Source organism: Lagenorhynchus albirostris, chromosome 2 (genome assembly GCF_949774975.1).
Source record: "Lagenorhynchus albirostris chromosome 2, mLagAlb1.1, whole genome shotgun sequence".
Lineage (NCBI taxonomy): Eukaryota > Metazoa > Chordata > Mammalia > Artiodactyla > Delphinidae > Lagenorhynchus > Lagenorhynchus albirostris.
Genome location: NC_083096.1, coordinates 69,370,341 through 69,440,962, shown reverse-complemented (window position 1 = coordinate 69,440,962; position 70,622 = coordinate 69,370,341). Strand labels below are relative to the sequence as shown.

The 70,622-nt window shown below is 44.6% G+C and overlaps 2 protein-coding genes across 6 annotated transcripts; one reads left to right on the top strand and one right to left on the bottom strand.

The window, feature by feature from the left end:
- Nucleotides 1-697: 697 nt before the first annotated feature.
- Nucleotides 698-9,364, bottom strand: LOC132511404 (low affinity immunoglobulin gamma Fc region receptor III-A-like). Of its 2 annotated transcripts, none has more exons than XM_060134589.1 (5): nt 9,273-9,364; nt 8,560-8,580; nt 7,755-8,012; nt 4,601-4,855; nt 698-2,884 (listed from the first exon to the last, which is right to left on the bottom strand). In XM_060134589.1, exons 1-5 carry the CDS (start codon nt 9,310-9,312, stop codon nt 2,694-2,696), a joined length of 765 nt encoding a protein of 254 aa, XP_059990572.1. In that variant the 5' UTR covers nt 9,313-9,364; the 3' UTR covers nt 698-2,693. The 2 variants fall into 2 exon arrangements, with proteins under 2 accessions (XP_059990572.1, XP_059990580.1); XM_060134597.1 differs by having other exon boundaries at nt 7,755-8,009; nt 9,273-9,344.
- Nucleotides 9,365-51,337: 41,973 nt separating this feature from the next.
- On the top strand, nt 51,338-67,880 carry LOC132511379 (low affinity immunoglobulin gamma Fc region receptor II-like). Of its 4 annotated transcripts, XR_009537609.1 has the most exons (8): nt 51,338-51,546; nt 55,622-55,642; nt 57,436-57,693; nt 61,922-62,176; nt 62,785-62,904; nt 66,443-66,577; nt 67,130-67,167; nt 67,283-67,363. XR_009537609.1 is itself a non-coding variant. In XM_060134555.1 (7 exons), exons 1-7 carry the CDS (start codon nt 51,435-51,437, stop codon nt 67,370-67,372), a joined length of 891 nt encoding a protein of 296 aa, XP_059990538.1. In that variant the 5' UTR covers nt 51,338-51,434; the 3' UTR covers nt 67,373-67,880. The 4 variants fall into 4 exon arrangements, 3 of the variants coding, with proteins under 3 accessions (XP_059990538.1, XP_059990531.1, XP_059990550.1); XM_060134555.1 differs by lacking the exon at nt 66,443-66,577 and having other exon boundaries at nt 57,439-57,693; nt 67,283-67,880; XM_060134548.1 differs by lacking the exon at nt 66,443-66,577 and having other exon boundaries at nt 67,283-67,880.
- The last annotated feature ends 2,742 nt before the right edge of the window (nt 67,881-70,622 follow it).

Genomic DNA, 70,622 nt, shown 5'->3' with positions numbered 1-70,622 from the left:
AGAGCACAGGCTCCGGACGCGCAGGCTCAGCGGCCATGGCTCACAGGCCTAGACGCTCCGCAGCATGTGGTATCCTCCTGGACCGGGGCACAAAGCCGTGTCCCCTGCGTCGGCAGGCGGACTCTCAACCACTGCGCCACCAGGGAAGCCCCATTCTCTCTTTATTTACGTGTTTTTTTTTTTTCTCACTAAGAATGAAAGTTCCTCCAGGGAATGACCCTGGGTCGTTCATCTCGGTATCTTCAGCACCTAAACTCAAGCTTGGCACATGGTAAATACTAAATAAATGTGAGCTGAATGTTCAGCATTTCCAAATGCCCTTGTCTGATGTCTGAATCTCATCTAATATTCCTATACCAGGCTTGAATTGTCTTGGCATAAAGCTCATAAATGACACAATTAGGCTGGCCAGATACCTCTGCCCAGGCCCCACCTCCTTCCTAGCTCTTTCCTGCACCATGCTCTAAAACTACCTCTAATTCTCATTCATCCTCCTATCCAATACCACCTATGAAATTTTCCCTTTGCCCCGTTGTCCCAACAAGATTTGGTGAATTAGCAAGCTGACTACTTCATATGAGTTGTGGTGAGATGGTTGCTGAGACGAGAGGGGTTCCTCATCAACCCAAACTAATCCTATGTAACCGAAAGTGGGGTCGGGCTGCTCGCCGCTCAAAAGCTAGTAAAGAGGCAAGGCTGGTGGAAAAGAAAGTTTGCTTTATTTTGGATGTCAGCAACCTGGGGGGAGGGGTGGACCCTGTCCAAAGGCCGACTCCCCTCACTGACAATCAGTGGGCAAGAGATTTTATAGGCTGCAGGAGGGGGCTACATGCAGAAACAGCACAGTCAGCTCTGACAGTCATCTTGAAATTGGTCATGGGTGGTCTAAGCAGCATCATCTTGATTGTTTTAAGTACGGTTCGTCTTCAGTTTGAGGGTCGGTTTGTTCCCATTTCCGTGAGGCCAATTCTTGGAATTGTGGCAGTTCCAATTCTTGTGGCAGTTCCAATTCTTGGAATCCCACAATTCCAAAATTGTGGAATTTTGTCATGGCTACAATCTGGACATCACGTAGTTAACTCTTTCCACCGGGTTGGGTTTCAGTAACTATAAGACAACTCACAGGAAATGGCTCAGAATACTATCTATAGCCTTTGAGAGGAACTAAAGGTCCTTGACTACGCTTAATGACTAAACTATTATAATTTGGTCTCCTTTGACTGTTTTCCTTTGTTTCTGCATTTTCTCACTTCTCTGATTAAACTTATTCTTTGGCTAAAGGTTTTCCACAGACAAAAGGCAGGCAGAGGACATGCGGGACAAGGACCATAGGGTCCTGCTCCGTTTCAGGATAGAATTGATAGACTTTTGGACACTGGGAGGAAAAAAGGATTTTTTTCATTCTTGTTTTATTACCATGGCGTTTCCATCTTCTGCCTGACAGTAGAAGCAGGATCTTGTAAAATGCCTTACTGAAATCAAGAAATGGTTCTATTTAAAACTTCTGAAACACAAAGAGAGATAGCTTATCACTGCGATAAGCAGTGATTGCCTTCTCCACCTCTACTCCATTGTTACTGACATGCTGAGGGATTTCAAAGTTTCGTAATTTAACTCAGTAGAGTTCAGTACATTTAATATTGGTTATCCAACATTTGTTTAAAGAATGATGTGATCAAAGCTATATCTGAATTAGATACTAAAACGGAAAAGCTGGTTTTATAGTCCCTGCCACTGCTCTCTAATTCTCACTATTGTGCCCAGTAAAAGCATTCTCACCTCCTACCCATTCCTTCCTGTGCAGTTGTGGTTGACTTCTTCTCATGCTTTCTCTGTTTGGATGCGGAGGTATCTCTGTTCACTGGGCTTAATCCGGGACAACAATGTTGCTCTCCTTCCAATGGCCTTATTCTGTGCTTTCTTTTCTAAATCCTCCAACCCCTACACCCCTTCCTGGACCATGTCCTACTCATGACATTAAGAGGGTTGATCATTGTATACTTGCAGACCATCCCAATTCTGACATGGGCTCCCCTGAAAAACTCTATTCGACGTCACCTCTGTGATTTCCTTTTACCTCTATCTACCATGGCTCATATTCTAGGAAGACAGCCCAGGTGGTGGTCTTCTCTGGTCTTTCCTGGACTACCCTGCTCTTTCTTAGCCACCCTCTTCAATGGTTCTGCTGTCTCCCCCAGACCCCCCAGACATACCCACAGTCTGTCTAGAAGGAGTTTTAGGGTGCCTTGAAGGCAGCCAGCCCTGAAGCAACAGATGCAGACTACTATCCAGCTGGTTCTCAACCATGAATTCTCTTATTTACATATCCATTTATTTAAGGACAATATTCATACATTAAGGGTAATCATCAAGAGTCTGTATTGTTGCTTTGCTGGGACGGAATGGTTAGAATAGAGAAAGCATCCATGTCGCTCTGAGACTTCTATTCCTGGTAATGCAGCTGCTCACTGGGGTTTCACTGTTGGCACTTGAAGATCACAGTCCTTTCCTTTCCATAGGAGACAAGAGAAAACAGAGTTGGGTGAAGGACCCTCAGCCTGGAGTCTGAGGTGTAATTTTCCTGCTGCTCCCAGAGATGCCTGTTGGGCATGGTGGGGCTGTGAATTTAGAAAGAGGTTCAGAGATGCTTCTTTTATCACCCCCATGGGATGGGGATGCTGCTTTTATTACCCTCATTTGCCCTGAGGGCCCTGAGTCCATGTGACTTTGCCATTCTTCCAGTCCTCCTTTGAGTTTCGAAGGGCTCTCTTCACAGAAAAATACAGTCCCGTGTCCACTGCAAACAGGAGTCCCATCACCAGGAAGAAAGTGATTTGGTGCCAAGGTGGAAAGAATGATGAGCTGGTGGGTGGCTTTTCTTGACCTAATAGGAGAAGCAGAGGGATGAGAATAAAATGACATTTGTTAAGGCAGAAATTTGGAATAAACAGTGAGGTCATCGGTGGAAAGTCTTTCTGACACCTGCTAAGAGACAGATTCTAAGGAACATGGGGGAGTCTGGCGGAAAGCCATAGCTTCCTCCCACTGAGTCTGGATCTTAATGCTACCTGAGCAAAAGTGTTTTCCTGTTTGATGGAGGTATGTGACATAGCGTTGAGCAAGGTAGGTTGTAGCTGGGTTTTGTGTGAAATTCTGAAAGTAGTCAAAGTTTAAGTTGGTGTGAGAACACTATTTCTTAATTCAGTAACTTTCTCTTGTGTCTCAAAATAATACTCATTGTTTTTACCCCACTAAAGGAAATCTAAAAAAAAAAAAAAAAAAAAAAAATGTGAACCATTGAAATCTGCTACTTACCGTCAGAAAATTGATACTATTTCTTTATCACGGCTCAGTAACTAATAACCCAAAATGGAAAGAGGTAGAATTTGCTTGTTCTCAACCTCTTAGCCCTTAATATTGTTATTTTAAAGTCATTCCTCACTGTAGTCTATAAACTGGTAACATTAGAGTGGATTTTTAGTCTTAATTTTTTCAACTCTTAATTTTGATTTAATTTCAAACTTAAAAAAAAGGTTACCAGTAAAGTATAAATAACTCTCATATATTCTTTACCTAGATTTACTAATTGTTGGCATTTTGCCCCCATTTTCTTTGTTATTTGCTTTCTCATTCTCTATTTGAGAGTATTTATTTTCAATTTAAATTGTGATGAAGTTATTTTTTATACAAATTATGGCATTGTTTTGTTAAAATCTCAGAAGATGTGTGGCTATCTTGCTGTCTTACCACATGTAAATTGCTTACAACAAACGTCTTAGTCTGATTACAGGTGGAAGTTTTGTGAAATTAGGAAGTCCAGGGAGCACGGTGGCAGGGGATCTCTGACCCTGGAGGATGGTACTACAGAGACTGGAGATGTTTTCTAAGTGACTTAGTGGAATTCAAAATTCTGTCACAGGACATTGGCGCCTGTCCAATCCTTTCATTTTATCTGGTGGTTCAGTATACAGGCTTCGAATCTTTGCTGTGCCCTTGGAGACACATTAATTACCCCCCTCCCTTTTTTCCACCCAGTTACTTCATCTGTAGAGTCAATGTTACCGATCTCTTAATGTTGTTGTGAGGGGTTACTATGATCATCAGACTAGTTGCATGTGAAGAAGCACTCAGCACAGTGTCCAGCACATTGAAAGATGCCCAATAAAGGTCAGCATGTCTTTGTTACAGAAATGGAAACTGAGGTTCAGAGAGTCTAACTGGCCACAGTTACACGGTTTATTAGCAGCAGAGCCAGAACACAGGTTATGGGTCTTTCTGTGAGAAAGTGAGGCGCTACTGCCAGCTTCGCTTTTGGCTATGACTTGAGGCTTGGAGGGGAAAGGAGAACAGGTAATGATGGGCCAGCATGATAGAGACAGATAACATTATGGATATAGTTAGAATGAGGTAAGGACAGGCATATTTATGGGGGAGGAAATGTGACTTCCGCACCTGCTGTCACATTGCAGAGTGAATGACCCTTGTAAAGACGTCTGTGGAACGGTCAGCAATCTCCTCCCAACTCATCTTCCCAGTGTGAAGGCAGAGTCCCCACACATGGTGCGCTGGGCCCTTTAGATGCACTCTGCACATCTCTTACCTTGAACAGTGATGTTCACAGCCTCTGAAGACTCGTTTTTACTCCCGATAATCCCCCTGCAGAAGTAGGAGCCACTGTGTTCAAGTTTTGCTTCTGGAATGTAGAAGTCAGAATTCTGATAAGAAAACTGCTTGCCTCGGCCATTCTGGAAAAATTGAACCTTTTGTACAGTAGTTTTCTTCCAACTGTGACACTTCAGCTGAATGGGCTCCCCCACCTGGACCACCGACCGAGAGGCCTGGAGCAACAGCCAGCCTGAAAGACACAAAGAGAACACAGGCCCAGGAGGCCTCAGCATTCAGTGCAAAGCTTTTGTGAAGGGGATGCTCACCACCCAGATCCTGGGGGATGATGGAAAGCCAGACCGGGAGCCATCCTTACATAGCTTTCTTTGGGAAAAAGCCAACTGGGCCCTGCAAGAGAGCTCAAGTCACACCAAGAAATTTTGTCTAATGGTGGAGAGGGAGAGACACACACATGGTCAAAACATAAGGTTAGAGCATAGGGTCTAAGTGATGAGGCAGGTGAGAAGCAATTTGCAGAGTCCTTAATGGCTACACTTGGATTTGCTATGGCAGGTAATAAGGAGCCATTGTAAGTTCTAGATCAAAGAGTAAACATTGTATTAGAAAATGATGATTTGCCCAATTAAAGGAAAGGTAGACTTCAGAAGGAATGGACAGTTGTAGGAATATTGGAAGACTGTTGCAGACAGTCAGGAAGAAGGTTACTGAGTGGCCACAGGAGTGGCTGCAGAAATCATGAGGGAGACCTCAATATAAAAGTCAGGGAGGGGGGACTTCCCGGGTGGCGCAGTGGTTAACAATCCGCCTGCCAATGCAGGGGACATGGGTTTGATCCCTGGTCCGGAAAGACCCCACATGCCACGGAGCAACTAACCCCGTGCGCCACAACTACCGAGCCTACGCTCTAGAGCCCGCAAGCCACAACTACTGAAGCCCGGGTGCCACAACGACTGAAGCCCGTTTGCCTAGAGCCTGTGCTCTGCAACAAGAGAAGCCACTGCAATGAGAAGTCTGTGCACTGCAACAAAGAGTGGCCTCCGCCTGCCACAACTAGAGAAAGCCTGCGTGCAGCCAAAAAAGAAAAAAATTAAGTTGAATCTTAAAAAAAAAAAAAAAGTCAGGGAGGGGAAACAAAAGCATGCGTGGTAGTGCTGATGGTAATTGGTGGTTCCTGAAGGGCCACAGCGTCTCAGCAAGGCCATCTTCATTACTGAGCACAGCCTCTGAGAGAGAGAATGTTATGTCACCAAGATACTTGTTTTCACAACTGCCTTGCCAAGTAACCAGGCTCCACACACACACAGAGAACTTGAAATTGTGGTCAGGAAGTTGGTCTGAATAACGAAAAATGATATTGCATAGAAATTTTAAAATGACATGAGAAAACATTCATCAGACAATGTTAAGTTAAAAAGACAGAATACAAAAAGTATGTATGCTCAGAAAAAAAGAAAAAACATGGACTTAAATATTAACAGGGGTTACCTATGTAATCTTATATGTATATTATGGTCTGGTTTCTTTGGGGGGGGAACATTCTTGTTCCATTCTGGCTGTCATGGACTCAGTGAATGTCCATATGTACATTCGTTAAACTAATATTTTATTGAGCACTTACTATGTTGTGCAGACTGGGGATACCCAGATGACTAAGACACATCAAAGAACCTGTGATCCAGACATAGAAATAATTACAATACAGTGTGATAAGTGCTACAACAGGCTAAGAACAAAGGACTGAAGGACCAAAGAGAATGGAGCAAAGAAATTCTGCCCAAAGAAAGTAAGGAAAGCTTCTCAGAGAAGGAGATAAGTGAAATGGGTCCTAAAGAATGATCAGGAGTTTGCCTGCTGAAGTTAATGCTCTTGGTCACAGTTTAAAACAGTTCTCACTGATTAGACTTCTAAAGTCAGTTTCTAAAGCCAAGTTTAAGACAAGCTAATAACTACCAGATATGATTTGTCTATTGCTTCCTGTTGGTAATTCCCCATTTTATTTGATCATAGGTGGCCATCTATCTCTCACCTAGCTAGATAATAGACATTCCTCTTTGTAACTCTGTAGACTGAGAACAATGTCAGCTAAGTGCCAAGAAAGAAGGCAAAGAAGCCAAGAAAAGCAGCTTCAGATTCCATGGAATTCTGTTGCAGGTCCACCTTCATTAGGCCCTCCTTCCCCTCCAGACTTGTTCCACTCACATACAATATACAGATGGGGCAGCCATGAAAATAGAGTCAGGCTTAACAAGGTGATGCTGCAGGTACCGGGCTATGTGGTGTGATTTCAGGGACACCGGGAGAGATCTCTTGCCTCCAAAATACTTCTTCTACTTGCATCTAATGAGTGGATTCTGTTAATACACAAAGACTGATTCCATGATGAATATGCAGCCTGAATGTGTACATATATCTCTATTTGGAGAGCTATCACATGGCCAAATTTATGCTGAAGTGTATATTTTGAGTGTGGCATTGATGGGAAGAGAGACAGAGAGATTGTGGTGAATTAGGGATGGCTTGTGGGGTAGCTTAGGGCATTGTGTGTCTGAGAGTGAGGAGACTGAGGTCCTAAAATGGATTCATTAATTTATTCAATAACTATTATTGAGCATCAGTGTCATGCCCTGACCTTCAGATGACACCATTCATGCTGTATGTATTCTTTGTGAATATTGATTCCTGGAACTGTGCAGTGCAGCAGCCCTGTAGTATATGCCAGGCTTTGACCTTTTTTTTTTGTTTTTTGCGGTACGCGGGCCTCTCACTGCTGTGGCCTCTCCCGTCGCGGAGCACAGGCTCCGGACGCGCAGGCTCAGCAGCCATGGCTCACGGGCCCAGCCGCTCCGCGGCATGTGGGATCCTCCCCGACCGGGGCACGAACCTGTGTCCCCTGCATCGGCAGGCGGACTCCCAACCACTGCGCCACCAGGGAAGTCCCAGGTTTTGACTTTTTACCTAAGGCCTACTTATAGCTAGGACTACAATCTGATATAATTCAGTAGGACTACAGATCATCTCATCTTAGTTTTAAGCCCCAGGAACATCATCTTCTGGTGCTTCCCAAGTCTTTCAGGGCCTCGTGTTTTACCATTTATTGGTGATTTCCCTTTTCCCCTTCACCTACTCACCCATGTAGACTTTTAGCTGCACCGGGTCGCTGAGTGTGGAGAGGCCTGTCTGACACTTGTAGTCTCCACTATCCTCAACTTTGGCAGCTGTGATGAAGTAGCTGGAGGCCTGGTTTGGGATGAGAGTCCCATTGTGCCACCACTGTGTGGAATTGTCTCCAAGAGGGTAGTCCCCCTGGCACTTTAGAGTCACGTGGTCATCCTTGAGCACCCGGTCCCATTGAGGGTCTAGGAGCACCACAGCCTTTGGGAGGTCTGCTGAGGAGTCAAGAGAATGTAGATAAGGGCAGGAAATGAGCCAGCCCTACACTGGCATTCCCAGGGAGGCTCAAAACCCATTGCGAACCGAGAGTTGGCAACTCAGCCTCAGCATAGCACTCAGTCTGAGCATATTGGCTTGGGGAGGCTTGGCTTCCTTCTTTTTGCCTCTCACTGTTGTGGCCTCTCCCGTTGCGGAGCACAGGCTCCGGACGCGCAGGCTCAGCGGCCATGGCTCACGGGCCCAGCCGCTCTGCGGCACGTGGGATCTTCCCGGACCGGGGCACGAACCCGTGTCCCCTGCATCGGCAGGCGGACTCTCAACCACTGCGCCACCAGGGGAGCCCTGGCCTCCTTCTTGGTCTCTCTTTATCTTGAGCAAAATTGGCCAGAGAAGCATAGGGTCAAGCCCTACTGTGTTGGGGGAATTACCCCTGCCAGCCCCACATCAGCAACTTCCTATGCAAAGAACATTTCCTAATACCCTGGGGCTATTGCACATTTACATTCCTCACTTGACCCATCCAAGACGACGAAGCAAACTCACCAGCTTGCGTGCCAGCTGAAACTGTAAGAAGAAAGAGTGAAACAGATGTTGAGTAGCAGCAGAGATCAGGGTGACTGGAGTGTGGAGTGAGTTTAAACTCCCCTGCCCACCTCTGCCCTGGGAGGCCTGTGTTCCCAAGAATCAAGATAAATATAGTGATAGCTCTCCCGTTGCCTGTCCTCTGGTCTCCGATGTCTGTGCCTCCTACTCCCTTGTCCACCCAAACCCCTGTTTGCAACACCATTCCCTTACTCTGTGGTCCCCGTTCAAACTCCCAGATTAAGGGTGCAGATCAAATATCCCTGAATCAAACCATAGAAACAACCTCACCCCAAGTCCCCTGGACAGGGAGGAAATTAAAAGACTTAGAGAGGAGCACTGGAATGTGAGAATGGAAGAGACAGACCTTCAGGACCATCTAGTCCATGCTCTTCCGTTTATAGATAGACAAACTGAGACCCAGAGGGGTGAAGTAACGGAAACCTCACGTCCCCCTTCACCTCCTGATTATGCCCAAATCAGGGCCAGCAATTCTCCACATCTCTAACGCTTGAAGCTTAAATCCTAGAAGTCCTAGAAGCTAAATCTAGATCTATAGACATGGTAAGGGGTCCTATCCCTTGGTAGGGGTCTCATCCCTTGCCTGAAAAGGGATGTCTGCTGAACCCAGGGCGTCTTGAGCTCACCTCCCAGGCAGGGTGATTCTGACTTACCTAGAAACAGCAGAGCCGTTGGCGGTAGCAGCTGCCACATGTTGTGCGTTGGAGTAGACAAGTCACCACAGATATCAGAGCCCTAAGGGGACCTAGTTGACTTGAGAGAGGAAATAAACAGCCCTTCTCCCCACCCCTCAAGCCTATTACTCATCAGTTTCCTCTTCTGGAAACGTCATTTGATTCCTGAATCTGAACGCTGACAAATGAAACCCCACCTCTCTGGTTGGGATCCACCCGGTGACACGAACAGGACAACAGGACCCTGGGAATGAGACTCAATAAGGAGGACATTCCCTCAGGGGGTCTCTTGTTCTACTTCAAAACTTCTCACTCTCCTGCTTGGCCCAGACCCATCTCCACCCAGCCAGGGCCTGCCTACAGAGAGCAGTCATTTAAATCATCAGATCATTAGAAGCGTCCCTCACCCCAATATTATCTCTACCAACATTTTCTTTTAAAATTGGAAATGCAGGCTCCGTCCTATAGTACTTCAGATGTTTATCTGGGAAACCTAAAACAGGAAGAGTACCTTCAGGGCTTTCTGTGATCTCCGAGGTGAAAGGTGGCTACCCCTCAGCGCTCTCTGTTGTTCATTGCTACTGAAATGGCTTTCTGCAACGTGATGTGGTGCAAGGCGTTCACTTCAGTTTTCCTTCTTTGAGGTTTTATTTTCTTGTTGACTTGTTTCCTGTCTGTGGCCTTCAAATGGAGGGAGGAATTGCCAGCTGCCGAGAGGGTGGGCTAGGCAGGAAGGAGAGGAGGGAGAGCACAGGAGGACAGCAGAAGAATGGGAAACGTTCTGCAGGTTTTCCTGAGCAATCCTCCAGCTGAGTGTGTTGGGGTGGTATGTGTTAATTTTACAGTGATAGGTAAAATGCAAATTTTTAAAAGAAGGACAGATGGTCTTGGCCTAGTTTAGGCTGGAGTGTTTGTCTCCACGCTTGCTTTTTCTTTTCTCCCTCATCCTTTTCTTTACTCCCTCCCTTCTTCTCTTCCCTAATGTTGAAATGACAGCCACAGCACACGGTTCTGAGATTACAGAGTTCATCAGTTATCATTCCCTGGGATTTATAGCTTCTTAAGGGGAAACTACCAGATGAGCATCTGAAGTGCTTTAGGGATTATGACAGTACTTCTGAAATTCTGTGTCTGCACGAAGAAGCCAGTGGCTAATTCTGTCTGGGGGAGGAGTCCACGTGGAAGACAGAACACTTTAGTTAGATCACAGAAGATAATTATGTGTTCAGCAGGAAGGCTTTTGAGGGAAATAGTCGTTTCAGGCAAAAGGAACCGCATCAGCAGAGACTTGGAGTGAGATAGGCTGGCATGTTTACAGAGCTGGGTATAGCTCCACAGGATTCGTGAGTACTGCAGGGGAGAAGCACAGGCTCTTAAAGGGTTATGAGGGCTGTGTTTCAGGTGAGTGTGGGATGGAATTCCGACTCCACTGTTTATTTAACCTGTCGAGGTCTCAGTTTCCATATCTCTAAACTTGGGCTAACAAAAATGGTACTAACCCCAAGGAGCTGTTGTGAGGTTTAAATGAAATAATGCATACAGAGTTGTTGGTTCCACCTCTGGAACCATACCGGTTGATGACTATTAGAAGTGCAACACAGGAGGTTGAGGCCTTCTCTCTTTTTCTGACTTAAGTTGTGACACTCCCATCCCCCGTACTCCTTCAGGAGCTTGTGCTTCTCCTTTGCAGTCCTCATCACATTTGTGGACTATAAGTTCTTTGAGGGTAGGGAATCTGTTCCTCTTGTTCATCATTGTATCCCCAGCATATTGCACAGTGCCTGGAATAGTCTAGTCATTCAATTAATATTTATAGGGTGATCATAAAGGACTTTGTATGTCACGTTGAACAGTATGTTCTGGAACTGCTATCACAGTAGTTTTTACAGAATGTAAAACTGCTCATCAAGGTTTTAAGCTGGGAAATGACACAGTCCAAGAAACAGGTTGGAGGGGAGAAAGATTGAAGGTGGAGGGAAAATTTGGGAAGTTATTTTAACAGTTTAGCTGACAGATAGGAGATTCTCTGATAAAAAAGTGAAAATGCAATGGAAGCATCTAGGAGAGATGTTAAGAAAGTAGAACGGACGGGATTTGGCTGAGTGATTGGCAATAAGGAATGATGGAGAAGGAGGGACTAGGTGATGCTCAGCTTTCTGATTTGGGTGATCAGGAGGATGGTGACACATTTCCTGGACATAAGAAATAGAGGAAGAGGAGCAGGCTTTGGGAGAGGGAAATAATGATCTCAGCTTTTGACACTGAGTTGGAGGTTGGTGGTGGTTTTAGGTGGAGATGCCAAGTAGGCAGTTGGACTTATGGCTCTGGAACTCAGAAGGGTCTGGACAGAAGAAGATTTAGGAGGCATCAACATGGTTGATGTTTTAAACTTTTTTTTTTTTTTGTGGTACGTGGGCCTCTCACTGTTGTGGCCTCTCCTGTTGCGGAGCACAGGCTCCGGATGTACAGGCCCAGCGGCCATGGCTCACGGGCCCAGCCGCTCCGCGGCATGTGGGGCACGAGCCCGTGTCCCCTGCATCGGCAGGCGGACTCTCAACCACTGCGCCACCAGGGAAGCCCTGTTTTAAACTTTTGATAAAAGCTTTAGGCCCTCTCCCAAGAAAAAATGCACACATACACATCATTTTCCCTGTAATCTAAGAAGCTGCCTGTGAAGCCCATCCAAAGATCCTAGGTTAAGATGAAGTATAAATATCATCTCTCTGATTCTAAGAGTATTGAGTGAGAAAAAAGGGGAACAGTGAGGGGAAGGAAGGCGAAATAAGGGGAGAGGTGGGGAGGGGAGAGGAGAGGACCAATGACAGAAACTTGACACTCAGCAACTTTGACAGGGTGTGTAAAGGAAGAATAGCTGACAAAGGAGATTGAGTAAGAGGGGCTAAAGAAGTGAGGAGAACAGGACAGCCCAGGGAGGATGGATCTTCAAGGAGGGAGAAGTTAACAGTATAAAATGCTGTAGAAAATTTCAAGAAAGAGTTCTTTCAATGTGGCAATCTGGGAACAATTCATGACCTTTGCCTGAGCAATGTCAGGGGCTGGGGTTGGGGGACAGGAACCTGATAACTTTTGGTTGAAGATTGAGTAGAAATGAAATAGTGTTTTAATGAGTTACTACTCCTTTTAAGAATCTCTGTTATGCTTTCATAACAGAGAAAGCATAACAGAGAGGATCCACTCCTTTCCCCCTTCTTATCATCACCTCAGTATCCCTGGGGGAAGCCCCCACTGTGAGTAGTCCATAGAAAGTGGTAATTGCTTCTTACTACAGAAGCCAAAGGAGTCAGATCTCCCCTTCCGTCACCTTGGGCCCGTGTTATGGGCTAAATTGTGTCTCCCCTAAATTTATATGTTGAAGTCCTAATCCCCAGTACATCAGAATGTGGCCATATTTTGAGATAGGGACTTTAAAGTTAAAATGAGGTCATTATGGTGGACTCTAACCCAGTATGACTGGTACAGTTATAACAAGAGGAGATTAGGACACAGACATGCACAGAAGGAAGACCATGTGAAGACACAAGAAGATGGCTATTGTGGACTTCCCTGGTGGCGCAGTGGTTAAAAATCCGCCTGCCAATGCAGGGGACACGGGTTCGAGCCCTGGTCGGGGAAGATCCCACATGCCTCGGAGCAACTGAGCCCGTGCACCACAACTACTGAGCCTGTTCTAGAGCCCGTGGGCCACAACTACTGAGCCCATGTGCCACAACTACTGAAACCCATGTGCTTAGAGCCTGTGCTCTACAACAAGAGAAGCCACCACAATAAGAAGTCTGCGTACTGCAACAAAGAGTAGCCCCTGCTCGCTGCAACTAGAGAAAGCCCACGTGCAGCAACAAAGACCCAATGCAGCCAAAAAAAAAAAAAAAAAAAAAGAAGATGGCTATCAGGACTTCCCTGGTGGTCCACTGGTTAAAAATCCATCTTGCAATGCAAGGGATGCCGGTTCAATCCCTGGTCAGGGAACTAAGATTCCACATGCTGCAGGGCAACTAAGCCAGCGTGCCACAACTAGAGAGCCTGAGTGCCGCAACTACAGAGCCCATGTGCTCTGGAGCCCGTGCGCTGCAGCGAAAGATTTTGTGTGCCGCAACTAAGACCCAATGAAGCCAAAAAATAAATATTTTTTAAAAAGATGGCTATCTATAAGCCAAGGAGAGAGGCCACAGGAAAATAAAACCCTGACAACACCTTGATCTCTGATTTCTAGCACCCAGAACTGTGGGAAAATAAATTTCTGTGGTTTAAACTTCGCAGTCTCTGGTACTTTGTTATGGCAGCCTGAGTTGACTAATACAGAAAGTCAAAGAGCAGGCATGTGATCTAGGCTTGGCCAGTTTGTCTTTTCTGGGATGTTGAATTCTGAATAGTTGAGACTTATTCACTCATAAGCAAGATTCACTTAGAAGAGAGGGAGATGGTTGGGTCCCATTCACCCCAACAGTGGGATAGGCTGATCTACCTCCAGCTTCCCCCACCACGATAAATTCCTTTCTTTAAACTGAGTATATCCAGAACCTGATACAGTTGCTTATTATCAAGAGCCCTGAGTGATACAGTAAGAAAGGAGAATTAGAAGATGGTACTTATGAACTTCCCTGTTGGCACAGTGGCTAAGAATCCACCTGCCAATGCAGGGGACCCAGGTTCGAGCCCTGGTCCACGAAGATCTCACATTCCGCGGAGCAATTAAGCCCGTGCACCACAACTGCTGAAGCCTGCGTGCCTACAGCCTGTGCTCAGCTACAAGAGAAGCCACCGCAATGAGAAGCCTGCACACGACAATGAAGAGTAGCCCTGCTTGCCGCAACTAGAGAAAGCCTGCGTGCAGCAACGAAAACCCAACACAGCCAAAAATAAATAAATTAAAAAAAAAAGAAGATGGTAACTAGAGGGGGTCAAGGAAAAAAAGGGAGATTTTGTTTTGTTTTAAGTAAAGATTTGAACTTGTTTACGGGTCTTTGGGAAGAAGTCAGCAGAGTGGGAGAAGTTGGATGCGTGATAAGGAGGGAATACCTGATGAAGCAAGTGCAGATCCTAAAGACATTAGAATAGAACATGGGTGGAGAGCTGGTTCTGAACTGGGTATGGAACACCTCTCCCTCTGAGCTAAAAGCAGGAGGTGAGGAAGATGCACATGCAAATCTATTTTCAGATACTGAGTAACAACGTTAAAGTAGTTTGTACCTGCTAGCCTTGATTTTCTTGGGTAAGGAGTCGGTCATCTGTTGAGAAAGAGGGGGTGAAGGTGATGATAGTAGGAGGCTTAAGGATACCAGAGAAGGTTCAGAATGACCATTACAGTGAATAGGAGAAGGAGCTGACAGTTTACATGTGAAAGGATTGCCAAGCAATGCCAAGGGCCCAGCAGAGGTTGAAGTTTATGGATTTGTAGCTAGGCCAATCCTCAGTGTTGGTAACTTTTCTTCAGTAGTATTCAGGCCAACGGCTGTCTGACTAGCTTGCTGAGAGCAGTCCTGAGCAGGAATGCAGGGAGGTTATGCCACCTGTAGAACCTCCAAAGCGGTGCAGTTGGATTGCGGAAATACTAGAATGAAGGCAGGTAGAAGTTCAGTGAAGTCATCCAAGACACAGAGTCAGGAGAGGGAGTGTGCGAGGCAGGCTGGCCTGGTCATCTTTGGCGTAGCCCAGGACGAGAATTCCAGCTATCAACTGCTGTGTAACAAGCCATCCCCAAATTTAAAATAATAATCATGATGGTGTAAAATAACTATTTTATTGTTCTCATGGATTAAATGGGTCAGGAATTCAGACAGGGAATGATAGGGATGGCTTATATCTGCTCCACTATATCTGGGGCCTCCCCTGGGAAGAATCAAACAGCTAGGGGCTAGCATCATCCGTAGGCTTTTTCATAAAAATATGGGGGAAAACTGAGAAAGACAAAGGTGCTCGGAAAGTAAAAAATACTAAGAAAGATACCCAGGTTCACAGACACTGAATCTCAAACACAGATGGAAAATGCACACAGAATAAGACACACACACAGAGGTCTGGAAACAGATGTGAATATAGAAACACATAAAAGCAGTCGAGCTGAGAGAACAACTCCAAAAATAGGAAGAGACAGACACAAGGGAAGAAAACTACAAGGAAATGAAATAGATTTTGTGGTGTAACCTTAAACCACTGCCTGTACTTTAGCAGTGGTCACTGAAATAATATAGCCTATTGACATGGAAGAGCTTTGCAGAAATTTGATGTTATATGCAAATGCCCTACCTTGTTATCTCACATCAGAACACACTTAGACTCCTCCCAAACTTGCAGAATTTTAAGTTGGTGATGTGTTATGGTAAAGATACTGGTTGAGGAGGAAGGAAATCCAGGTTTTGGTTTCAGTCTGAGTCTAGCTGTCAAGCCACTTCTCTTTCCTAAAGTTCTATTTCCTCATCTGTAAGTGAGGTAATTGAGCTAGAGTATGTCTAGTTCTTTCCATTTTAATATTCTATCATTTTGAATGCTGGCTTCCACTTGTAATTTCTAGGCATTGCATAAAGTGAGGCAGGAAAGTCAGGGCCGAGCCCAAGGACAGCCTCCTCATGTATACGCATTAGGGAGAAGGCAAAGACACTTCCTTGTTTTGCACTTAATGAGGCCATGATGCACGGAGGAATGACTTCTAAAACAGGAGCATTGTAGCATCTGAATGAGAAACTCTCACCATGAAAACCGAGGAGCATGCGCAAAAAAAATGCACAGGTTGCCTGATGACCCTGTAGGAGCTTCCACCTGTGGGGCTCCATCGACTAGTACGGAAAAATTTAAGGGAAAACAACTCTTAGAGTGCATGTACGGTGGCTTCAGGTGACAAGTGCACAGGACCAGGAGCTGATGCAACCTGGTGCATCCAGGCCACACTTCAACCCTCCCCTCAATGAATATTCCACCGTTAATCAAAAAGACCCCCACCCATTCAAAAACCTAAAAATAAGATTAAAAAGGAGATCAAAAATTCTGCGGGGCTGGCCCACCTGGGACACACTCTTCTTTTCCGAGTGTGTAACTTTCGCTTCTGCCCTAAATAAACTGCTTCTTTGTTCTCCTTGCTCCTCAGTCTCTGTGTGTTTTTCTTTGTGTTACGTGTTCCTTGCCCACATTCTTTTGGATGAGCTGAACAAGAGCCTGGACTTTCTGATAAAACTTTTTCGGTATCAAAAGTAGTAAACTTTGTCTTTTGAAAATCCTAATGAAGGCCACTGGGCTATTTTTGAGAGCCCAGGGAATTTTCTAACAGAGCTAGCAAATTAATAGCTCTAAGATTTAAAAGTTAATTATAAAAATTGAACTCATGCTTTCTCTTCCATGCAAACCAGATAAACCTACTAGAAAAATAAAAGTGACACTGAAAAGAAACCTTAATTTTGAAAGGGAAATGGAAATACTGTTTTGTTTTGGTTTTTCATTAGTGCTATCCCTTCATCAGTGGGAATGTGAGCAGAGCTCAGAACCATTCCTAGAGATTCAGCCCTTGTTCCTCTCACCTATATTTTGTGTTGGTGCTTTAAACAATTTTTTTGGAAACTACACACATTATCTATAATATATTCTTTCTGTTTCTATATTCTTCTAATTCAGAAGTAAATAAAGTAAAAATGACAGTGATACCTCTCTCCTCCAATTTCACTCCGCTCTTCAAGGATAACCACTGAGAAATTTGTTGTCCTTCCAGAACTTTCCCTGTACATTCATATTCATGTAAACACACATCTACCCTACATATTTATATTTTGTTCATTTTCGTTGTTATTGTTTACATATCACATGACATAATTATTCTGCAACTTGCTTTCTTACAATTCCACATACACATAGGCACACAAATGCACACACCACTCAATATTTTCCCTTTTTTTTTTTTGGCCGTGCAGCTTGTGGGATCTTAGTTCCTAGACCAGGGATTGAACCCGGGCCCCGGCAGTGAAAGCTTGGAGTCCTAACCACTGTGAGACAGGCTGGGACCTGGGACATTTTGCTGCAGCGCTGCAAGGCTTGCACCTGGACACACCTCTCCTCAAGCAACAAAATACAAAGAAACTGTATGGGACTAAAAATACAGTTTTTAGTGCAGGCACAGTTGGCACAAATTCTGGACCCAAAAGATACAAAGAGACCAAAAAATCCAACTGCAACTTTTGAAGAGCTTGGAGCAAAAACAGGGTGTCCTGAGCAAAAGCAGGTACTGAGCATGCTCCCTGCACACAACCCCACCTAAGAGGTGGGCAAAACACCTAAGCCACCCCTCTGTTCCGACCCGCTGGACACACCCCTACCCTTACCCCACATAAGAAACAAGCTTGCCTCCTCCCTCAGGGAGTGACCAAACAAGGGAACTTGTTGTTTGTTCCCGCTACCCGCTGCTGCAACAGGGGCCCCAATAAAGCCTTGCCTGAATTTCTTGTCTGGTCTCTAGTCAATTTCTGTTGATTGGGAAAGGTCAAGAACCCTGGTTGGTAACATATTTTGTGGCACGCAATGGGGGGGGGGGAGAGGATCTGGGCCCCTCCAGGACCACGAACACAGTTTCCCGGTGGGTGACAAGTGGCCACCTGAACATCTTGTTTCAGCGTCACCGCATTTGGTAAGTCTCCCTTCCTGGCCCCTGGGGGCCTCAGTACCCTCATTCAGGCAACGCTTTCCCCCTCCCCTTTGTCCTTTTTCCCCCTCACCATTTTCCCTTTTCCCTCTCCTGATATCTCTCTACTTCTCTCTCTGTCCTCTCCTCTCTCTGTCCTCTCTTACTTCTGTCCTATCCTTCTGAGAGAGTGGACATAGGACAGCTCCAGTGTCACTCCTCTCAGCTTGTGAGACCGTGCTCCCTCTGACCAGCAACGGGGGACAAGCAGAGATGGGAGAGGCTCGCCTCATACCATGCAGACCTTGGTCCAGCGGCCTCTCCCTGACCGGAGATTTATGAGCGTAATAGAGGTTGAAACCTCATCTCATGTAGTGGTTGGAAGTCCGATTGTCCCAATATTCTCCCCTTTATTTTCCTGCCGCCAAGAGAAGTCCCACTGGGAACGGGCTGAAGTGGTAGATTTCTATATACTGGGGTACGTGTGGGTGAGAGTCCCACCTGTGGGTTGGGGACCCACAGACTGATCTCGGAGGGACATCGGTGAGCGGTCCTGAAGAGACATCTTAGTTCCCTGCCCAGGAATTGAATCTGAGTAGCCTGGATGAAAACCAGGAATCCTAACTGCTAGGCCACCGGGGGCTAGAGGTTAGAAATGAAGTGGCCCTGGCTCTTTCCCCAATTTGAAAGCAAGAATGTTTCAAGGAGGCAAAAACTGTTAAAACAGGTACAAAGTTTATTATTAAAGACACAGCACAAGGAATGGGAGAGCACACAGAGAAGCAGTTTGTTTATCTAAGACAGAAGCAAGGCAGAAATACATGGCCAGAGAGAAAGGGTATGGGCGTCCTCTCTAAGGAGGAGCGCAGTAAAGAGGTGATTTAAATCCCTTGTATAGGACAGCTCTTCTGGGTCTCTGTTTACCTTTGGCCAATTATCTCGTTTCTTTTTTCACACCTGACTGGTCCCAGGACCCTCCCCAACATGCGTGCCCAACTTTTTGCTAAGATGGATCCCACCCCAGAGGCGTGTGGGTGCATGTCCACACTTATTATGGGGTGGTGTCCCCTCCATTTTTGACCCCCAAGGAGCCTTCCTGCGCATGTGCAGACAGGGAGGTTTTTCTTGACCTCAGGAGTGGGCACCTTATCTCTTTACTTCAGCAGAGCTCAGCTCTGCCACTGGCTTTGTCCTTGGAGTGTCTGGGTGAGAACAAAGCTTCACTTTTACTCCACGTGACAAACACCAGCTGTCCGGCCCAGGTGCCCATCCATCTCGTACAAGACAACGTACAAATTGTATGCATGGTTGAGAGTCCCACCTGTGGGTTGCAGTCCTGCAGACGACGTACAACTGGCTGGTTTCTGGGCTTGATCACCCCAGTGGGTGGTGGGCAGTGGGCAGTGTACAGGGTGCTGCCTCCTTCACTGGCCCTTTCTGGAAGCGCAGGGGTTGGTGCCTGAAGAGACACCAGCAGGGGGCAGGTTTCTGTCTCTTTCTCTTTTTCAGTCTTTTCTGTCCCTCCTCCCTTTACCTCTCCCTTGGTCCTCACACCTGCACCCCCATCCTCTTTATCTTGAAAACTTCTTGTTTGTGTCTTTTAAGTTTTTTCTTTTAAAAAAATATTTATTTATTTACTGGCTGCGTTGGATCTTCGCTGCTGCACGCGGGCTTCCTCTAGTCGCGGCGAGCAGGGGCTACTCTTTGTTGTGGTGCGTGGGCTTCTCACTGCGGTGGCTTCTCTTGTTGCGGAGGGCAGGCTCTAGGCGCACGGGCTTCAGTAGTTGTGGCACGCAGGCTCAGTAGTTGTGGCTCGCGGGCTCCAGAGTGCAGGCTCAGTAGTTGTGGTGCATGGGCTTATTTGCTCCGTGGCATGTGGGATCTTCCCGGACCGGGGCACAAACTCGTGTCCCCTGTATCGGCAGGCGGACCCTCATCTGCTGCGCCACCAGGGAAGCCCTGGCAGGTGGATTCTTAACCGCTGCACCAGCAGGGAAGTCTGAGCTGGTTATTTCTGAATGGAAAGAATAAGGGACAAAATATGGGTACAGAAAGTTATAGAAGGTTTGCGGAAGGGGAACATTGAGAAAAGAATTTTGTATGTAGTCAGAGTCTTCTAAGGTTGCATTAAATTTAATTAGGTAAATGGATTTTATTGAGAGTAGGCTGATACAGGACTGGATTTGGTTTTTCTCTCTCATAAGAGAACAAAGTTTTCCTGGAATACTTTTGATATCAGATTGTGTGAGTTTCTCTGCCTTTAAGTGATCTGTGTTTACTTTTGATATCGTTTTCCCCAATCAGCTCAAGGAATAACGGTTTCACAGCGACCTGTGATTCTTTCTGACCAGGTGTTTTAAAAGTTTTTCAAGTTTTTGACAGACTTCCCAAATATCAAATTCTAATTGAAATTCTCTTGACTTCCAGTTAACTTTGGGGCGCTTCAGGGGACCCCTGGAACATCCCAAAGAGAGATCCTAAACGAATTGGGTTAATCTGTAAGGAGAGGTTTGGCGGGTTCTCAGAGAACCCTGACAAGTTTAGGGATGAATTTATCACGCTGGGGTTGACATTCTCTCTCACCTGGCAGGACATCACAGATGTTCTGGCCCACTGTTGCACCCTGGATGAAAAGGAGCGTATACTGAGAAAGGCCAGGGAACACGCAGATGGCCTGCTGGCCACAAATCCACGCCACCAAATTTATCAGGTGGGGATGCAATCCCAGAACATGACCCACGCTGGGACTATGAAGAATGTGTAGGCCAGGCTAGGATGAGACATTATATTACTTGTCCGTCAGAAGGAATGGAAAGGTGTATGGTGAAGCCTGTAAATTATGATAAGGTCCGAGAGGAAAAAGATGAAGACCCGGCCGTCTTCCTGAGCTGGGTGACAGAGGCATTCAGGAAGTACACCAATACAGACCCTAAGACCGCAGAAGGGAGGACATTATTGGCCATGCATTTTATCACCCAGGCTACTCCTGATATCCGGAGAAAATGCAAAAGCTTGAGGCTGGGCCCCAAACCCCGTTGTCAACCTTGGTAGAGCAGGCCTTCATGGTCTATAACAACTGAGGCTTAATGGAGGTGGCCAATAAGGATAAGAGGCTAATAAAACGCAGCTTTGGCTGCTCTGATTCACCCACCACCTCGAGGGGACCCTGGAGGGCTGAGAAGGCTGGACAGACCACCAAGAAGCTGCCTGGCCCGAACCAGTGTGACTTTTATCAGAAGGGGGGCACTGGAAAGGGGGAACGTCCTGAGCACCCTCCTGTGGGATGCCCGAGGGGTGACCCCAGCAGGTCCCAGTTCCTTGCGAAGCTCTCGGATGAGAGATGCCCGCACGCTGACTGATAAGGCCTGAGCGCCTGCCAGCCTCCAGATCCCACTTGATCCATCCTCATTACTCCAGCGGAGCCTCGGGTCACCCTTGATGGGGCAGGTAGGAGAAATGAATTTCCTGTAGGCACTGGAGGCACCTGCTCTGTTCTGACTTGGCCAGCCTGCCCCCTCTCCAACCGTGACTGTACTGTGACAGGAGTTGATGGACAGCCAAAGGTAAGGTGATTTACGTCTCTCCTTGCCTGCAGAGTCAGGTCCATTATTATTACTCACTCCTTTTTGTATATGCCAGAATGCCCTGTCCCTCTCCTGGGGAGAGATTTGTTATATAAGTTAGGAACTACTATATTCTTAGGACAGGGTGAAGCCCAAGGACGTAAATAATTCAAACAGAGAATGTGTCTATTAGTAGCCCCAGATGACCCACCTGTTGGTCATCAAAATATTCCCCAAGACATCCCCCAAGGAATTAGAGAATGGGTAGATCCTACAGTTTGGTATACCTCGGTGCCAGGAAGGGGAAAATGTGTTCCCCCTATAAAAATAAGGTTAAACCTGGGGAAAATACCCCTGGAAGAGACAATATCCTTGTCCTTTAAAGCCTGAGGCCCTGAGGGGAATCCAACCGCTGCTCAGCAGGTTCCTAAAACACGGACTCTTTAGGCCCTGCCAATCCCCTTGCAGCACCCTGATCCTCCCTGTTCAGAAGCCTAACGGGGAGTATTGGTTTGTGCAAGAATTATGAGCAGTGAATGAGGCAGTCACCTCTATTCACCCACTGGTGCCAAACCCATATACCCCCCTCACCCAAGTGCCAGGGAGCGCTCAGTATTTCTCTGTTTGGGACCTCAAAGATGCATTTTTCTGTATTCTCCTACATCCAGACTCTCAATACCTTCTTGCCTTTGGATGCAGGGACCCTGACACCCCGGAGGCTACCCAGTATACCCGGACAGTGCTTCCGCAGGGTTTTCGGGACAGCCCCCATCTTTTTGGAAATGCGTTAGCGAGGGAACTGAGGGAACTGAGCCTTGAGAACGGGACTCTGCTACAATATGTTGATGATTTATTCATAAGTAGTGAGACCAAACAAGATTCAGATCAAAATACTGTTAGGGTCCTAAATTTTCTGGCAAAAAGGGGATATAAAGTGTCTCCAGCCAAGGCTCAGATCTCACAGCAACAGGTTCAATATTTAGGATTTGTTTTGACCCTAGGGGCACGAGCCCTGGCCATAGATCAAAAAACAGCAGTTAGTGCTTTACCATCTCCAACCACAAAGAGGCAACTCCGAGCCTTCTTGGGATGGCTGGTTTCTGTCGTATCTGGGTTCCAAATTATGGCCTTAGAGCAAAACCCCTATATGAGGCTCTAAAGGGAGGAGAAAGGGAACCCCTTCCATGGAATAGGGACCACCAGCAGGCCTTTGAGATTCTAAAGACTGAGGTGAGTAGAGCACCTGCACTGGGGCTTCCAAATTTGGACAAGCCCTTCACCCTATAGGTTCGTGAGAAGTCAGGGATAACACTAGGAGTCCTGACCGAAAAGCTGGGACCGGATAAGAGACCAGTGGCTTACTTTTCAAAACGACTGGACTCAGTGGGGCTGGGATGGCCAAGCTGCCTTAGGGCAGTAGCAGCCACAGCCCTGTTGGTTAATGACGCTTCCAAGCTCACTCTGGGACAACACTTAGATGTGTTAAGCCCTCATCAGGTACAATCTGTGCTGGAAGTCAAAGGACATCATCGGTTGACTGGAGGAAGGTTAACAAGGTATCAGGCCCTTGTAACGGATGCCCCCGACATCACCTTAAAGGGGTGCCAAACCCTGAACCCAGCAACTCTGCTTCCAGCAGTCGAGAGTGGAGACTTGCTGCACCAGTGTATGGAGACCATAGAACAGACTTACTCCAGCAGGCCTGATCTTCTAGATGAGCCTCTTGACAGCCCTGAGGTCAGATGGTTTACTGATGGGAGCAGTTTTGTAGAAATGGGAACCCGAAAGGTGGGGTATGCCATAGCTCGTCTAGATGAAGTCATAGAAGCCGAGGCCCTGTCACCCCAGCCATCAGCCCAGAAGGCTGAACTAATTGCATTCATGAGAGCTTTGCAATTAGGGAAGGATAAGAAATGAAATATTTTTTATTGACTCTAAATATGGGTTACACATGCTACATACTCATGCTGCCATTTGGAAAGAAAGAGGAATGTTAACTGCTAAAAATTCCCCCATAAAACTTAAAGATTTGATTCTGGCTCTTTTAGAAGCAGTGCAGCTTCTGACCTAGGTAGCAGTAGTCCGCTGTAGGGGCCATCAGAGGGACGGATCTTTTGTGAACCAAGGGAACAGCAAAGCCGATCAAATAGCAAAACAGGCAGCTCGACTGCAGGAACCTGAACGAGTTATGGCTCTACTGACTGGCCCCCCTGAGCTCCCTAGCCTTCCCCAGTATTCCCCACAGGAACAAGAAAATGCTGAGAAATGGGGCTATGAGAAGGGAAGCACAGGCTTGTATAAAAAGGAGGCTAAGGTTCTAATCCCTGAGGCCCAACAATGGAAACTCACTAAGAGCTTACATGATGCCATCCACTATGGGAGGATGCGCTATGGGACTTGATGCAAAAGGCTTTTTCAGGGACAGGGCTTAAAAGAACAGAAAAACAAGTAACGCTTGCCTGTGATGTATGTGCCCGTAATAACCCACAGACCCATCCAATTCCCTTTTCGTTACTCAAGCCAATCTACACTGAGGGACATATCCAGGGGAAGACTGGCAGTTAGATTTCACCCAAACGCCCCCTCGATCAGGATATAAATATCTTCTGGTGTTTGTTGATACTTTCACAGGATGGGCTGAAGCCTTCCCCACCCGATCTGAAAAGGCTATGGAAGTCTGTAAGTCCCTTTTAAAGGAAATAATTCCTCGGTTTGGACTTCCAAAGTCCTTCCAGAGCGATAACGGGCCCTCTTTTATAGCCCAAATCACCCAGGGACTCACAAAGGCCCTAGGGATAGGATCTATGAGCTACACACCTCTTGGCACCCCCAGTCGTCAGGGAAGGTAGAGAAAATGAACCATACTTTAAAGAAAACCTTAGCAAAGCTCTGCCAAAAAACTCATGAACCCTGGACCAACCCTGAGAAGTGGTCTGAGGCTTAGCGCATTTTAAATGACCTATGGGAGGCCTTTTCTTACTACTGACATTCAACTAGATGAGGAAGTGAACCAGGCCCTGAGATATATTCTTAATCTACGACAAGTTCAGAAGGCAATCCAGGATTATGCCCACAAGGCACTGCCAGCTCCCACTAAAACTACAGAGGAAGGAACCGTTCCTTCACAAATAAACCCTGGGGACCAAGTTCTTCTTAACACCTGGAAAGAGGGGTCCCCTTGAAGACCAACTATTGCCAAAATGGAAGGGCCCCTATAAAGTAACTTTAACCACCCCCACTGCTATCAGACTGCAAGGGATATCTAGTTGGGTACATTTGTCCAGACTAAAGCTTTTACCTGCAGAAACCCCTCAGGTCACAACAGAACAATACACCTGTGAGTCAGTGGAAGATCTGAGATACCTATTCAAAAGACAGGCACCATCAACAGATAAGTAAAATGATGTAGTGGGTTGGCTCCTATGTGAAGCCTTAATGAGACTTGGGACCTCTCTTGTTTCCTTGGCTGGTGTGTTTCTTGACGACCGTCTGGACCTTGATTACCTTCTGGCCGAACAAGGCAGAGTGGCTTCATGATCTTGCCTCCCTTGTCTGGCCAGCAGTTAAGGAAGCCCAAAGTTAACCCTGGTTCCCTCCCTTACTAGGCCCTTTAATGGCTGTCAATGTTCTTCTCCTTTTTAGCCCTTGTTTGTTTAACCTTTTGGTTCAGTTTGTGTCATTTAGCCTCCAACAGTTTGAAGTAAGGCTCATGATGGCTCAGGGAATTCAGCCCATTCCAGCGGAAAGGGGCCCGGGTCCCTACAGGTCCTTGGAACAGTCAGTGAGGGACTTCTACACCTCTAGGGTAGGCTAAGGGCTGTGGCCCCTGTCCAGCAGGAAGGAGTTTCAGAAGAAGACAACTCTGGCCCCTTACCCCTTAAGAATAAGGGTGTAGAACCTCTCAGGGGGGAATGAGACAGGCTGGGACCTGGGACCCTTTGCTGGGACCTGGGACCTTTGCTGCAGTGCTGCAATGCTTGCACCTGGACACACCTCTCGTCAAGCAACAAAATACAAAGAAACTGTATGGGATTAAAAATAACTATGTGCATGCACAGTTGGGGCAATTTCTGGACCCAAAATGTACAAAGAGACCAAAAAGTCCAACTGCCACTTTTGAAGAGCCTGGAGCAAAAACAGGGTACTGAGCACGCTCCTTGCATACAACACCACCTAGGAGGTGGGCGAAACACCTAAGCCACCCCTTTGGCCTGACCCCTGGACGCACCCCTACCCTCCCCCCATATAAGGAACAAGCTCGCCCCCACTCGGGCTTTGTCCTTGCTCCCTCCTGCTGCAACAGGGGCCCCGATTAAGTCTTGCCTGAATTTCTTGTCTGGCCGTTAATTTCTATTGGTTGGGGAAGGCCAAGAACCCTGGTTGGTAAGAAATGGACTGCCAGGAAATTCCCTCACTTTTTTTTTTTTTTTTTTGGCTGCGTCCGGTCTTAGTTGCAGCGCGTGGGCTTCTCTCTAGTTGTGGCATGCGGGTTTTCTCTCTCTAGTTGTGGCACGTGGGCTCCAGGGCACCTGGGCTCTGTAGTTTGCGGCACATGGGCTCTCTCATTGAGGCACGCAAGCTCAGTAGTTGTGGTGTGCGGGCTTAGTCGCCCCACAGCATGTGGGATCTTAGTTCCCTGACCAGGGATCGAACCCACGTCCCCTGCATTGGAAGGAGGATTCTTTACCCCTGGACCACCGGGGAAGTCCCTCCCTCACATTTTTTAATTGAAGAAAACATACTAAAAAAATATGTATTTTTGAGGAGTGTGTGGAAAGGAAGAGACAGTGTTACTCCATTGACTTTCTTGTATCCTTAAGAGACTCATTATCAACACTAGAACAGGGCTTTCTCCTGTACAGACCTTGCCTACTTCTCCCTTTCTTCCGGGCTGACAGAACCTGATTTTGTTCCGATATATGGTGGCCATGAGCTTTAGAGAAGGCTAGACCTTTTCCTAGCCCCAGGAGGTGGATTTTGGTTAGTCTAAGTCAGTGGTTCTCATATTTGAGCTGCATCAGAGTCATCTGGAGGACTCGTTAAAACACAAATTAGTGGGCCCCACTGTCAGATTTTCTGATTCTGGTGGGGCCCCAGACTTAGCATTTCTAACATTATGATATTAATACTGCTGGTCATACACTGAGAACCAATTCCCTTGCCAGTGATTGGCTTAGGACTGAACATGTAATACAGCTCTAGACAATGAACCCTCAGAGGCAATCTGCTTGTGGGGGGGGGGATTCTGGGGCGTAGAAGTAATAAATTCTCTGTCAGTCTTTAAAGATGGTGATGTTTAAGGATGTGATGCTGGGAGCTGCTGCAGCCATCTTGCTTATATGAGGGAAGTGGCTAACATGCTAATGATAGCAAAACAAAGAGAAAAATCTGGGTGACTGGTGACATTATTGAGTTATAGATTAACCAACACTCGAACTGCCCTATCTTCAGACAACTTGATATGTGATATAGAAAAATATTTCTTGTTTAAGCCATCTGAGAGGAGTTTCCCGGTACTTGCTGCAGAAAGTCACCTAACTGATACATAGACCTCTCTCAGTGCCCAGGGAGACTCCAGGTGATGTAGTTGCAGAGCGATTTACCTAAAGTCAGATTTTGGATATTTTTAGTTTTTTTCTAATTTTCATTATTTTCAATAGTGCTGCAAAGAACAACAGTTTTTCTTTTTCTTTTTTTAAAAGATATTTTTGCATTTTTCCAAAGGCCATTTTCCCAGAAGTGAAATTACGATGTCATAGGCATGCATATATCTTAGCTTTTGATAGTATTTCCACATTTCTTTCCAAAACAATTGTTTTAGTTTACACTGCATTCAGAAATCTGTGAGAGGGACTTGCCTGGTGGTGCAGTGGTTAAGAATCTGCCTGCCAACGCAGGGGACACGGGTTCAAGCCCTGGTTCAGGAAGATCCCACATACCGCGGAGCAACTAAGCCTGTGCACCACAACTACTGAGCCTGCGCTCTAGAGCCCGCGAGCCACAACTACTGAAGCCCGCGTACCTAGAGCCCGTGTTCCGCAACAAGAGAAGCCACCGCAAAGAGAAGCCCACGCACCACTATGAAGAGTAGCCCCCGTTCACCGCAACTAGAGAAAACCCGCATGCAGCAAAGAAAACCCAACGCAGCCAAAAAATAAAAAAGAAATCAATGAGAATCCACTTAATCACATTCTTTTTCTTAATCTTAAGCAATTAATAGACGAAAAATGGGGTCTCGTCATTTTAACTTGCATTTCTTTGATTTCTAGTGTGTCTGAACATTACTCTGGTTTCAGCTTATAAAGAGGTTGGAGGGAGTAAGACTGGGAGTAGAAAGATGAGTTAGGCTCTTGCAATAGTCCTGGTGGCAGATGAAGATGGCTTGGGACCAAGGTAATGGTAGTCGGGTTTGTATATTTAGCAAGGAGAACTGGCAAAGTTGGATGTGGGTTACGAAAGAGAGTAAGGAAACCACAATGATACCTAGATTTCTGGCTTAGGAGGTGCCATTCCTTGAAGTGGGAAATATGATGAGAAGTTTAGGTGGGATGGAGTGGGGAGATATAAGTTCAGGTTTGGCTATTCCGAGTTTGAGGTGCCTATGGGACATGCCAGTGGAGTGGTCAGGATCCATTGGATAACTCTAAGGAGAAGTGTGGGCTAGAACTAGAGACATGGCCTCGAGCTGAACTGTGCTTTAGGAAATTAACTGGAAGCCATAGAAGTGATTCTTTTATTTGCTAAGGCCTTGAGGTAGGTCTGTTTCCAGTGACAAGATGATAATTTTGAATCACTTCGAACCTCATTTATAGTTCTTCAAATGTTCGTATCAAATATTTACTTGCTGCTGAGCAGGGCAGTTTCAGCCCTCCCAAGGAACAGTTTCCAGCAACTCTCAGCATGTTTGGCTTAAGAGAGTGTTTCTACCCTCCTGAATCTTTAGCCTTGCTGGAGACCATGCATTTGATACAGTTAGACGGCAAGGCAGCCCTGATGGGGAGCTTCTAAGCCATTTGAGTAGCAGACCCTAGATGTTGAGATCTAATTCCTAGTTTTCTACTCCCGCTTCAAATTGTGCCCTTACCACTAAGGGCCTAAAGCCAGAGTGCAAGTGAATGAAAGCAAGACGTTGATGCCATTGTCTGGGGTCAAGGGTCACTCAAGCAACAAGAGCAGAGCAGGTGGCTTAAAAAAGAGCATCCCCAGGTTCTCCTTGCTCCTGAACCTGACTCCCACTACCCCAGCCCATTAGCTGTCTGCTTCTTATGTTAAACCACTCAAATCTTTCTTTAGCTTTTTTTGAAAACTGGTATTTCGTCCTGCAGAGACTCACATTATCCACTTTGTCTCAAAAGAGGGCAGTAGAGGGCAGCAAAGAGCTTGCTTTTGTAAGCCGAGAAAAAAATGAAACAAGTCAGTCTACGACATTATCCCAACGTCAAGGTACCCAAAATACGGCACATCATGCTTCATGTGTTCATGAATGGGAGAGATCTTTGTGGAGGCAGGGCCACTGCTGGAGAGCCAGCAGAACTTAGGTGACTCCTCTTGCAAACAAGAGTTTAGCTATGTGCAACTTATGGTTTTATGGAGAAGGAGTCTGGTCTTGAGGAAGGAGCACCAATTGGCAAAATAGCTCTGTTCACAGAAAACAGCATGGGAGAACATATGGCAACACATGGCAAACTGGGGGAACAGCAAGAAATTTGGTGGAACATAGGATTGGGGTGGGGATGGCAGTGATAGGTGCACTCTCAGATGTTATGTGCCATCCTGAAGGGTTTAGATGTCATCTTGAAGGGCTGAACATCATTCTGAAGGCGATGGGAAGTCACTGAAGGATTTTGAGCAGAGCAGTGACCTGATTTGTTAGGCAATTTTGGTTTTCAGTTTTTGTTTTTTTAATATTCATTTATTTATTTATTTGGCTGTGCCAGGTCTTAGTTTCAGCAGGCGGTATCTTTTAGTGCTGGATGAGGGATCTTCCCCTTCTTCCCCTCTAGGGTCTTTGGCTAACCTAATTATTAAATTATTAAATTGAGGGCTTCCCTGGTGGTGCAGTGGTTGAGAGTCCGCCTGCCGATGCAGGGGACGTGGGTTCGTGCCCCGGTCCGGGAAGATCCCACATGCCGGCGGAGCGGCTGGGCCCGTGAGCCATGGCTGCTGAGGCTGCGCGTCCGGAGCCTGTGCTCCGCAACGGGAGAGGCCACAGCAGTGAGAGGCCCGCGTACCACAAAAAAAAAAAAAAATTATTAAATTGACATGACACATTAACAGGGGAAAAATAAATTTAATTTTGTACATTCATATGTGTGTATGGGAGCTCCACTAAGATATGAGACTCAAAGAAGTAATCAGGCCAGGAAGCTTTTATACCTTTCAGACAATGAAACAACAATTTTGTGAAGAATTGACAAGAGGGGGGGTGTTGGGCTATGGGTAGTAAATGGTGAAGAATAAACAAGGTTTTCTTTTGTTTTTAATAAATTTATTTCTGGCTGCGTTGGGTCATACAACATCCCTCTCTTAGTTGAGAACCACTGGTCTAGTAGAAGCTATGTGTGTGGGTAAAATCATTTAGAAGAGTTGAGAAATACACAAGATCATGTTTCCCAATTTTAAAAAGTTTATTCTCAACCCTTTTAAACATAAACATAAAATTTTTCATCTTCCTTTAATTTTTTCTTAAGTTTCAAAATTGATTTGTCAAATTGCAAGTATAAAATTGTATCTCAATGCTGAATAATCTTTTCAAACTACACCTCTACCTCTCTTTCCCCTTCCTATTCTGATATACCCCCTGGGACAGTCTCTCCCCATTTAGAAAATCACTGGAGGAGAGAAAAGTACACTGAAGACAGAGAGATGAACAAGCACCAATATTTAATGGGTGGGTGAAGATAGAGGAGCATTCAGAGAAAGTAATGAGGCATCAGAGGGGCAGCAGAAGAACCCTGTCTTGATGAAAGAGATGCTGTACAACATCAAAGTATTTTAGCTCTGCAGACTGCAATGATACATTCTGCCACTGGGGTTCATAAGTTATTTCTTAGAGAAGCGAGAGGATTTTGAGTACTCCCTGGGCTTGGAATGAAGGGAGAGTTTTATGTGGCAGGACCCAAGGCAACATCTAGGACAACTCATGGGAGGAAGCTTGGAGATTCAGAAAGAAAACATACTTCGTCTTCAAGGCAAGAGATAAGGAAGATTGCAGAGCAGCCCCCTGGAGCCTGAGGAGATGACCTAAAATTTTCATCTTGAAGGGAAGACTAGAAAACAAGGTCTAGACACCACTGAGGTTCCCACCTATTTTGGAAGGACATTGTTGTATGGCATGCTTTAGAAACTGGGTTCTGACCTTCTTCTTTTTCTCATTTCCATTTCTTAAAAAAATGTTCTTTTTAAACCTTCTAGACGATTGTGAGTTGGTCAAGAGAAAGATTTAAATGTCTTCACATTTATGCTAATACAGCGTCTGCAGCAGTTATGCCTTTGGTGGCTGGCTATGGTGGTGGCACTGATAACATAGCTCTCTAAGATTTTTAAAAATTAAGATCTATTGGTGTTTTGATTATTTTTCTCTTTATCCCTGGTTTCAGGAGTTTGGATATTATGTGTTTAGGTGGTGTGTGTGCGCATGTAGTTAGTCTGCTTATAGTTCTTTCAGCTTCTTGGATCTATGGTTTGATAACTTCTATTATGTTTGAAAAACTCTTGGCCATTATCTCTTAAAATGTTTATTCTGCCCTGTTTTTTCTCTCTTCTTTGGGATTTCTATTACACATACATTATACCAATTTATAATTATTTCACACTTCTTAGATGCTCTATTTTCTTTCTTTTTTCACATTTTTTCCTTTGAATTTCAGTTTGGGTAATTTCTGTGAATCCATCTTCAATGCACTGATTAGTTCTCAGCTGTATGGAGTCTACTGATGAGCCTATTGAACATATTCTGCCTCTCTCTTACCATGTTTTAACATTTTCTAATATTTTCATGTGACTCTTCTTATAGTTTCTCTCTATTGAAATTCCCCATCTGTTCATGCATGTTGTCCATGTTTTCTACCAAAGCCTTTAACATATACTTATAATTAGTGCCAACATCTAGATGATCTCTAATACAGTTTCTCTTGCTTGAATTTTCTTTCTTTTTTTTTTTTTTTTTTTTTGTGGTACGCGGGCCTCTCACTGCTGTGACCTGTCCTGCTGTGGAGCACAGGCTCCGGACGTGCAGGCTCAGCGGCCATGGCTCACGGGCCTAGATGCTCCGTGGCATGTGGGATCTTCCCGTACCGGGGCATGAACTCGTATCCCCTGCATCGGCAGGCAGACTCTCAACCACTGAGCCACCAGGGAAGCCCAAGTCTTTTTAACAAATGGTGCTGGAACAGCTGGACATCCACAAGCAAAAAAAAAAAGAAAAAATCTAGACACCAACCTTACACACTTCACAAAAATTAACTCGAAATAGATCATAGACTTAAATGTAAAATGCAAAGCTATAAAACTCCTAGAAGATAACAAAGGACAGGGGACACAGGTTCGAGCCCTGGTCTGGGAAGATCCCACATGCTGTGGAGCAACTAAGCCTGTGCGCCACAACTACTGAGCCTGTGCTCTAGAGCCCGCGAGCCACAACTACTAAAGCCTGCACGCCTAGAGCCCGTGCTCCACAGCGAAGAGTAGGCCACGCTCAATGCAATTAGGGAAAGCCCGCACGCAGCAACAAAGACCCAACGCAGCCATAAATAAATAAATTTATATTAAAAAAAGATAAAAAAGGAGAAAAATCTAGATGACCTTGGGTATGACAATGACTTTTATGATTCATGAAACAAATAATTGATACTTGACTATTAAAATTTAAAACTTATGCTCTGCAAAAGACTGTCAAGAGAATAAGACAAGCCACACACTGGGAGAAAATATTTGCAAAAGTCATTTCTGATAAAGAGCATCCTGTCCATTCCCCTCATTTCACTGAGGTCCAGAGAAGCAAAGTGCCTTGCCCAATACCACACTGTGGCAAAGATGGCTCTGAAATCTGGTCTCATCTCTCCCTTCCTAACCTAGGTCCTCAGAGATAAATAGCCCTCTGTTGTCTAAGCCCCTCACTTTGTCATAGGTCTTTGCTTCCTGAGAAATAGCCCTTCCTCTCTCATATTATTTCTCTCTCCTTTCATCAAAATTCTTCAGCACTCTGCTGTTCTGAAAAAGAGTGACTGGTGAGCAGATCCTCACTCTGAAGTTAATGATCAACATAGCTTAGGGTATTCGCATTTCTAAAAGGCTGTTGAAAGCGACGATGCTTTAACACAAAGACCTGAATTCCTAAAGGAAGTTTTCAGGCTGGACTGTGTTGATGCTAGTGTGTGGACCTGGCTGAGCCCCTTCAAACCAGAGCTTCTATAACTCCATCATTTTTTTTCCCCTCTTCCCTTCTGTGGTTGCCTTTCCTTCCAGACATCCTCCTCCTTTGGGGGTCAGCAGTTGATTGTAGTGTTGCCTGGGTGTCTAGGCTTCTGTTGCCTGGGTGTCTCAGCTGTTGAGGAAGTGGCTGTAACAAGGAAACCCTAGAAAGGACTGATAAACCAATTACAGAGATCTGCTGAAAGGGTGATCAGTATATTAAGAAGAAGAGAAACAGAACCCAACCAAGCAGAGAAACAAAGAAAAAAGCAGCTTCTAATTCAAGTGGCTGGAATCCGAGAGTATCTAGAGTGGGGTCAATTGAGTTTCTAGCATTTATCTGTCCTTCTCAAAGTGGGTCCGTGAACACCATCCCCCACTGGAAGCAGTGGACTAGATTCTCCTAGTCTTTTTTTTTTTTAACTGACTATATGGCCCACACTGTACCTTTCATATCCATGACTCATTTATTTTGCAAGTGAAATTTTGTACCTCTTAGTCTCCCTCATCTATTTCTCTCTTTGGCACCCCCACTCCCCTCTGGCAACCACTTGTCTGTTCTTTGTGTCTCTGACTCTATTAAGTTTGTTCTTTTGTCCTGCTTTGTAGATTCCACATAAAAGTAAAGTTATATAGTATTTGTCTTCCTCTGACTAATTTCACTCAGAATAATACTCTCTAGGTCCATCCATGGTGTCACAAATGTAAGGTTTCTTTTTCTTTTAATGACTGAGTAATCTTCTATTGTGTATATACATCATACCTTCTTTAATCCATTCATTTATAGATGGACACTAATGTTGCTTCCATATCTTGGCTTTGTAAATAATGCTGCAATGAATGTAGGGGTGCATATAACTTTTCAATTAGTGTTTTCATTTTCTTCAAATACCCAGGAGTGGAATTGCTGGATCATATGGTAGTTCTGTTTTTAATTTTTTGAGGAATCTCCTCAAATACTGTTTTCTATAGTGGCTGCACAATTTGCATTACCACCAACAGTGTATGAGGGTTTTCTTTTCTCTACATCCTTAGCAACACTTGTTATTTGTTGTCTTTTGATAATAGTCATTCTGATAGGTGTGTGGTGATATTTCATTGTGGTTTTGATTTGTGTTTCCCTGATGATTAGTGATGTTGAGCATCTTTTTATGTGCCTGTTGGCCATCTGTAAGTCTTCTTGGGAAAAAAGTCTATTCAAGTCCTCTGCTGTTTTAAATTTTTATTTATTTATTTAGTTAGTTATTTTTATTTGGTTGTACTGGCTCCTTAGTTGTGGCATGTGAACTCTTAGTTGCAGCATGCATGTGGGATCCAGTTCCCTGACCAGGGATCAAACCTGGGACCCCTGCATTGAGAGTGCAAAGTCTTAATCACTGCAGCACCAGAGAAGTCCCATCTCTGCCATTTTTTAATTGGTTTTTTTTTTTTTGTGTGTGTGGTTGTATGAGTTATTTGTATACTTTGGATGTTAACCCTTGTCAGATACATTGTTTGCAAATATCTTCTCCCATTTGGTAGGTAGCCTCTTCATTTTGATGATAGTTTCCTTTGCTGTGCAAAAGATTTTAGTTTGATGTAGTCCCATTTGTTAATTTTTGCTTTGTTTCCCTTGCATGAGGAGACATATCAAAAAAAATATTGCTAAGACCGATGTCAAAGAGTGTACCACCTATGTTTTATTCTAGAATTTTTATGGTTTGTGTCTTACAGTTAATTCTTTAACCCATCTTGTATTTTTTTTTTGTATATGGTGTGAAAAAGTCCAGTTTGATTATTTTGCATATAGATATCCAGTTTTCCCAACACTACTTACTGAAGAGGCTGTCTTTTCCCTATAGTATATTCTTGCCTCCTGTGTCATAGATTAATTGACCATGTAAGTATAGGTTCATTTCTGGGCTCTCTATTCTGTTTCAATTATTTATATGTTTGTTTTTGTGACAGTACCATATTGTTTTGATGACTATAGCTTTGTAGTATAGTTTGAAATCAGGGCGTGTGATGCTTCCTGCTTTGTTCTTCTTTCTGAAGATTGTTTTGGCTGTTCAGGGTCTTTTGTGTTTCCATTCAAATTTTAGAATTATTTGCTCTAGTTCTGTGAAAAATGCCATTGATATATTAGTAGGGATTGCATTGAATCCATAGATTGCCTTGGGTAGTATGAGCTATTTAACAATATTGATTCTTCCAATCCCTGAGAATGGTATATCTTTCCATTGGTTTGTGTCATCTGCAATTTCTTTCATCATCTCCTAGTCTTTTAACAGTAATGATAAAGACTAAATTTGTTTGCCAGATTCTGTATGAAACATTGTTAAAAACAACGGGCCCAAAATGGAATCACTTATGCTAAATACCACATCATGAAACTGAGACTTACTGCAGTTTTGGCTCTCCCAGAAATGGAATCTTAAACCCGTCAATCAGGAATTGCCTAATAAGCACACCAGTTAGGTAATCTGTCTGATAGACCCTTGCCATCCCTTAAAGGAAAGTAACCCTGCCATAACCAATCTGTTTTTTTTAGCCTAGTACAACTTCCTTGTTCCTGCTCCTATCTGCCTATGAAAGTCTTTCATTTTGTACAGCTCCTCAGAACTCCTTTCTATCTGCTAGATTGCAAGCTGCCTGATTCATGAATTATTGAATAAAGCCAATAAGATATTTAAAATTTACTGTGTTGAATTTTATTTACTAACAGCACAATTTATGGATTTTCTCATTTAATCTTCACAGCATTATATGGTAAGTAGTAATCTCCATTTTACAGATGAGGCAATGGAGCTTAGAAGGGAAGATTAATGTGCCTAAGATTACACAGCTGGTAAAGAATGAGGCTTTTGTTCTGTGTCTGCCTGTCTACAAAATCCATACTCTTAATCACTGGACTTTTCTGACTTTTGAGTTATTCATACATTTCCTATCTCCAGACATATACATTTTATTTTATTTTATTTTTGGGGGATGAAGGTGTTTCTATTTTTCTTTCACTTTTTAAGGATATTTTCACTGGATACAGAATTTCTAGGTTGACACTTTTGTTTTCTTTCAACACTGAAAAAATATCATTATATTGTCTTTTGACTTCCATACTGCCTGTTGAGAAGTCTGGGGTAAATCTTGTTGCTTCTTTGAAGGAATGTGTTTTCTCCTCTGGCTGCTTTACAATTTTTCTGTTTGTATTTGAGTTTAAAGCAGTTTTTTATTTTTTATTTTGTGCCTAGATAGGCTTTTACTTCAGACGTACACATTTTATTTTATTATTTTTTTACATCTTTATTGGAGTATAATTGCTTTACAATGGTGTGTTAGTTTCTGCTTTATAACAAAGTTAATCAGTTATACATATACATACAGACATATACTTTTTGTGTGTGTGTGTGTGTGTGTGTGTGTGTGTGTGTGGTACACGGGCCTCTTGCGTCACGGAGCACAGGCTCTGGACGTGCAGGCCCAGCGGCCACGGCCCATGGGCCCAGCTGCCCCGCGGCACATGGGACCCCCCTGGACCGGGGCACGAACTGGTGTCCCCTGCACAGGCAGGCGGACTCCCAACCACTGCGCCCCCAGGGAAGCCCCAGACATATACATTTTAAATCAAGCCGTTCCTTTTAAAGAATTCTCCTTTCTCATTGGCATATTTCAGTTTTGAATAAATTGTGTGCCCCTATATTTATAATCACTTTCTTTTAGAAACGTCTTGTACTTTGTTCTTTCTTTAGTTTTGTTGTTGTTGTTTGTTTGTTTGTTTTTTCCCCCAGCTCTGATGGGAAAGAAAGACTCCTCTTTCTGTTTTGGTTCTGCCAGGGAGGAAAAATAGTTTTCCCTCTACCCTTCTAAGGTCTTGGCTGAGATCTCCCCCCACCCTAATAAAAAAAAATAGATTAACAGGAGAAAAACAGACAGAATTTTAATAATAGGCATAACTCCTGTATACATGGGAGATACCCAGGAAAACTGAGTGACTACCTGAAATGGCCAACGCCATCACCTTAAATACTATCTTCTGCTAAAGGCAAAAGAAAGATTTTGGAGTTGGGGGAGCCAGTTTTGGAAGGTTATCAAGAAAAGCGCAGTAAAGAATAATGTTGTTATGCAGATTTAAGTCTGTGACTTCTCCACTAATAAGAGTTTCTTGTGATTTAGAGTCATCCTTCTCTTCCTGGTGTACATAGACACCCTTATAGTGGAGATTTCCCTTATAAATGTAATTTTTCCTTACAACAGGTAACTTCTCAGTTTTCAGAACTTTTCCAGTGTCTGCTATTTCTTAAAAATAACCAGATCAAGATAATTCTTATGCCAAAGAAGCATATTTTGGAGTGGCATATTCTGCTCCCCTTCACAATGAATTACAAACAGCCAACTACTCTTTTCCAAATAATGCAAATGCTTAAGCTATAGCTAATCAAATAATTTCCTTGCGTTGCTGTCACCTTTTCTCTAAAAAGTCTTTCTCCAAGTTCCTATTTGTGGAGCACTCCTAACCACTTTCAGTTCATCACTGCCCAATTGGAATTGAGTTTTGCTCAGATAAACTCTTAAAAATTTTTTAATACGCATCAGTTTGTCTCTCAATAGTTTGTGTGCAAATGAGGATGATGTAATTTACCTTCCAAAATTGTAAGTATTAGAGGTAATATATGTAAAGTGCCTCCTCCATAGGAAGCATTCATATGCTTACATACTATTAATTTTGGTCTCTTAGTGTGTAAACTATATATTGCTCTTTGCTTTTGTCTTTTCAAATGACAAAACTAAAACAATTAAAGAATAAGTTTGATGATTTTTATTCAAGGAAAAGCAATCTTTGGATTGGGGGTGTATAGTGCCTCACAAGAAGTGGAGCACATTTCCTGAGGGATTTTGAACAAGAGTGAGTTGTTTTCTGTTTTAATAAATTTGTTATTTATTTATTTATTTTGGCTGCGTTAGCTTTTGTTGCTGCGTGTGGGCTTTCTCTAGCTGCGGTGAGCGGGGGCTACTCTTTGTTGTGGTGCGCGGGTTTCTCATTGCAGTGTCTTCTCTTGTTGAGGAGCACAGTGCCTAGGCTCATGGGCTTCAGTAGTTGTGGCACGTGGGCTCAGTAGTTGTGGCTCACAGGCTCTAAAGCACAGGCTCAGTAGTTGTGGTGCATGGGCTTAGTTGCTCTGTGGCATGTGGGATCTTCGCAGACCAGGGCTCGAACCCGTGTCCCCTGCATTGGCAGGTGGATTCTTAATGACTGCGCCACCAGGGCAGCCCCCAAGAATGAGTTTTATAGGGAATTATAAGAGGCAATGTGAAAACAAGGCATGATTGGCTAGGAGGGCAGGTATTTTCCTATAAGGCTGGAAAGTCCTATTTTCTAGGAAAAGGTAAGCTAGTTAGATTTGAGTTTGAAAATTCTAGTTGATGTATTTTAGTTTTCCTTGATAGGTGTTTTCTGTAAGTGCAGGCTAACTTAGGTTTAAATCTGTGATGTGGCAGGACACTGGGGCAGCTGACATTTTTGTGGATCCCAGTATACTAATTAACTGTATCAATTCCCCCCATTTTGATCAAACTTTCAGTTGCAATTGAGAGATCAATATCAAAATGTAAGGTATTAGCCCCACTCTGAGCTATCACTTCTTGTCGATGTTGGAGTCAGGTTGACTCTCTCCATAGGTTTAGTATATGGAGGTCTCAGTCCCTTAGTTGGCTGTTTTCTTCATCTCATATTTGACATTCTAGGCAAAGGGAGATCATTTGTCTCATTGCCAGTGGCTACATATTTGCACTTAAAGCTTTTGAGACAACACAGCACACCAGGGAGACTATTAAAATGACTATAAGCAGAATAATTCCCACTCCAAAGCCACAGTCCTCATGGCCCAAAACAAATTAGATCAAATAGATCAAAGAAAGACTGCATTGAAGAAGACAATTTTTAAAAAAAATTTTATTGGAGTATAGTTGATTTACAGTGTTGTGTTAGTTTCTGCTCTACAGCAAAGTGAATCAGTTATACATATACATATATCCACTCTTTTTTAGCTTCTTTTCCCATATAGGTTATTACAGTATATCGAGAAGAGTTCCCTGTGCTGTACAGTAGGTCCTTATTAGTTATCTATTTTATATATAGTAGTGTGTAGATGTCAATCCCAATGTCCCAGTTTATCCCTCAGCACCCCCCACCACTTTCCCCCTGGTAACCATAAGTTTGTTTTCTACATCTGTGACTATATTTCTGTCTTGAAAATAAGTTCTTTTGTACCGTTTTTTTAGATTCCACATATAAGTGATATCATATATTTGTCTTTGTTTGACTTACTTCACGAAATATGACAATCTCTAGGTCCATCCATGTTGCTGCAAATGGCATTATTTTGTTCCTTTTTTATGGCTGAGTAATATTCCATTGTATATATGTACCACATTTTCTTTATCCATTCCTCTGTTGATGGACATTTAGGTTGCTTCCATGTCCTGGCTATGTAAATAATGCTGCAATGAATATTTGGGGGTGCACGTATCATTTCAAATTATGGTTTTCTCAGGATATATGCCCAGGAGTGGGATTGCGGGATATGGTAGCTGTATTTTTAAGTTTCTAAGGAAACTTCATACCTTCGTACTCCACAATGGCTGTGCCAATTTACATTCCCACCAACAGTGTAGGAGGGTTGCCCTTTCTCCACACTCTCTCCAGCACTTATTGTTTGTAGATTTTTGATCATAGCCATTCTGACTTGGGTGAGGTGATACCTCATTGTAGTTTTGATTTGCATTTCTCTAATAATTAGTGATGTTGGGCATCTTTTCATGTGCTTGTTGGCCATCTTTATGTCTTCTTTGGAGAAGTGTCTATTTAGATCTTCCATGCATTTTTTGATTGGGTTGTTTATTTTTTTGATATTGAGCAGCATGAGTTGTTTGTATATTTTGGAGATTAATCCCTTGTAGGTTGCTTTGTTTGCAAATATTTTCTCCCATTCTGTGGGTTGTATTTTCATTTTGTTTATAGTTTCCTTTGCTGTGCAACAGGTTTTCAGTTTCATTAGGTCCCATTTGTTTATTTTTGTTTTTATTTTCATTACTATAGGAGGTGGATCAAAATAGATCTGGCTGCGATGTATGTCAGAGAATGTTCTGCCTAGGTTTTTCTCTAAAGTTTTATAGTATCCAGCCTTACATTTAGGTCTTTAATCCATTTTGAGTTTATTTTTGTGTATGGTGTTAGGAAGTGTTCTAATTTCATTCTTTTACATGTAGCTGTCCAGTTTTCCCAGCATGTTTCATTGATCTATATTTCTGGTTTTGTGCCAGTACAATACTTTTTTTTTTTTTTTTTTTTTTTTGCCGTACACGGACCTCTCACTGTTGTGGCCTCTCCCATTGTGGAACAACAGGCTCCGGACGCGCAGGCTCAGCGGCCATGGCTCACGGGCGCAGCCGCTCCGCGGTATGTGGGATCTTCCTGGACTTGGGCACGAACCCGTGTCCCCTGCATTGGCAGGCGGACTCTCAACCACTGTGCCACCAGGGAAGCCCTACCATACTGTTTTGATGACTATAGCTTTGTAGTATAGTCCAAAGTCAGGGAACCTGATTCCTCCAACTCTGGTGTTCTTTCTCAGGATTGCTTTGGCTATTCAGGGTCTTTTGTGTTTCCATACAAATTGTAAAATTTTTTGCTCTAATTCTGTGAAAAATGCCATTGGTAATTTGATAGGGATTGCATTGAATCTGTAGATTGCTTTGGATAGTATAGTCATTTTGACAATATTGATTCTTCTAATCCAAGAACATGGCATATCTCTGTTTGTGTCATCTTTGATCTTTCATCAGTATCTTATAATTTTCTGAATACAGATATTTTGCCACCTTAGGTAAGTTTATTCCTAGGTATTTTATTCTTTTTGATATGATGGTAAGTGAGGTTGTTTACTTAGTTTCTCTTTCTGATCTTTCATTGTTAGTGTTTAGGAATGCAAGAGATTTCTGTGTATTAATTTTGTATCCTGCATCTTTACCAAATTAACTGATGAGCTCTAGTAGCTTTCTGGTAGCATCTTCAGGTATAGTATACTTCAGTATAGTATAGTATCATGTCATCTGCAAACAGTGACAGTTTTACTTCTTCTCTTCCAATTTTGATTCCTTTTATTTCTTTTTCTTCTCTGAAAAAGTCCTAGCTGCAGCTAGGATTTCCAAAACTATGTTGAATAAAAGTGGCAAGAGTGGACATCCTTGTCTTGTGATCTTACAGGAAATGCTTTCAGTTTTTCACCATTGAGAATGATATTTGCTGTGGGTTTGTCATATATGGCCTTTATTATGTTGAGGTAGTTTCCGTCTATGCCCACTTTCTGGCAAGTTTTTGTCATAGGAGACACTTTCTTAAGCCAAGTGGCTTTTTCAGTAATCTTAGGTAGCTGAGTTTCAACTTCCCCAGAAGTGTGACTCCAAGTACAGCAAGTGGTGTTGGCTAGAGCACAGACACCTTCTTTCGGTCTAAAAGATAATCAAGGCCTATTCTATTACAAGAACAACTTTGGCCAGAGAGTCTACGGATTATTGTCAGGCAGCTATTGCTTTGCCAGTAGCTTCTGTGATAACTTTAAGAGTTGAGGAGAGGTTCCTGATCACAGCCTCATTTACACTTCCTGCTAATCAGGGAAGTAGCTATCTGCCACAGGAAGCAAATTTTGAAACAGGAATGCCTCCCGGTAATTCTCAATTGATCTGTAATTTTAGTTGAGAGGAGCAGCCCAACGTGAAGCGTTGGTTTGATTGTGGACAGTCAGAGACATAAAGAGTTAGCTCAGACCATAGTGTCCCACCATTTCCCAATTACTTAAACATTGAGCTTCCCATGCATGAAGGGGCACTATAAACCTGGGAGGAGCACAGATGGCACTACCAAAAGAGGTATTCCATGGTGGAGAATATTGGAATAGGAGTGCAGAGTGATCAGCCAGGCCCTGGAGGTCAGATGATTTATTATTTAAGAGTTAAGGGTCTGTAGACCGCACGGAGAGTATTGTTCTGATTTCTCTTTCTGTTAGTTGTTCTGATTTCTCTTTGTATTAGTTGTTAACTGGATGCAGAGAAATTGACTTACAGGGTCAAGGTTAGGAGTCTAACAGGATATAGAGGGTATTTCATTTGGTCCAGAGAAACTGAGGCATTGGAAATCAGGGAGACGTTTGTAACAGGCAGACTACAAAATCACCAGCATCATAGACCAACTGGGGTCTTTGGAGGCAAACCCAATAATCAAATAGGTCTTCCCCTTTGCAAAAGCCCCAGAAATACAGATAGTAGCATTATCTTTACAAGTGACGGAAAGAAAAAGAAGAGTGGTGAAGCAGGTACAAAGGGGAGAAGGTATTTCATGATGAGAGTGAAAGGACCAGGATTCTTGTTCCAAAGTCTCGGGTGGAAGCATTCTACTTCATGAAATCAGCAGCTTTTCATTCAAGTAAACTTGATTTTGAGCATTTGTACAGGAACACATGTCAGGTGGAGCCTTTTTCAGTTGTGAAATATGCATGCAAGATTAGATACCTTGTAATTTGGTAGCAGTGTCAGTGGTCAAGGATTCTTGGTAGAGTCCTTTCCATGAGTCTCACTTTTGCAAAAGCATTAGAGTAAAATAATAACTGTCTGTTAATGACAGAAGACTTAAAATGCCCATGGATAAAAATCTGATAATTCATTTGATAAGGAAATGTAGTTAATTCTGTGTTATACAATAAGTTAGGATGATAATTGGACACTGAGTGTATTGACACAATTCTAGAATCTTTAAACAATTTCTGGATTACCTGTATCAGTAACATATATCCATACACATATAACCTAAGAAGGTTTATCATCGCTTATTTGACAATGCTTCCCATGTAATTTAGCATACCAAATAAATCTAATTAGTTCAACATCTCTCCTTTACAAGCTGAGAGACAAATCCCTTGAGAATTCCAAGGGGGTCTCTGGGAAATCTCAGTGTTAACTCTGAGGTAAAAACTTCTGCATTTAGAATTTGATTTTGGGAACGTGTGAAAATGGCAAAACGTTTGAACATTTGACTAAATAGGATCACAGATCATTATGAAATAATAATTAATTATCTATTTAACTAAAGTGACAATAAAAGATTTTAAAGGCAAATGCAGAAGGTTGCATAGTTATGAACAAAACTTAGCTCTTTTAATATTGAGAAGACTGTGTTTTCTTAAGTAGTCAATGACCTGATAAAGGCAACATGAAGCACAGGAAATTATTTTGGTAAGATGAAAAATATTTGCTTTCCAGGTAGATTATCAGAAAAATTAAAAAAAAAAATAATAAACTTTCACAGCCTTTTATATTAAGAGCAGACCAATAGTACAATAAAAGTTTGTTTTTTTTAACAGACAGAAGACCAAGTCTAATTTTGCCCCAGGATACTTTTTGATATTAAAATTCATTTAAAAAAAAGTTAAATAGATCCATTCCGATCTTAGCCACACCTTCCTGCTTGACAACACCCAAAATTTCTTTTCCAAGAATCCTTTTCCACAAATATTCTCCAACTTTTTATATACATTCTAGTTTTGTCCTGTTTTTTCTTTTTTCTTTTTTTTTCCTCTTTCTCATTCTGAAATAAACATTTTACTTTAGGACAAAATTACTCCTTTTTCCCTAACAAAAACACATCTCCATGTCTTGCATAGAAATGTTTCCCTTATTATTTCTAGTAGTTTTATATTAATTATAATTCTTATCCTTAAGAATCCCTTGATTCCTAGTGAAAACTAAAAAGTAAGCAATTGTGGACTGTCACTTGCCAATTCTGTGGATTGGCAAATTTGCAAACACATTTCCTAATTTTGAGAAACATATTCTTCCTCATAGTACATTTTTTCAGTGTGACACAAATCATGTTTACTAAGAGATCAAAATATCTTTAGTTCCTCTGTAAAAGGAAGTCAAAAGTGGATAAACTTATGTTCAGTACTTAATGTTTCAGTATTTTATCTTACTTGGAAATGATCTAGATATTCAACAAATATCCATCATTTAAGTTACCTTAGTGTAACTTTAGGATTCAAATAACCAAAATAATTTTGGAAACTATTTTTAAGTAGATGTACCGTAACACATAAAAATTGTTGAAAAGTTCACTTACAAACTTGTATCGTATTTACATACATATATTTAATTTACTTGTTCTGAACATTTATGTTTAGATTCCTCATGACAAATTAAGAGACATTAAACAGCTAACCATTATCATAAGTTAGCTTTCTTGCTGACAAATTCTCTAACAGAGATAAAGTGAGCTTATTTGACTTTTAGTAAACCTAGGTAAAATAAAAGTATTGTATTTAATGCTGATAACTGAAGACATGCCTGTCTGAATTAAACCAACAAATTTAAACTAGCTTTATTTTACAGAAGCTTATCTTACATCATGTTACCTTGGCAAACATTTGCGTTAATTTCTGTATTACTGAGAATATAGTTGATTTATATAAATGCTTAAATTTCTTTAGGCCAATTAAGTAGAGCTTGTTACAACTTAATTTTGGCAGTATCACCTGAAGGTAGAAAAAAACCTACGTATGTATGTATTATAACATATATACATAGACATACATAAACATACAGACAGATGCAAACAGAAGTCTTACAACTTTCATTTTAAAATTTTAGCCATGAGACAGCTATGATAATACAAAACTCAGTGGTTTATAGAAGAACAGTTGGGTCAAAATTGTGTTTCTGACAGGTGGAATAAGTTAAAACTACCTGCTCAGATGGCTTAAATTTTTTACTAATATTTGTGAAGACTGAAAATTTTTCATGTATGTAGTTTCCAAATAGCCTTTCCTTTTTTTTTTTTCCTAGTAAGGATTACTTCTCTGAAGTTTGAATTTCAAAGAAATGGCACACGGAAAGAGTGCAAGTTCCTCCAAGAAGGACTTTTATTTTCTATATCTAGAATTTTATGATACCTACAAACTTTTTGAGATGAATGGGGAGGTTTGGGAATTGGTAAAAAGGATAGGTTGGCTTTACATTTTTTCTAGAGCTGCACTTCTGATCTTACAAGACAAGGACAGTTTTTTCCTAAATAATTAATTAATTAATTAATTTTTGGCTGTGTTGTGTCTTCCTTGCTGTGCGCGGACTCTCTCTAGTTGCGGTGAGCGGGGTCTACTCTTTGTTGCGGTGCGCGGGCTTCTCATTGTGGTGGCTTTTCTTGTTGTGGAGCACGGGCTCTAGGCACGCAGGCTTCAGTAGTTGTGGCATGAGGGCTCAGTAGTGGTGGCTCATGGGCTTAGTTACTCTGCAGCATGTGGGAGCTTCCCAGACGAGGGCTTGAACTTGTGTCCCCTGCATTGGCAGGCAGATTCTTAACCACTGCACCGCCAGGGAAGTCCCAGGACAGTTGTTTTTATTTCCTCAAAGAATTGGGTTGCAGCCTGAATGATCTCAAAGCGTTGACCCACCCATCCAACTATACATTATCTTCGTTTTGCTTCTTTATATCAGGGAAATCTTTAACTAAGATACAAATCAAAAGAACTCTATGTTCTATGTTTGTAGATTTTTTTTTTTTGGAGTATTTTCTTTCATTCAGCTTAGGGGAGAAGGCCTTAAAAAAAAGGTCCTATCAGGCTCTGAATATCAGTTTCCAATTTGACCGACTTCTGACCATAGAGCTACTTTAAAAAAATCCTTTCAAATATCTTGTCAGGTTTCAGCTGGGAAAAATAGTAAATATTTCTGGCAGTATTGAACAACCCCATGAACCCAAGGGTGTCCTGAAAGACGGTACAAAAGATACGAACCCTCCCAAGGTCCAGAGTGACTCGCAGAGATAGCCACGAGAAAGAAGACTTAGACAATTCCCCTGAGAGCTGGCAAAAGTCAGCAGAACCCCAGAAGCCAATGGGGTGCAACCCTGTTTTGTGCTGATCTCAGCCTATCAACAAACAGTGTTGTGGTTGGACCAGCTCTTGTGGTTCTTATAATGATTGCCAGATGCCCTTCAGCAATAACTATCGGGAAACTTTGAAAAAAACAGAGGCTCATCACTTATAACACCTGGAAATTACACAGCACACCTGGGGCCACACAGCAAGGTCATGGGGAGACAAAGACTGCACGTGGGCCTGGGGTTCTGCTTTTATTGGGGCTGAGGGTGGGTCCTAGGGTTTTGGGGGCTCACTCTTTATTGGTGAATTTAAAACATAAGAGCAGGAATTTAAAGGACAGGATGGAAAAAAACAAAAACCATGTAGACCAATTGGTCAGTTAATTAAGTCTACCAAAATCTCTAAAACAAAGGAGCCTCAGTGAGTGGAGGTGGCCTGGCTCTTTATCTACTTGTGTGGTTGGTACTGTGTTCAGCTGAGATAACCTTCTTTGAAAGGGCTGCCCCTTGAAATGGATGCCTTGGCAATCAAAGCTTAAGTCAGCCACTTGTATTGCAAAAAAGAAGAAAACTGTCAGGGCTTACACTACAAGCCCATGTTTCTGCCTGGCCATATTTTGGGGGCCCCAACCTGATGGTTGCCAAGTCAAGTTCTCAACACAAAATGAGACAAACAGAAGAAAATAGCTGTCCCTGGGAGAGAAGAATTGACAACCAATAGGTACCCCACGGCTTCCCTGGTGGCGCAGTGGTTGAGAGTCCACCTGCCGATGCAGGGGACACGGGTTCGTGCCCCGGTCCGAGAGGATCCCACGTGCCGCGAAGCGGCTGGGCCTGTGAGCCACGGCCGCTGAGCCTGTGCATCCGGAGCCTGTGCTCCGCAACGGGAGAGGCCACAACAGTGAGAGGCCCGCGTACCGCAAAAAAAAAAAAAAAAAAAAAAAAAGGTACTCCAAAACCAAAATCAAAAAAGCCTGAATTTGGAAAAGAAAGGACAACATGAAATTTTATTTTCCTCTCTTGACCAGGCACCACAGAGATCTGGGAGACCTGACTGTGGTAAGAATTCTCATCCTTCACAGCTTCTGCCAGTTTTTCCAGGATCCCTTCTGGAGGCTCTGGAGCATGAGGTATTTAGAGTGTAGCTCTGGTATCTATCAGAATTTAACAGGGGTTTCCGTTAATCGTAGTTTTAGTGTCCCCTTGGCTGCTTAAGGGAATAATTGGTATCAGTTTACCAGAGACTCCCTCAGAGTCTCACCAACCCTGAGAGGGGCCATTTGGTGACCTTCCTTTGAGAATAGATACGGGGTATCTGTGAGGCCACTAACTTGGCAGACTTTTGTTTACAGTTCTATAGCCTCTTCAGAGTGGAAAGGCAATTCAGACAGAGGATTAGCAGAATGTGGGTGCTCAGGTAAAGGAGGACAGAGGGGAGTAGTAGGGGTCACATCAGTCTTGTAGTCTTTTGTTTTAGGTACCTCTCGTGTCTTTACTTTCTCATTACCCTTTTGCGATGAATCTTTCAATGAAGCTCTCTGGGACTCTTGAAGCCTTTTGGAGGCATACCAATTAAAATAGGTATCCCATTCTGTTTGTTTGATTTGAGGACTCTTACTTTCAAGTGTACTGTTAAATGAGCCATCTTGTCTAACCGGAAGATTCCCTATAATGGCCGTTGTCATTCTAGGTTGTCTTAGCAAGATGTTGCCATTTTTGTAGATATCTATAGCTTCTTGGACCGCATTTATCAGACATAAAATAGGCAGGTGTGCCAGAAGGTGGCAGCTTAATTCTTTGATATTTGAGGGTCCCACTTCTGTAGCTAAGCCTTGGATCTCTTAGAGCCAAATTAATGCCTAATAGGGATGTGCCACCAGGTTGGGGATTATGTGGTGTTTTCTTTTGGGTTTTTTTTTTTTGTTTATTTTGTTGGCTGTGTTGGGTCTTCGTTGCTGCACGCGGGCTTTCTCTAGATGCAGCGAGCGGGGGCTGCTCTTTGTTGTGGTGCATGGGCTTCTCATTGTGGTGGCTTCTCTTGTTGCAGAGCACAGGCTCTAGGCGCATGACCTTCAGTAGTTGTGGCTTGAGGGCTTAGTTGCTCCACAGCATGTGGGATCTTTCCCGACCAGGGCTTGAACCTGTGTCCCCTGCATTGGCAGGCAGATTCTTAACCACTGCACCACCAGGGAAGTCCTGGGGAATGTGGTGTTTAACAGTGTACCTTGGGGACTTTCCTGTTGGTCCAGTGATTAAGAATCCGCCTTCCAATGCCGGGGACTTGGGTTCGATCCCTGGTCGGGGAACTAAGATCCCACGTGCCCTGGGGCAACTAAGCCCACGTGCTCCAACTACTGAGCCCCTGCACTCACCATAGCTACAAAGAAGTATGCACGCCGCAGTGAAGAGCCCGGTCACTGCAACAAAAGATCCTGTGGGTCACAACTATGACACGACGCAGCCAACAAATTAATTAATTAATTAATTAAAAACAAAAAGTGTACCTTGTTACATGGAAATTTTCATGAGGTTGGCATGTAACCTACTGTTGATCTAAACCATTCCTTGACCAACTTATCCTAGCCCAGCAGTCTGAGAGTGAGGTGGTGAGCGCTCTGACAGCATTTAAGTGTTTGATCTGTGGCTACCAGTTTTGCTGCTTTGGTTTTCAAGTTTCCCATAGTAGTAGATCTTTATTCCTTTAACAAGAATATCTGTTTATAGTAGCAGATGCTGTAATGTCTTCCAACAGTTTGACTTGCCTACTTAGATTTTGATGTGCTTTTGGTCAAAATAGTCCAAATGTATTGTCTTAATTTAATTCCCCAAGTCCCTCAGCAGTTCATGCTGTGGACTTACCTCAAGCTTTGTGAGTTTCCTAATGGCTGCCATCATGCTTTCTTTTGCTTCAGGGGCACCTATTATTTTCCCTCGTTTAAATAATTCTCCCTGGTTCAACCAGACTTACTGTTTCTGACTGCTTGAGCACTGTTCCTGAGATCTGTCAGTACCTCCTGAAGGTGCTTACACTGTAGCTGAGATTGGGCATAAACTCAAATGTTGTGGCCTACTAGGTCTCACCATGAAATATCTGAAGTCTCTCACACCCCAAATTTCCACCTAAAAGAATTAGAACAAACAAACTTGAGCTCCAAATGGGAACTAGGTGGAGCTCGATCCAAGAGAAATTACCAGAGATACTGGAGAGCAGCTGGAGAGGTAGCAAACTAAAGTGGCTCTGTAGGAACCTTCACCTTCATCTAGGAGCCAACCGGGAACCTTCAGTGGCTGTTTTCACATCACACCTCATTGACCATACAGGCTATATACCTTGCAAAGATTGCGGGTTCGCTTCCAGACCACAGTAATAAAGCCAATATTGCAATAAAATGAGACACACAAATGTTTTGGTTTCCCAGCACATATGAAAAGCTATGTTTACACGATACCATAGTCTATGAAGTGTACAACAGCATCATGTCTATAAAACAATATACACACCTTAATTTACGATGACCTTATTGCTGAAAATACCAAAACAATTTCAATAGTAACATCAAAGATCACTGATCACAGATCACCGTAATGGATGAAAAAGTTCAAAATATTATGAGAATTACCAATGTGTCACTTTGTAACACAGAGACACGAAGTGAGCCTAAAGCAGTTGGGAAAGATGGCACTGATAGACTTACTCAACGAGGGTTGCCACGAACCTTCAATTTGTAAAAAATGCAATACCTGCAAAGCGCAGTTAAGTTAGCACAATAAAATGAGATATGCCTGACCTGTCCAATGACAAAACTAAAGCAATTTAGTTACAAGATTCTTCAAGGGAAAACATGCCATGGATTGAGGTAGTACAGTTCCTCATAAGCAGTGGAGAACTCTTCCCCAGGGATTTGGGCAAGACCAGGTTTTATAGAGCTTTAGAAGAGGCAACGTGGAGACAGGGCATGACTGGCTAGGAGGTTGGGAATTTCCTTGTAAGGCTAACAGGTCCTGATTTCTAGAGTAAGGTAAGCTGAGTTGGAGGATTGTGATTGGTGTATGTTACGTCCCTGGACAGGTTTTTCCTGTTAAGTGCAGGCTGACTTAGGTTTAGATTTATGATGTGGTCTGGTCCACTGGGGTGGCTCCAATGTGTGGGTCCCATTATATAAATTAACCTTTAAAGTGTTATGTCAGCTCACTGGAGTCTTTTCAGTGGTTAAAGAAATTTTTTCACCTAAAAATCAGATAAGGGCTGGAGGTAGATTGGGTGTGGGAGGTGGGGTAGAACGGGGCCAGTAGAAAAGCCTTGGCCAGAGGAGTGGGGCTGTTGCGGTTTCTGAAGACCACAGAGTGTAAGAACAGGTTCCACAATGTCATTTCCTTGAATATTACAGCTTGCTTCCTCAGAGAGCTTTTGGGAGAGAGGCCCCAGCAAAGGACCCCAAGAGAGATCCCAGAGCAACTCATGTTCTGGGGATGTTGAGGGTGAACAAATGTCGATGAGGATGACAACAGAAAGCAAAAAAGGGAAACTAGCATTGACTTGATACCCACAATGCACTAGGGACTTCGCTAGCACGCAAATTCTCTTTTAATTTTAAAAAACCTTGAGTGCAGTGGTTCTCAACCAGGGGCAATGTTGCCCCCAAGAGAACATTTGCCAATGTCTAGAGACATTTTTATTTTCACAACTAGGGGGTGCCCCTGGCATCTAGTGGGTAGAGGTCAGGGATGCTTCTAAACATCCTACAGTGTATAGGACAGGTCTTCACGATGAGAATTATTTGGCCCCAAATGTCAATAGTACTGAGGCTGAGAAACCCTACTTGAAGGACAGGCATGCTAATCTCATTTATACAGATGAGGAATCTGTAGTTCTGAGAAGCTACCTGTCATTCAAAATGAGATTTACACAGCTCTAAAGCCCTGCTCTTTGACCATGCCATAGTGATAGGAACAGTGATGGGTAAGAAAGATAAAGAACCAGGGCACTAATTGCTGCTCAAAGATATTTGTTGGAGGAATGAGTACAAGAGTGAACGACAACGGGGATACGAGGATGGGTGTGATCATCCTATTGCCACTCTGACACACGTCTTTGTCCTTGTTGCACAATCCAAAACAGAGTCAGGGTTACGATAATAAAGAAAATCAAATGGTGGGGGCTGGCCTCAAGTCGCTATGCTCGATCTCAGGAGGAGTCTGATGCCAGTGTCTGTGCCTCTAAATAGATGTAGAAGTACGGGGAGTCTGCTGACACACTCTCCTCCATCACCTTTTCTAAGCAGAGAGACAGACAGGAGGTTCTGAGCTGAGTTTGGGTGACCATTTATTCCCCTCTTCCTCCCAGAGGCTGAGCCCAGCTGTGGCCCCAGAGGAAGAGGAGAATCTGTTTCCCAGTTTCCACATTTTCTGTGAATTTGGAGTGGGACTGAGCCAGATTGATTCTGGGAAACCCTGAAAGTTCTGGGATGGAAAAGTTGAGACGAAAGAGGGTGGAAGGGGAGGAGTCAATGACAAAAACAACACTTCTTTTCACTTCCTCTTTTGGACTCCAGAATTTGTCTGTTCTCTGGGGTGGAATCTGTCAAGCCTCCAGAGAAGTCTGTGCCTGCTGTGCTGTGCTGTCAGAGGCAACCTGCTCGCTCCAGGAGGTGATGGGGATCCCCACGTTCCTAGCCCTCCCTGCTGCCAGGAGTGACCGAGCTGCCTGCACATCCTGCCATCCTTTGGGCCACATGCTACTGTGGACGGCTCTGCTATTCCTCGGTGAGGCAGGGTCCCCAGGAGGGGCAGTGGAGCAGGGACAGAGGCAGGCATGCTTTTCTCACTCAGCTGCTGTCACCTCGGTTGGGGCTGAGCTTGGGCAAGGATGAGGGCTGGGGCGGGAAGCACGTCAGGAAAGTCAGGAGGGTGAAGGCAGGCTGATGAAAATCAGATTCTGACAACCTTGCTGGCCTTGGCAAATTATGAAATTGGCAGAGTTCTTTTTAAAAAATTTTTATTTATTTATTTTTGGCTGAGTTGGATCTTTCTTGCTGCACACGGGCTTTCTCTAGTTGTGGAGAGCAGGGGCTACTCTTTGTTGTGGTGCGTAGGCTTCTCACTGCGGTGGCTTTTCTTGTTGCAGAGCATAGGCTCTAGGCGTGTGGGCTCAGTAGTTGTGGTGCATGGGCTCAGTAGTTGTAGCTCGCGGGCTCCAGAGCACAGGCTGAGTAGCTGTGGCGCACGGACTTAGTTGCTCCGCGGCATGTAGGATCTTCCTGGACAAGGGCTCAAACCCGTGTCCCCTACATTGGCAGGTGGATCCTTAACCACTGCGCCTCCAGGGAAGCCCAGCAGAGTTCATTTCTTTAAGTCTTTTGCCCAATTTCACTGTGCACCGAGGTCCCTGGTGCTCTGCCACCCCCCAGAGCAGAGCCAGCTGCGAGCAAAGCCTAGTGACCTAGACTTGAAGGACTAATGAGTGGCCAAGGTGTTTACCTTCCTTAGAAATTGTGTTTCACTGGGACCATATCGTAGGTGGGAGGGCTAATGCTGTCTTAGGCAAATAGGAGGTGGGGGGATCACATTGTGGTTGGGGGCAGTGGCTGCTCTCTGTGCTCCTGAAACCACTTCAGGCAGCAGAAGCCTATTCTCTTTATGTGAAAGGAGATCCCCCTGGGCAAAAGCACAGGAGGGTGTGGGTTATCCAGGGGATGGGGATCAGAGAATACATAAGCCAGGCAATTCTAGAATCAGTTGTGGGACCAGAGGAATCGTGCATCCTCCTTGCACTGCACAAACATGAGGATACGTCCTGTCACCGATCGAATAGAAAGACAGGATCTTAGGCTGCAATTGAGCGCTCCTTTCTGACCATGTTCTCAGCTGTGAGCTAGGGACCAGGGACTGATAGTGCTGGTGGGTGGAAGAGTCTAGGGAAGACCAAGTAGGGAAGCCTTATTGCCAGGAATGTCTCCCCAAGCTCAATTTCTAGAGTATCTACCCTCAAACGTGCTTCAGTATGGTCCCAGAGGACATGCAGCCACTTTCCAAGTTATGTACTATGGTCGATAGTAAAATCTGTTCATCTCTGGGAGCCTTGGCCCTCAATGCCGGATGATACTGGGACAGGAGGTGGAGGTGACGAAGAGAGAGTATCCTCCCACGAGCAGGATGAAATGGATGAAGCAGAATAGCATGAAAAAGGAGCACTGAACCACCTTACTTTTCGTATGGAGAAGCTGAGGCCTGGAGTAGTGGCATGCTTCCCTACCTCTGCTATAGTGATACCAATGTGACGCCTAGACAGGACTCCTGGGAGAGACTTTTGGAATTTTTATCCATTTGCCCTTTTGCTAAGTCACAAAGATTGACTCCATCTTTTCCATTCTCATCTGGGCTGCCATATTTAGGTCTTCATTGCTCAGTAACTCAATTTTTTCTTTTTCTTTCCTTTTTTTTTTTTGTTTGGGGTATGCGGGCCTCTCACTGTTGTGGCCTCTCCCATTAAATAAATGCTCCGTGCAGGCTCTGTTCTAGGACTTGGAGATTTATCACTGAACAAGAGAGACAGCCTTCCTGACCTAAAGCACAAGGTCTTTGCCTCCCTCACAGTGACAGTACTATACTGAGTATGAACATATTTAATATTCACTAGTATTTGTTGGATGAATACATGGAAGGTGCCTTCTCTCTACTTCTCTCATCTCTTACTTGTTTCTTCTCTTCCTCCTCCTCTTAGTCCTGCTTCTTTGCCCATTCCCTGCACTGCCACATTGTCACCCCTGCACACTCTGCTTTTCAGCGATCACTTCTGTGTCAATAATTTCCAAACCTATCTTTCTTGTTTGTGTCAAGTACAATTTCATATTTCCACCTGCTGGTTGGAGACCTCCAAATTGATTTGTCAGCTCAGAAACAAAACACATTCAAAATCCAGCTCTCATCTTCCCCTCACAAATGTCCTTCTCTTCCTAACATTTATATTTGTGTGAGCACAGCTAATGTTTTTCCCAGTCACCCATTTACAAAACCCTCATATCTCTTCAAGTGCCAAGTTCTCTCTCCCTCTTAAATTTCTCTCATGCCCGTGTCCTCATCTTTACGTTCTATTGTCAACGCAATTTTGGGCTCTCTTATCTCCCACCTAGATGGACTCAATGAATGATTTCCAGAGCATTGGCAAATAAAATTAATATGGCCACTGCCCTCTTTGAGCTTACATTCTACTGAGGGATAGAAACAGTAAATAAAGGAACACAAATGCATAAATATGAATTGGGAAATGGCAATGAAACTGTAAACAGGATACTCTGATAAGAACACTTGTTGTGGGGGACATGAGAGAACAGCCTACATTAACGGGATGATATGGCAAGAATTTTCTGAGGAAGTGTCTTTTAAGCTAGGACCTGAAGCATGATAAGAATTAAGCCATTTGAAGATACAAAGGAAGCAGATTTAAAGTAGAGGGATGGGCATACAGAAAAGCCCCAAGTTTGAAGAGGTCTGGTGTTATTGGAGCTCAATGAGTAGGGGAAGTATGGCTCGAGATGAGGCTGGACAGGTGAGCAGGGCTTGTGTCAGGTGTGGCCTTGTAAATATTTACATTTTATTTTCAGAGCAAAGGAAGAGCACTGAAGGCATGTAAGCAGGAGAGTGATATTATCTGATTTGTTATTTTAAAAATAACTCTAGCTTCTCTGTGGGGAATGAATTGTCGGGGGAGCAAAATAAGGGAAGAGATAAGTTGGGAGATGGGAGAAAGCTGCTGGTGACCTAAAATAGTGTGGACATGGACTGAAGCTGACACATTCAAGAATTAACTGGAAGCAGGATGATCACGACTTTACTGGTGCAAAGGCTGATGGGGTTTGGGAGAGAGAGGGGAATAAAAGAGGACTTGCAGTTTCCAGGCACGAGTACCTGGGCAGATGGTGAAGGTATACACTTATATGGGGGAACCTGGGAGAGAAATAGAACTGTGTCCACTTGATTTGACATTGAGATCATTGGTGATTTTAACAAGAAAAGTTTTAGTGGACTGGTGAGGGCAGAGTTCAAATTGCAGAGAATGAAACAGTGATTGGAAAGAGAAGAAATGACGACAGCCTTTGTAGAAAAAGAATTGAGAAATCAGGCTGGGAAAGGGAGCAGAAAAATAATTTTGGAATTATGTGTGGTGTCAAGTGAGATTTTTTCCTTTCAGTGAAAGATCCTGGAATATATTTATGTTGATAGGAAAGGTCCAGCTGAGATCGAGAAATGGGTGAGGCAGAGGAGAAAGGGAATAACAGAGAGAGGAAAATCCTTGAGCGGGTGAAAGGGAATGTGACCTAGGACAGAGACTGACCACAGATGGGAGGAGAGATGTCCCCAGTGAAAACCAAGAAAGGAAGATGGATAGAGATGCAATAGGTTAGATGATTTAGTTGGGGGAAGATGTGAGACCTCCTGTCTAACTGCGTTTGTTTTCTCTGTGAAGGATAAAGGAAGGCGTCATCTTTGAGTGAGACGGGACTGGAGGCAGAGGACTGGAAAGTTTGAGGAGTGAGGAAAATATGATTGTCCCTACCAAGAGCCGCAGAGCAAACGTACTAGAGAAAAGTGTCAGACGGCAGTTTAGTGTCCTTTTGAATATGGAGACAGTAGATTTACAGAGATACCAACCTGCCTGCTTATGTGGGAATTTCATTAACACACAGCTGCAGAAGTAAAGGCATGGACAACCCAGGTGGAACGTAATGCAGACAGAGACTGGCAAGAGAGTTAAGGGGATTTGCAAGGAGGTGATTATTTATAATGATGAATCATCATATCTAATGAGAAAGTAGGCTGATCTTTGCTTTCTCCCTTACAGCTCCTGTTGCTGGGAAACATGGTAAGTGTTCACCACATCCTCTCCCTCCCCCAGCTACCCTCTCTCTCTGCTCCCTGCACCGTCTCTGGAGGTGCTCTGGGTGCACCAGCAACCCAGGACTGAGGTAGAACCAGGAAAGAGTAATTGCTCCCACAAGATGCCCTGCCCCCTTCTCCTTCCTCCTTCCCTTCCTCCCAGGGAAGCCAGGGATGGGCAGCCACAGGGCACAGCCATTCTGTTTCTGTTCCGGTGAGACCTCACAGATTCTGTCACAGAAAATAACTGTCTTCTGTCTCAGTTGCCTTCCTCTCTCCAAACTAAATCACGAACCCAGGCCATTTTAGTTTCAGCCACATGCAAAATCACATGATTTGCTTAGGTTAACCCCATGGGTTGATAAATCCTCTACTTTGCATGTATCTGAAGGCTTCAGGGCCTGTTGCCTTGGACACAAATAGGAGATACCACTGGTTGCAGCTTGGTGGGATGAACACGGCTGGGCACTGCTTTCTCTGCACCACTAACCTCTCCACCTCCCAGGACTGGTAGTGGGATGGGGCTCTACGTGGGCCACTGAACGCAGGGCTCCCTAGACTGGCCTGCCAGCCTTTCTCCTCTTTCTTATTCTTCTGAGGCCACAGAGACTCCTCTGTGCTTGGGTGTCAGGACAGGTCTATTCTAAAGGAGAAAGAATGGGGACTTCCCTGGTGGTCCAGTGGTAAAGAATCTGCCTTACAATGCTAGGGACGCAGGTTTGATCCCTGGTCAGGGAACTAAGATTCCCACATGCTGCAGGGCAACTAAGCCCACACAACTAGTGTCCACAGGCCACAAACTGCAGAGCCCACCTGCCCTGGAGCCTGCGTGCCACAACTAGAGAAGAGAGAACCCACACGCCATAACTAGAAAGAAGCCGGCGCACCACAACGAAAGATCCCACGCTGCAAAAAATATCCCTCATGCCGCAACTAAGACCCGACACAGCCAAAAAAATAATAAATATATCTTTTTTTTTGTTCTGACTTCTTCCATTCTTTTTTTAAAAGGTGTATTTATTTCTTTTTATTTAGATATAAATATATCTTAAGGAAAAAACAAACTAATAAGAAGCTGCTATATAAAAAATAAATAAAATTCTAAAATTAAAAAAATAATACACTGTAAGGATACATTGTACAACAGGATATAGCCAATATTTTATAAAAACTATAAATGGAGTATAACCTTTAAAAATTGTGAATCACTTTATTGTATACCTGTAACTTATATAATATTGCACAGCAACTATATGAATAAAAATTTTTATTCCAAAGAAAAAAAGAAAGAATGGAAGAAGTCAGAACAGAAACGTGGTGTCTGGCTCTCAGCCTGGCACCTCCACCAGATGTCCCCATTTGTCTTGTTCCAGATGTGGAGAGAGTTTATCCACTAGTGTCCAAATGCCTCAGCTTACAGGGAAGGAAAGTGATTCCCCAAAGGATGTATGTGTAGTGTGTGTGTGTGTGTGTGTGTGTGTGTGCGCGCGTGTGTGTGTGTGCGCGCGTGTGTGTTTGCTTGCCCCCTCTCCCATTCCCCTACCTTTTGTCCTCTCCCCTGGGGAGGAGGCAAGCTCCCTGAGAGAACCTGGGTTCCTGCGGGCCCCTGTTTGGGCTGCACGAGTTGGAGGAACTGCCTTCGGTTGCACAAGAGTTCTGGGTTGGGCTCCTCTCTTGATGTCTCCAGCATGGCCACAGTTTTCCATCATCTGAGATTTGGGGTCTGCTTAGGCCCTTGGGGTCCCTTTCCTTATGCTGCCTTCTCTCTCTGCCCCTCAGCAGGTCTCCCAAAGGCTGTGGTGAACATTCAGCCTGCGTGGATCAATGTGCTCAAGGAGGATTACGTGACGCTGATGTGTCAGGGGACCAACTTGTATGAAGGCAACCTCACCCTGTGGTTCCATAATGGGAGCTTCATCCAGAGCCAGAACCAGTCCAGCTATAGCTTTAAGGCCAGCAGCAATGACAGCGGAGACTACAGGTGTCAGAGAGAGCAGACCAGCCTCAGCGACCCTGTGCATCTGTACGTGACTTCCGGTCAGTGGAGGAAGGCCTGGGAGAGTCTGGGAGAGCAAGGATAGAAGACATCTGCTTACATGGCAGAGGTTTTTCGGAAAGGGGAATTGCCTGCTTACTGGGAAGCATGGCTGTGAGTTGTTTGAAGGGGTTTTGTCCACTGATTTCCCTTTTCATGCACCCCATTGCTTAGTATGTGTGGTGAGGTGGAAGTTCCTAAGAGATTTCTCAGAATATGTTGGGCTCTGTTGTCTCGGTGCTGACTGGGCAAGAAGGTAACAAGGCCACTGACAGGCAGGTGGGTATGAGAGAAGCAGAAGGAAATCCCTAGTTCATAGAAATCCTTCCATTTTTATGGCAGAGTCAGATGCACAGACAGACCACAACTGAATCCTAGCCCTGGAAATTATAGCCACGTAAACATGAGATTCCATTTACCTTTGAGCTTTGGTTTCCTTATCTGCTCAGTGGAGATACTCTGCCTCCCCCATCAGGTCCCGGTGAGAATCAGCATTTCCCTGCCCCCCTGCCCTCTGTTCAACTTGAGGTGAAAGTTGTTTGTTTGTTTCTTTCTTTTTTTTTTTTTTTTTCGGTACGTGGGCCTCTCACTGTTGCAGCCTCTCCCGTTGCGGAGCACAGGCTCCGGACGCGCAGGCTCAGCGGCCATGGCTCACGGGCCCAGCCGCTCCGCGGCATGTGGGATCTTCCCGGACCAGGGCACGAACCCATGTCCCCTGCCTCGGCGGGCGGACTCTCAACCACTGTGCCACCAGGGAAGCCCGAAAGTTGTGTCTTAACCACCTTTTATATCCAGCCCTAGGCACGGGACAGGGCTTAATAAATGTTTGCTGAACAGATCAATGATCCTCCAAAGCTCCTGGCAAGAAATACGTTCTCCATAGAGGAAAGCTGCAGTGTGATTATGATGAATATTGTCAGTGCTATTCTTCACTTAGTCCCCTTCCCTCACCCAATTCTCAAATTCTCCTCAAAGGTATCTAGGCCCAGTGGGCCTGCAGCTCCAGGCCTGCTATCTCTACCCTCCGTGCTCAGCAGGAAAAGACAGTCCTGGAGGGAAGCCCCAGAGGCCTGGCAGGGCCTCAACCTCAGTGCTCCTCCTCTCTAGGAGGGGGTGGCAAGTTCCCACCCGACCAGCAGGCGCGTTGACAAGGAGCCCTGGCACATGAGGTGGCACCACCCTGAAGGACCCAGGTGAAGAGCTAGAAGGCCTGGAGCCAGAGCACCAGCCATGGGGACCCTGAACCACTGTCATGGAGACTAGAGTCAACAGAATGCCGACTGCACCAGTGGGAGTCCCGACTCAGGTGGTAGCGCTCGTTCCCAGACAGCTCAGTGCCACGGTATGAACAGCAGGCAGAACAGGCCCTGCAGGGGCAGCTCCGTGGGCCTCAGTATCTCCAGCAGTTCGTGTCCAGCAGCAGCTCAGCAGGCCCGGCTGCATAGCCTGGCTGCTATCTAGCGGCCACACGGCAGGCCAGCTCCCCCAGACACCAGCGCAGCGAGCAGCTGAGCACCACCCAGGCCTCAGTCAATCTGGCCACAGCATCAGCCTCCCAGCTCACCAGCCAATCCCGGAGTGAACTCTCCCAGCGTCACCACTGTGACCCAATCTGTGCTACTGGGGAACACCACCTCCTCCCCCTCAACCTCCCCCCCAGGTCCAGATGTATCCAAGACCACAGCTGGGAAACCTATTCCAGGTAAACCAGACCTTGGCCCAGCATGTGCCTCTAGCTTCTCAACTCATCCTGATGCCTATTAGGGCAGTGGCAGTAGTCCAGCAGGAGGGGCTGTCTGCTCAGGCTGCTGGAGGCCATGTAGATGCAGTTTAGGTAGAGAACTTGGCACTGAGGAGCAACAGGCTTAGCCCAAAGCTCCACCCAGAAAGCTATTCCCCTGTTTAGCCTCCCCCAGGCCTCTAGCCAGGCCCTAGCTGTGGCTCAGGCTCCCTGTAGGGCCTCAGGCTAGTTCTTCAGCCTTAGTCCAGCTGGTGGGGGCAGTGGGAAGAGCAGGCAGAAGTGGCCACCCACCTGGGCCTTTGGCTCAGTGGCCCTCCTCAGGAATAGGTGATGCTTGGAGCCATCCCAGGAGAGGCACGGGAGTGGTGGAGCCCTTGCCTGCATCCCAAACATGGACCCTGCTGCAGCTCCTCTGCCATCACCCATGCTAAGATCCAGGGCAAGTGCCACAGGGGTCAAGAGGACTCTAGCTGGGGTTCAGAGAATTCCAGTCACGGTAAAGAACTCTCTCCAATGTCCCTGGGCCTTTATCGGTGAGAGCTGGACATGGGGCATGTGACCCAGGAACCTCCATACAGCTGTGCCTCCACCAGCACTCATGGCATCAACCCTGTGTTCCTGTCCAGTAATCTTAGCCACTGGAGTGCAGAGGAGGTGTATGAGTTTATTGCTTCTCTACAAGGCTTCCAGGAGATTGCAGAGGAGTTTTGTTCCCAGGAGATGGATGGAAAGGCCGTTTTTTGACTTAAAGAACACCTCATGAGTGCCGTGAACACGAAGCTGGGCCCTGCCCTCAAGATCTGCACCAAGAAATTGTCCTCGAGGAGACCTAAGGTGGCCCTCGTGCACAAACCAGCCTAAGGCTGACACTTCCACTGTCCAGGTTACAACCTGGTACCAGTAGAGATTTTGCTGAGAAGAAAGTGCTGTTCCAATGATGTGCACCTTCAGTAGAGGGGATTACCCAGACAGGGAGGAGAACTGCAAGAATTGGTTGCTGGCGCTACATGGAAGCAGCTTTGACATTTTCTCCGGGTTCTACTCCATTAAAAAAAATCTTCACGTGCTCCCCTGGTGGCGCAGTGGTTGAGAGTCCGCCTGCCGATGCGGGGGACACGAGTTCGTGACCTGGTCCGGGAAGATCCCACATGCCGCGGAGCGGCTGGGCCCGTGAGCCATGGCCGCTGAGCCTGCGCGTCCGGAGCCTGTGCTCCGCAACGGGAGAGGCCACAACAGTGAGAGGCCCGCGTACCGCAAAAAAAATATATATATATCTTCACAATTCTCAGCATTCCCACCTACCCCAATCCAACCTTTATAAAAGAGGCAGCCTAGGGAACCAGGACTGCTCACCTAATCCTGGAGTGGAATGTCTAGCCAGGGCCTGAGTTCCTCAAGAGGAGGGATACACAGGATGGTATGGGAGGAAATGGGTGGAACGCAGGGGTGCCTCCCCAGTGGGAGAGGTGGGGTTTTCCAGCTTGTGTGACCCAAGTAGCAAGATGTGGTGCTCCCCACCTTCCCTGTGGATTGTCCCACTGTAGCCGTGGCCCAGAGTTTTCTCTTTGTTGTCACTCCGACCCTCAGTATTGAGCATTTTCACCTGCATTTGCGGCAGGCTCAGCAGCCAGTGTAGAGACTGTTTTGGCATCATTCCGATCTGCTGAAGGGGCTAAGCGTGGTTGACTGTCACACGTATGGCTGTTGTCATTTCTTTCTCATGTCCTGACTCCCTTCCAACGTATCTGTTGGTTTCTACCCTTTCTTTCCAATTCCAACTCTACTCTGTCCTATAGCTTTTGGAAAAAGGAGTGTGTGGGCTGAGGTCAGATTATAAGTACCCACCTTAGCCTCTATTCCCTATACGACAAAGAAAGGAAATATCTTTTTCCTCAGTAAAAGGATGAAAATCGGGGGAAAAAAGTACACAGCAGGCTAATGGCCCACCCGTGTCACTGCTGCCAAAGTCCCTGCTGAAGTGAAATGCCATATTTACTAACATGCACCAAATAAGCTAACATTTGTTAGATGTCCGTGACTTTCCCCAAAGACACTTGACTCTGCTGTGTTCCCCCCACATGTTGTCTCCTATGTCAGACTGGGTCCTTCCCTCCCTCCCTCCCTCAGGGAAGGGACTGTACTCCTGGGTCTCCTGTATCCTTCCTGCAGAACGAAGCCTGTCGGGTAGGACAGGAACAGGAAGACAAGCATATGCTGAGCACCTACTGTGTGCCAGGAACTACTGTAGATAGCTAATGGTGTTATTGTGACTCTTTTCACATACGAGGAAACGGAGGCCCAGAAGAGTTAAACTATTTGCCCAAGATCACAGAGCTCATACATGATGGAGCTAGAATTACAGAGCAGGGGTGTCTGATTCCAAACTTAAGCTCTGCCCTCCACACACAGTGGCCCACCAGTAAGGATGGTCTGGGTCTCGGATTTGAGTGAAGACCTCCTGGGTCCTGGGGTCCCTTTGTGTCTTTCAGACTGGCTGCTGCTCCAGACCCCTAGCCTCGTGTTCCAGGAAGGGGAGCCCATCGTGCTGAGGTGCCACAGCTGGAGAAACAGTTCTCTGAATAAGGTCATATTCTTCCAGAATGGAAAATCCAAGACGTTTTCCCATCTGCGTTCCAACTTCTGTATCCCACAAGCAAACCTCAGTCACAGTGGCGAGTACCACTGCACGGGATTTATCGGGCAGACGGTGTACTCATCACAGCCTGTGACCATCACTGTCCAAGGTGGGAACTCTGTGCAGATGAAAGGAGGGGAGAAGAGGGGTTAGACATTTAGGGGTAAGGTCACATGGACCTACAGGGAGATCTGAGCAAACCTGGGCTCTGGGGCAAAGGGCAGGGGCATGGCACCTTGCTAAGTGCTGGCCAGAGCTCGGAGCCCTCAGCTTCCAGGTGATAGGTGACAAGGCTGTTGTTCCTCTTTGAAATATAGGCCCCATCACACCAAGCCCAGCAGTGGAACAGAGCTCTCTCATTGGTGCAGAAGTTCTCTAAGCGCCTGGACATTCCTAAGAGCTGAGGTTTTCCTAATTTCTTCTCATGTCTCATGATATGTCCATTCACTCTCAAAGACATGGCATGTCCTTGACAGTTCAAGGCTCTGCTGGGTACAGTGGTGGAAGCGTCAGGTTCACCCTCCCTGCCATCCCCGAGGGGCTAAGAGGAACCCTTCCCTCTGCCTTACACACTCAACAGCGTGCCTTCATTAGATTAGCAGAGAAACGTGGGTATGGGAGAGGCACAAGCCCAGTTCCAGAAATCCTGTGCAGGTGAGGTGGAGGGGGGAAGTGAGTGTTGTGTTGGAGGAGGGACAGGACGCCTGTGTTTCCCAGGGTCCAGCTGGAGCAACTCCTTGTCGGTGACGATAGCAGTGGCTGTAGTCGCTTGGATTGCTGCAATGGCTATTGCTGGAACCATAGTAGCCTGGTTCTGCCTCAGGCGAAAGATTTCAGGTTTGTGCCTCCCCTCGGTCCCTCTTGTTATCACTTCCTACTTAGTCAAGGCCCTAACCCCAAACATTGCTAGAACCCTTATCTTTGGGCTAGAGCATCCTTAGCATTCAAATACAGTCCCATATTTTATTCATTCATTCATTTAACAGGCCTGAACAAACTTGCTTATGTGTCAAGCACTGTGATAGACTCTGTGGATGATGCCAGGATAAAGATGTTCAGTCTCTGTCCTCAGGGAGTTCATAATATTGTGGGAAAGACTGAAATGCAAATAGATCAGTATAATTAGAGGGGATAAGACCAGTATTAGAGAGCGCAAAGGCTGTGACGGGGGACAGAAGAGCTGGCGCAAGCCAGCATGGGCCGGGGCAGTTAGAGAAGGCTTCACAGGAATGCAGTGTTGTGTCGCGACTGAAGCACACCGGGTGGGGCCAGACTGCCTGAGCTTAAATCCCAGCTCCTCGGCTCACCAGCTGGATAACGTTGGGTGAGTTAGGCAATATGTGGAGAAGATGGAGTTGGTGTATTAATTTAAGAATGTGCAGATCATGACCTGCTGAGAGAGGAGGCACAAGCCACCCACATGGGCTTGGCAGCTCCCTCAGCATCTGATTTCACTTCCCAGATTGGGGAAGTGAAAACCCCGGGGTCATTTTGATTGAAAGTGCAGTTTCGGTACGCTCACGCAAAGGAAGTGGAGTCACAAGACTTGCTACTTACAGATCCCAGAAATGGGAAAGGGGGTGGCAGTCCTCTGTCCCCGGTCATGGGTGAGCAGGAGAGAGAGAGCAGTGTAGCAAGCAGCTAGTACTTATGAAGTGATTGGGGCGGAGGACACTATTTTGCGGGCTTAACGCTAAGGGGTTATTTTAAAAGGTGCCCCAGGAAAAGCAAAGCGAGAACTGATGGCGGGAGTCCTAAATTCAAGTCCTTATCTCAAATGTTCCGATTCTGGGTGTAAGCAGGTTATCATGCTGTAAAATGCCTAGGCGGCAACTCAGGAAAACAAAGTTGTTTTTTCAGGAAAATAAACGTTGTTTTTCTCATCACATTCAACTTCTCTGTGCCTCAGTTTCTTCATCTGAAAAATGAGGCCACGAATAGAACCTACTTCACAGGGTTATGAGGGTGAATGAGTCGGCAGCTAGAGGACAGCAAACATCACATAGTATAAGTTGTTATCGTTATGGAGGAGGTGATGTTTGAGGGTAGCAGTTGACCAGGCAAAGAGGATTAGAAGAGCATTCCAGGCGTGGGGGCCAAGACATGGAAATGAGAAGCATTGTGGCTAGGATGGGGATCATGGAAGAGTAAGGAGGTTGCTGTAGGCAGTTTGATGCCATTGAAGCCATAAATTACGAGGCAGAAAAAAAGGAGAGATGAAGCAGGGCAGAAGGATGTATTCCAGGTCATGGAATCCACGTAGGCTACCTTTGAAGAACTAAGCTGTATTCCAAAGGGGTTGGCAAGAGCACAGGAGGGCCGTAACCACGTCTCCTTGTTCTGCGCTCTCCCCCGTCCGCGCCCCGCCAGCACCTAGCACAGGCTTGCCCCGCAGCAAGATGGTCAATAAACATTTGTTCACTGACTGATCAGCTGAAGAACTTCAACTCTCGGAAAGCAGCCTCCTTCCCCCTTAGTACTAACATTAAAGAGCGGAGAGAGAAGGGAAGGTGTCCTCCTACAAATCTAATAAGCAAATGGTCACGATTCATAACACTGAAAAGCTAGCTTGCTGGTGAGAGAAAGTGCTAAAGATATCCAGATACAGAGAAAGTAAAAGGGAGAAAAGACTCAGAGCCATTGACAAAGAGAAAATAATACTGCTAATACCTCACAAAGCACTTTGCAGTTGGTTCATAGCCAAGACCTCAGTTACTGATGACAAGTAAATATAGAGATTCAGGGAGAGACACCGAGAGGAAGAAAGAGGTGCTTTTTAAAAGGCAGAGCAAGCTTAAGAAAGATGCAATAGAATGGCCTTTCTGACAGTCCCAGGAGTCCCTACTGTTAACCTAGCCAACTTACATCTCTCTAGACCAGCCCTTGTACAGGCTAGAGCAGTCCCTGGGGAGTGGGGAGGAGAGGAGGTGTCTGTGTGGAAGAAGGGTGTGTGTTGGTTCTAACCCAATCTTACCTCTGGTCGTCCTTGGTCCTGAAGACTCAGGTCCTACCCCATAATCCTACTAACCTCCTATGTGCCCCTCCTAGCCCTCCCAGGAACCCTTGAACACAGGGAAATGGGAGAGACCCTCCCTGAGGAACCAGGTGAGTGCAGCTCCCGCTCTGGGGGCTCAATGACACCCTGTCTTGTGCATCAAGAAGCTGCTTGTGTGAGTTCTGCTGGGAGCACAGGAGAGGGAGGGGGCAGTGGGCAGAGGGCAGGGGCTCAAATCTCTTGGTCAGTTCTGAGACTAACTCCTGGGCCTAAAGAGGACCTCACTGGAGACAAGGAGAAGATGAACACCTGTCCTAGATAGAGAGGCGAGGGCCTTGTCCGAGTTTCTGGGGTCAGAACTGCTGGGGATTTTTCCAGAGCAGGACATCAGAGATACTTAGGTCTTTCTGTGAAGCTTTGGAAGAGCTGGCAGAGGACTGGGGTTAGACGCTGTAAGACTAAGGCAAATAGAATTAAGGGGATAAAATTCTAGAGGAAAGGAGAAGAGCCCTAAGGAATAAAACCTAGATTTGCTGCAGAGTCTGTCTCTGTGGAATGATTGGGTAAGGGTACCAGGGCTCAGCTCTTAGTGGAACATTAAGAGGAGATTTCGGCCTGAGAAAGTTCTGGGGTACCACGTGCATTAGTGGGCTTTACTCTGTGGGCAAATCTTGGTTCTAATGCCCACTCGTGTAGGCTTATTAAAACGCAGGCCTGGCCCTAGCTCTGTCACTATCATAAAATGGAATCTTGAGTGTCATTCCCGCTCTTGGGGTTTAGTCACCTCATTGAGGAGATGAGTGGGTTGGCCTGGGTGATCTCTAAGCCCTTCCAGACCTGACATTCTGAAAGTCAGTGACCATCCAAGCCCTGGCCCAAGTGGGAATGTGTTAAAGGAGCAGTAATATTCCAGGCGACTTCCTGACTGCAGTTAAAGCCAGAGCACGAAGGAAACGGCAGCTTTCTCTGGGGACTCCCAGACAGCAGAAACGGACAGGAAAAAGCAGCCTTCGAGGACTCCACCTCAGATGGCTGGAGTATGACTCAGAGCAGAGCCAACAGGTTTGAGAGCTTGAGCAAAATGGCACAGCTGTCCGGCTGCGCTTTGAGCAAGGCCCCTATGTCCTGTGGCCAGGCCAAATGGGGATATGGACCAGAGTCTTCACCAGGGCCAAAGTGCTGTAGAAAAAAGTGCAAACACAAGTGGATTAGCCATTTTGATGTTTGCTTCTACCTACACCGGCATAAATATATTTCACAAGGCATTTATTTCGCAGGAAGGCACTGGGGCTGATGGTTTCCCAAAAGGCACAGCTAAGTTGCCGGGATGGTTGAGGGATGCATTAGAAGGAGAATTCAGGACGTGGTTTGTTCCAGAAGCTGGAGCATGGCACACAGGGACTCATTGTGTCCTGGAGATGAATGAAGACACTAGATGCATTGTCTCAGACTCCCTCCCCACTTCCTGAGGAATGCTGCTTTGCAGTTACTGAGGCTGCTTTTCACACTGGCAAAGTGAGTTTATTGGCAAAAACACGAGGACATTTGGATGTGTCTTAGATCTTTACCAGGGAGAGTACTGGCTGGGTTGCTTGCTTCCTTCTTTCTTTTCCTCCAGCCTCCCTTGCTCACTCTCACCCTCATGCTTTCTTTCTTTATGAGATCAGGGAGTGTCAGATTCTTCAAAGTTCCAACAGAGATATACTACATCTGGCCAATGTGGAAAGGCCACCATCTGTGGCTGGCAAACATCTGGATTACTTCACTCTAATACCAACACCCCCATCTCCTCCCCAGTATATCTCAGATCCCCGAAGCTGCCTGGTTGCTTTGAGGAAAACTCAGTGATCCTCTGAAATGAGTGCAGCACAAATGAGCGCCTCCCTCTGCTAGTGTGGCCCGTGCGGGAGGCCATGTCTGGGATACCAAGGGTGGGTGGGGGATGAAGCTTTTGGCCTGCAGGCCTGAGTTGGGGATCAGTGGTCCTCGCCTCAAGCCTGGTCTGGGCCTCAAGCAGCAGCGCGGGTAGGCAGTGCCCCCGCTGATCTCTGTTCTTTTTGCCCACAGCCAATCTCGCTGATGCTGAAGAGGCTGCCAAAATGGAGGTGAGCCATCCCAGCCACATGCTTCTCCTTCTCCTTCTCCCCTGCCGCTTCTTCTGTTGCCTTCATTCTTGTGACCTCTCTGTGGATCCCCATTGCTCCTTTCTGCTTTCTCTAGGCTGAGAATACAGTCACCTATTCACTTCTCTCGTATCCGGAAGTTGCAGAGGAAGAAACAGAGTCGTCGGTTTACCAGAACCACATTTAGTTTTCATTTTCTTGCCTGGGACTTGGGGAAGAGAATCAGAGAGGCCAAGATCTGGTGTCTTCTGTCCTGAATTCCTCTGAAGGAGGAGAAGAGGATGCTGCAGTTCTAAAGGAGAATGACTCTTCCAGAGTTATCTATGTGAATCCTAAAACTCCCTGTTTTGAAAGCCACAGACGATATGGTCTCAGATAACTGAATGCTGATTTCTTCTGTGCTTAGCACTTCTCGCCATCAGGACTCTTCTGTTATATATCCACAAAGCCAGTGAAAATTACCTTTATTAAGAGATTGTAGAAACATGGGAAATGCTTATGTTACAGGTTACATGAGAAAAATTAGATAAGTATGTATGGTTTCAAAAATGTTGAGATAGACTAACATATGCCAATATATTAAAAGTGATTGTTTCAGGGTGGTGGAATTATTGGTGCTTTTCATTTTCTCTGTTAATTTTTCTGTACAGATCATATATTACTTTTATAATAAAATACTACACTAACAACATTACCTTTTAAACACTGTACCAGTTGGAGTGTAGACTGATTCGGGGTCTGTTTCTTTTCAATGGGAAGAATCTTGGGAAGGTAGTAATGGGTAGGAAGTGAAGGAGAGAAAAGATTTGGAGTGTAGGACGAGTACCCCTCTTCTAAAAACTGAATATCCGTCTTCCAATGAATTTGTGTTCTTGTTTTCATGTCTCCTTCCCCTTCCTCCCACGGCAAATAAACACCAGTTCTCAGGAAGCCAAACTTCAGATGAGTCCTCAGTGGAGACTGCTGACTCTGCCCTGCTGTTCTCCTATTATAGTTAACAGAAGGATGCGAACTTCTCAGAGAAGTTCCCGGTAGGTTAGAAACGTGACTGACAGCTTCGTTGGGACTTTGGTTGGTGCCCTTGGAGAGGGCTCCTTTTCCTGGGAGTCTAAGAGCTTCACTGTGCAACATTCTTGCAATCAGGATTTAGCAGCTTCCTTTGTTGGGTATTTTCCATAGCTTTCTATAATACTCACATATTGTATTTCATACTCACATATCATTATAATAATAAGGAATAGTAATTGCAATTGCTGGGTTGTTGAGGAGCTTACTTTATGCCAAACTACATGCTTTAGAATTAGAGCGTTTAAGAGTATTAGCCATTCATAGTTCTTCTTTTGCGACTTTCTTGTTCACATACTCATGCCCATTTTTATAGTAACCATGTATGTCCCTTTATTTATATATTACATGGTAGCAATAATAATAATTTACTTATTTTTTACTTAATAATTTACTTAAAATTTACTTAATAATTTACTTAAAAATAATTTACTTATTTATAAGTAAATTATTTTACTCTGCTAATTTTTAAAATAAAATTAAAATACAGATAAGCAAAAAAGATAACTAAGATTACCTATAAATTCACAAATCAGAAAGAATCAATGCTAAGTGTTTTTTTCGGTTTTAATACTTTTTTATTGAAGTATAGTTGATTTACAATATTGTGTTAATTTCTGCTGTACAGCAAAGTGATTCTGTTATACATATATATACATTCTTTTTTAAATATTTTTTTCCATTATGGTTTATCATAGGATATTGAATATCGGTCTCTGTGCTACACAGTAGGACCTTGTTTTTTATCCATTCTGTATATAAAAGCTTGCATCTAATGCTAAGGTTTAAAAGATGTCAATACACATTCCTGTCTATAGCAATATGTATAAACATATGGATCACATTAGATTTTTACACATAGGCAAAAACTCATACTCATTGTGAGCATGAAAACTCAAATAATACAGAAATATAAAGAGGAAAATTGAGAGTTCCATTTTGTCCTTGCCCCCCATCCCCATTCTGTTCTCCCTTTGGTGGGTAACTGCTGTCGAACATGTGGAGTATATTTGTTTTTTTTTTGATATGCATCTAATACATATTTATAGTTTTTTTAAGGCCATAAATGGGATCACACTTTACATATGCTTATGCATTTGGTTTATTTTGATTAATAGTTTATTATGGAGCTCTTCCATGGAAGTATTTTTTTAAGGTCTATATAGTATTCTATAGAACAATTTCTATGCCCTATTTAATTTAACCAACATTTTAAATATTAGCACTTTTTCATTGTTATACACAATACTTCAATGACCAACATTCTTGGGTGATTATTTTGACTACACGTGTAATTCTGCAGGATAAATTCCTAGCAGTAGAATCATTAGCTCAAAGGATACTCTCATATTATCTTTAAGAAAGCAGTTTACATGTCCTCCCAAAGGAGGACATATTAGGGTGCCCATTTCCTGACCCCCCTTGTCAATGTTGAGTGTTTTTAATTTTTGCCAATCCAATTATAATGGACAGTGTTCCTATCCAGCATGAATTTCCCCTGATTCCAGTAACAGAACCTGATTTCCCTTTGACTAAATAGCTCTACCTCCCCTCAGTCCAAGTGGGTAGGTGGGCTGACTTCATGCCTGATTTTAGAGGAGAACGTGCGCCCCAAACTGGGTCAATCAGGAGCTGTTTCCCTGGAATTTAAATCTTGAGCAGAGTGACACTATGACTGAAAACAAGCGAAGTTCACTCATCCCAATAGCACCGCCCAGATGGGACTAACTTCCTACAGCCCTGAATTGGCCCTGTTTCTTATAGTTTCTAAGATCCTTCAACTTCCTTTTATATCAGTTAATTTAAATTTGATAGAATTCTCCTATAATATCCTATGGACTTGATACCTTTTTTAGGATAGACCTTTGACAAACTTTTTTCCCTGTCATTATTTGTCTGATCAGGCTTTTCTATCTCTTTTGGAGTCAATTTTGAAAAATGTTACTTTCCTAGAAAATCATCCATTTTAGTGGTATGCAGCTGTACACTGTATTTTCTTCTATTTTTTGGTAATAATTTGTGTCTGTACTTACATCCCCCCTCTCGTACCTAGCTTTTGGGCTTGCTTGCTTTTTTGTCAGATGACTTCCGCTGGAAATAACAGGAAATCTGATTCAACTTGGCTTAAACAATAGGAAATGTATTATCTCACACAACAAAAAGTTCAGAGACAGGGTGTCTCCAGTGCATCAGGACTCTGGATCCGCTTTTCTACAGTCCTTTGGGCATTTCCCTTGGCCTAGCAGCACGATGATTATAGCAGTTCCAGGCCTCACTCCCAAAGATCTATAGGAAGAAGGGACTAACTCTCTCTTCTATGTGTCTCTTTCTTAAGAGTGAGAAAACCTTTCCCCAGCAATCTTCCCATCACA

Bases quoted from the DNA above. Each gene is read 5' to 3' on its own strand.
- LOC132511404 (XM_060134589.1), bottom strand. From the start codon at position 9,312: ATGTGGCAGCTGCTACCGCCAACGGCTCTGCTGTTTCTAG. The intron at 8,581-9,272 runs GTAAGTCAGAAT...TTCTTCTTACAG, and splicing joins AACGGCTCTGCTGTTTCTAG to TTTCAGCTGGCACGCAAGCT. The intron at 4,856-7,754 runs GTGAGTAGGTGA...TGTGTCTTTCAG, and splicing joins GCAGCTAAAAGTCTACATGG to GCTGGCTGTTGCTCCAGGCC.
- LOC132511379 (XM_060134548.1), top strand. From the start codon at position 51,435: ATGGGGATCCCCACGTTCCTAGCCCTCCCTGCTGCCAGGAGTGACCGA. The intron at 62,905-67,129 runs GTTTGTGCCTCC...TTTTGCCCACAG, and splicing joins CCTCAGGCGAAAGATTTCAG to CCAATCTCGCTGATGCTGAA. The intron at 67,168-67,282 runs GTGAGCCATCCC...TGCTTTCTCTAG, and splicing joins AAGAGGCTGCCAAAATGGAG to GCTGAGAATACAGTCACCTA.